The sequence below is a fragment of the Camellia sinensis genome, chromosome 12 (assembly GCF_055761805.1).
Source record: "Camellia sinensis isolate YWXY chromosome 12, ASM5576180v1, whole genome shotgun sequence".
Classification (NCBI taxonomy): Eukaryota; Viridiplantae; Streptophyta; class Magnoliopsida; order Ericales; family Theaceae; genus Camellia; species Camellia sinensis.
The window spans coordinates 86,655,869-86,722,500 of record NC_138972.1 but is presented as its reverse complement, the minus strand read 5'-3'; the positions used below and the strand labels follow the sequence as shown (position 1 = coordinate 86,722,500).

Below are 66,632 nucleotides of genomic sequence, written 5' to 3'. Positions count from 1 at the left end.
TTCCAATACAAATAACAATAAATAGATGATTCATAAATATATATATATATATATAGCAATGGAAGTAATAGGCAAAAGAAAAATAACATACACTTTGCAATTGTTGCCGCATATAACCATTTTCGCATACCAACTGCGACACCTGTTTCTGCAACCGATCATTCTCTTCCATCAACAGCTTATTCATCGCAGTCAGTTTCCTGTTAACAGTCTGCAGCCGGGAAGCCTCTTTTCGTTGCTTCTCTCGACACCTGCATAAGCAAAACAAAATAAATCAAAAAAAGATTACTTCAATTTCAAGGAAATCCAATCTAAGAACCTAACTTGCATTCAATTATACAGATCAATTGATTTTACAAGTAGGCATAACTGGTATCAAAGTTAACAAATTTGAAAATGGCATTAGTATATTTGCATGCATTTAACAATTGAAGACAATGAAAAGAAAGGCATATCAAATAGATAAAAACCCAAATGAAGATTGAACCTGCGATTCTGAAACCAGACTTTGATCTGCTTGGGTTCGATGTTAGACAAAATGGGGCATTCGCGGATCAATTGCTGGCGACGCAACGAGCTGGGCTTGGGACACTCGATGTAAACCCGTTCGAGAGCTTCGACTTGCTCAGTAGTGTACCGGACATATTTTCCGGCATCAAGATGCTTGCTTATGCTTCCACTGCTACTCTCTCTGTGCTGCTGCTGAGCCATTACCATCGCCATTTTTCGACTCTCTCAAATTCAAAACCCACAACAACAACAACAACAATTCCAAAGCCACAAACACTAAGAGGAAAGGACCACAGAGATGTAAGAATCTGTTTTTGTAACCGTTACGCCCACGGAAAAACTGAGAGAAAATTAAACGGACGAACTTGATTGAACCAGAAGATTCGCCGGGGGTTTTGCTTTTGAGAGAGGGTTCACAACAAACCAATTATTATTTATATATATATATATATATATATATATATATATCTTACAAACATGAAAGTAACCAAAAGTGATTCAATGTATATGTACCGACAAAAAAACTACGTATTTTGCGAAACCTCCTCTGTCTTTGTTCAATACTGCTTAGAAACAGAAAGAAGCTTCATTTAATTCCCAACTTTTCAGTGATTAGCCTGAAATCACCGTGCTTTTGAAGTAAAACACTCTCTTCTACAGCTCTGTTTCCAGCTCTCAAATCTGAGGAATTTCAACCCAAAAACACTTGTGATTTCGAAAGCTCTTTCTGTGAGGCCTAATTTCAGTTCAAAGAGATTTCAAGAACAGCGTCGATGTCGAAACACGAACATCAAGCAAGCTTTTTTCATATCTGAAATTCTACATCCAACATACAGAGGCGACGAAGAGCGTGGTCTCTCTCTCTCTCCCCCTCCCTCCCTCCCTCTCTAGCTGTGGACGATCCGCGAGCGAGAACAGAGTGGAAAAACCCTAAGACATGAATGAGCAAACCAGAAGGGAGAGATGGGTTTTTGGAGGTGTTTTAGAGAGAGAAAGAAAGGCGTGAGGAGAGAGAAAGTGAGAGAGAGTGATTTGTCTGAAGGTAAGAACAGGGGAGTGGTGAGGTGTAGTGAGAGAGAGAGAGAGAGAGAGAGTGTGTGTGTGTGTTTGCTTGTTCATTTGCTCGCAAATCGAAAAGGCCAGCTCTATATATATCTGAGTTTTTTTTTTATTAGCAAAAAAATAAAAAGTAAAATCTAAAATATTAATATATATTCGGCGCAATAGGCTGAGTTTTTTTTAAGGGTAAATTACACTTACACCATTGAAGTTTTGTTTTAGTACATATTACATTTGACATTTAAAAAATTATATTAACTCTGTTTATTATTATTATTATTTAGACTGAATGAAAATATTAAACTTATATGTTCTTTTTTTTCCTAATTTACTTTACTTCCTCTGTTTTTCTCATTTCATTTGTTTTATTTTTTTTAAAATATAATTTTTTATATTTTTTTATTAGAAATTGTTGTCTTTTATATAAGTAAGGATTTGTGAAATAAGATTATTAACTACATGGGTTGGAATATAGTTTTCAAAATATCAAGGAATGGAATGTAATTGGATTAAACCTCTGGACGCGTCAGTGTAATTTACTCTTTTTTTTTAATTATAAATTATAAATATACCCTTTATAATTGATTTGAAATACATTTTGTACTTTATAATTCGAAAAATTATAAATATTTCATTGTTTGTATTTTTTATTTAACTAAATTAATTAAAAATATATATAATGTCTAACTGTTCTTTTATATAATGATAAAATTACATGAATTATTAATTAAAATAAATTTATGATCTCATTAAAAAATAATTTTTAGTTTAAGATTCCTGATATTAAGATTTTATAAGATAAATGACATTTAAAGTAATTGGAGTTCTACAATATTTTCACAGGAAATTTTCAACTCTTTGAAAAGAAATTTCAACTTGTCGTATAGAAATTTGTAACAGGGAAATTTGAGTTGAAATTTATTTAACAATATTATTAAAAGACCTTAACTAATAAGTAAAAACATATTAGACCTTTCATATTTTTGAAAAATGATGTTTTACTAATTTCTTTCGTTAAAAATTATTAATTGATTTGACGATTTATTAATAAAAAAAAATCATTTGTCTTCAAGGAATCAGATGTAATTTTCAAAATTATATGAGACAAACCATATTTTAAACTAATCTCAATATATTGTATTTGTAATTTATCCTTTTTTTAATCAAAACCACATCTATTTTAAGGGGTTATTTAAGTATATTTTTTGATTTTTCACAAAGAAATGTGTAGAAAAGTAGATAAATATGTGACTTAAAAAAATAAAAAGATAAAAAATGTGCTAATATAAGTTACCCTTTATTTCCCCCTCCCCCAAACATCAATATTTTATAATTTAAATTTTGTATTTTTAAAAACATATATTTTCAAAACAAAATTTTAAACTTAAAAAATTACTTTATAAAATAGTATGAATTTATAAATAAAAAAAGTATAAAATTACTTAAACTTGTTAGGGTCCGTTTGGCAAGCAAAAAGCCAGGCTTTTTTGGCTAAAATAGCCACAAAAAACAAAATAGACTATTTTAGCCACAAAAAACAAAACATCAAATCCAATCCATAATCATTACAATCCTCTCTCACAAAAAAAACCAAAAAAGCCAAAAAGCCAAAAAGCCCTTCCCAAACCAGGCTAAAATAGCCCAGGCTAAAATAGCCAAAAAGCCAAAAAGCCAAAAAGTCAACCCACTTCCCAAACGGAGGCTTACTGTGATTTAAAATCATATAGGATTCATAAGAACACTAGTCTTAGCCTTAGAATTGTTTTTAGAATTGACTTTTTTTTTTTATAACAAATTGTTAACTGTTTATTCCCAAAATAGGCTTTAGAGCATCAAGTGGATACTCTTGAGTGAGATTACATTTATACCGTGTTTGGCAGGGAAATTTGAGGAGAAATTTGAAAAAGAAAATAGAAAAAGTAGATAAAATGTGAATAAAATATACTTATATTTCACCTAATTTCACACACGTTTGTCCTTTCTCTCTCTAAATCTCTCTCCAAATCTCTCAACCAAACACAACATTACATGTTCGCAACAAACAAATTTTTCCTTATTTTTCATGTTCGATTGAAGTTGTTAAACTCTAAATTCATTGATAATTGTACTGGGTTGTTTTTTTTAGTAAGAAAGACAGAAGAGAGATATGTAGACGGGAGGAATAGACAATTGATGGAGGAATCGAGCGAGGGTTTATTATTTTTTATTTTACTTTCACTCTTACAAAATATATTAAAGTATTATTTAACACAAAATTTTATTTTACTTTTATTATTTTTAGTCATATAATACATACAGTTCTCTATTAAAAATGCTTTTAGGTTTCATATGGCATAAATAGTTTGGATTAAAATAGTCATAAAAAGACAAAATATGTTAAAAAATTAATAAGATAAAATATCATATTTAAATCATAATCATTTTATTTTATTTCTCACAAAAGTTTAAAAAGTCAAAAAATTTATTCTAATAAAACTTTTTAACCTCAGGTCAAAATAACCAAAAAAAAAAAAAAAAAAAAAAAAAAAAAAAAAAAAAAGAACCTACGTCTCGAACGAAGACTTAGGTCCAAAACCATTGTCACTTTATTTGTAACCAAACATCATCTAACTTTGTAATCAAAAGCTTCATTTGGCTATCTAGTTGAGACTATAAAAATAAAACAAATTAAATAAGTTAAATAAGTCAATAATACAAAATGTTACATTAAAATCGTAATTATTTCATTTTTTTCTCATAAAAATAAAAAAAAATTAATTCAAACAAATTTTTTAATTCTAAGCTAAAAATCTCAATACGAAAAAAAAAAAACTAAAATTTTTTTTAACCAAAGGACAACAAAGTAGGCTCCACTTTGATCTGACCATCACTTCAAATAATAGTCAACACAATTTTAATTCATAATCAAGATTACTATCCAACATATAACCAAAATATAATCAAGATTACTATCCAACATATAACCAAAATATACATATATTAGATGTTGGCGATATTTGAACTCATAATTTGTCTTTTTCATTTAATATGATTTATTTTTTAAGGATTTTATTAATGAGAGTTCTTTAAAACACTTGTTAAAAAATAATTGAAAAGAATTATATATTTCTTAGTAATGTAAAACATGTATAATTATTTTAAATATGGTTGATCAATGATTTTTTAACACTGGTTAAAAAGGCTCAACATTTAATAAAATAGGAATCCAATTTAAGATTTGTTTGGGATGTGTATTAATTTTTTAGCTTTTTGAATTTTTTGCTATTTTAGTATGAGGTTAAAAAATTTCGTTTTAGATAGACTTTTTAGCTTTTTTGATTTTTGTGAGAGAAAAAATAAAATAATTATGATTTTGATGTAACATTTTATTTTATTAATTTTTTAATTTATTTTATCTTTTTATAACTATTTTAATAAATAAAAAAAACTTTAGCCTCCGTCTGGCAAGTTGGTTTATGTGCTTTTTTGTCTATTTTAGTCATAAAAGACAAAATAGGCTATTTTAGTCACAACAAACAAAACATCACATCCAACCCATAATCATTACACTATTTTCTCACAAAAAAGTCAAAAAAGTCAAAAAGCTAAAAAAATCCTTTCCAAACTAAGTTTTTTAGCCCAAGCTAAAATAGTCAAAAAAACTAAAAAGTCAAAAAATCAACCCGCTACTCAAACGAAGCCTATGCTAAACGAAAGCTTAATCATACAGTCAGTAGTGCCATTATTATTAAATTTTTTTTTTATTTAACTTTGCTATGTACAAGTGGACAATCAAGAATCCTATGGTAAGAGTATTGTGCGTCTTTTTTTCAACAACAATAATGCATATATTTTTAAGAAATAAATCAATGCTCTAATCCTAGTAACTTTAAATTAACATGATACACTCATTTTCAAAGTAAAAATGGAGATAAATTTTTATATTTCATAATATTTTTAAAAAATAAATTTGCAGAAATGTAGGTTTGTAGTACAATCATTCACTTTTCCCTTAGAAATGTTCCAGTCCTAATCCAAATGGCAGCAGAGCATGCTAAGTGCTATCATTAGTTTTGTTTTTTGCGTGGTATTAGTTTTTGGAAAATCATGTTCCTCATGGACAATTTTACCAAAATTACTACAGTTTTCTACTTTTTCACACTCAAATTTCCAATTTTTTTTTTAATTTAAAAGCTTTTTTCACATTATTCATATCATATTAAGGTAAGAGCATTTTTAATACTGTTGGCAGTTGTCTTAATTTATTTATATATGGACAACTATCTCCGTAAATCTTTTGGTTATGTTTAGAAGGATTTTCAAACTATAATTCTATCCATAAATTCTAATATCATGTGTGGATAGAGTTTTTAAATTATATTTTCACAACAAACAGAAAACTCTGTAGAAAACTCTGTCTCAGGCAAGATTTTCAATTTTTTTTTAATAAAAAATTTGGCCTAACCGGTTGTCCACCAAACATCCCACCAGTTGACCGAAACAGTGCATTTTTTTTTTTTTTTACAATTGACACATGTAAATTTTTATATATTAAAAAAAAAACAATTTTTTTTAAAAAATTCATGAGATTTAATAGAATTTTGAGTTGTATGTTTGGTTATGAGTTGTAAATTTTTGTATAAAATATCATATATCACATCAAAAATTCCCCACTCAATTCAAAATTCATTTCAAAACTCATTTACCAAACAAATTTTCTATACTCAAATCATAATTTCAAAACTCACAAACTCAAAATACAGCTCATATTCTCAAATTATATTTAGAAAAGTCTACCAAACGCTACTTTTATATTTCTATGTGCCTCTTATTTACAACTTTTGATTTTTTTTATTTTGTATCTCATCCATCATATTTAGGTGTTACGTATTCCTAATATGGTGTAACTTATGGGATATTATTTTTTATTTTTAAAATTTGTGTCGAAATATTTGGTATAATTTTTATTTATAATCAAACATAGTCTTATCAAATAGTGTCTATTATATGAATCGTTCTTCTCCGTTTCGTTAGTCAAATTAAAAAAGTTCATATCTCTATTTACTACACGAGCTTACGTTAATTTAGATCTGCCATTTCTCCTAATACTTCCATCTACAGTCACTGTATCGCATCTCTTCGCTATTGTAACTGTTGGTCTATGTTGTATATGACTAAACCATCTCAATCTATTATCTCTCAACTTATCTTCTATCAGTACTATTCCTACCTATTATTGAATATACTCATTCCTAATTCTATCATTTTTAATCTTGCCATACATCCACCTTATCATTTTTATCTCAACAACACTCATCTTATCTACATGTTATTTCTTAGTTGCCCAACATTTTGACCTATACAATATCGTTGGTCTAATAATCGTTTTATAAAATTTCCTTTTTAGTCTAGTAGATAATCGTTTATCGCATAATATCCTAGACGCACTCCGCCACTTAAGTCATCCTGCCTTAATACTATAAACCCTGTCCATTCTAATCTCTTCCACGGTTGTGATAATCGATTCTAAAAAATAAAAATGTTTACTTATAATTTATCACGTAAAATTTATTTAAATAAATTAAAATATTAAATTATTAAAAAAATGAGATTCTTTTAAATTTTGAGTTTACATCATTAATTTTTTAACTTATTATAACTGCAATAAAAGGGCAAATATGATTTTCTCATAATGAAAAGAGAGAGAAATACAAATTCCCAATTTGATTATTGGATACAGCTATTACCGTGAAAGACTTTCGTCACCATAAATTCGTAAGACTCCTCAACTGTGGGTTGGACCAATGATTTGGACACTAATCCTTTTTAACAGCTGTTTATTAACATAGCAAATAGTGATGTAATTCGAGGGGGATCGGACGATTTGAGAGGTTATTAAAGTTCAATTTAAGTTGTGCTGAACCTATCGAGATTTGCTTAGGTTTGAATTATAATTCGATATTGTTTGTTCAAATTCGATATGAGTTAAATTTCGATACGAGTTAAACTTAAATCATTCAAATTGTCTGAATTATACATAAATTTTAATTTTTTTCTCATCTAAATTATTAATTTGTTAACATTAGATTCTATTTATATTTTTTTTAGAAAATCATTGATAATATGAAAGTAAATAATTTATATAATGTAAGAGAGTTATGTCGTTATAGTAGTCTTTACAAATAATGAGTTAGAATAAAAAAAAATAAAATTGTGTTGTATTATTTATGTATATAATATATATTCAATATGATTTAATGATTTAAATTACTTTAATATCACTAATGACTAACAATTTATATTTGTATTCAATATTTTTATATATTTATATATACAATTCGAGTTTTAGATTGGTCGAGTTGTTTGATATCTTTTTCCAAACCTGTTTAAATTTAATTCAAGCTTTTAAATTTTTACCCAAACTCATACTAAATTCAAAAATATTTTTTTTCAAACCCTAAAAAAAATAAAATTGAATTCGAGTTACCCAGGTTGAGTGCCTTCAAATTGCACCCTAATGATAAAGATGCATTAATAATGGTTTGTTTGCTCAATTTTTTCAAATACTCTTTTTAGAAATGGTTTTGGAAAAATATAAATTTTTCTCGCCTTTGATCTACTTTTTAGGTGGGATTCATGGGCCAAAATTGGCGGGTCTAAGTGGTAACGAGTTCTATGCCACGTTGTAATTCACATAATATATTTGGTTGCTCAAAACCATTATCGAGTGAATGGAAAATTAAAGTTAAAGTGAGCTCCATGGAAATGAAGTTTTTTGTGAAAATTCCTTAAGGTTTGAATTAAAGGCTTATCTCACATTAGTTTTGTGGAAAACTTTTATGGGTTTATAAGGCTTGAGTTTGCAATTTGGGGAGGGCCCCAAGAGACATTCCAAATTTGTAGAAGGGAGAGATTGTGGGTCAGACCCATTGGATCCAAAAATAAACATACGAGGGCACTGCCGTCATTCGGTCCGGCGGGTTGGGCCTGGGATTGGCCACGGGTGCGTGGTGTGAAGTTGGGTTGGGCTTGTCCGGCCTAATACTTATCTTTTTAGGCAAAAAACATTTGATTTTTTTTTTTTAAGTTTTTGAAAAATAAATTCTAACCGTTTAAATTCAAATTTTGGTTGGAAAATTTGTACATTTCTGTATAGATTTCAAATCTGTTCAAACAGATTTAGTTCAAAACCCTTACCTGTTTAATTTAAATTCAAAGAGATTTGTATCTATTTAATTTAAATCAAACAGATACTGTACCTGTTGAATTCAAATCTAAAAGCCACCATTGCACCTATAAATAGACAAAGTCTCTCATTGGTTTCTTCACTTGAATTTTCATCCAAATTTTGTCATTGCTTTCACTGCATTTTGCTGCATTATTTTCTTGTGAGAAAAAGTGTAAACACAAAGCGTGTTCGTTGTGTGAATAATTTGTAGTGCTGCTATTATTTGTAATTTATCATTTTATCCTGTGAGATAGATGTTCACAATTTGAAAGCACCTTGGAAAGGACGAATCTGTCTTAAAGACACAGTGTTAAACACTGGACTTGATCATAATTTTGTTTAATAAATACATAAGGTTAGTAAATAATTTACTTTTTGTTTTATTTATTTATTTTTATCAGATACTGATTTTGTTTTTTGTAACAAAATAAGAATCTATTGTTTTATTTATTTTTTTCTTTACTGGTTTGATTTTTGTAATCAAACAGTCTCTTTCCTTCTTTATTTCTTCCGTTTGTTGTTAAGTATACAAACATTATTTATTCTTAATACAGTTAAGATTGTCCAACAACTCTAACTAATTTTTGGATTGTTTTGGAAAAGTGGTTAAAAACTGATTTTTTTTTGTTTTTTTGAAAAAATATATAAAAAATGTGATAAATGATATGACATAAAATAGGTTAAATGCTGGAAGATGGTTTTTAACCAAACCACCTTCCCAAAAATAGCCCTAGAGTCTTGCGGTACTTAAAACAAAAAAGTAAAAATGGCAATATACAATTTACATAATTTTATATATTTAAATAGGATTGAAATTCTCTCGGTTAGATTTAGTGGGCTTGTTTTATAATCAATCTCAATAATCTAAATAATTCACTTTTTATTATTTGAGTAAAATATTCATAAAAAAAATTATGATGATATAGTTATATATTTTAAAAAATAGAACGATAAACATAATTTTAAGAATAACCATCTTATTTTTGACATCCGTGTATCATTATTTGTGTACTTAGGATATGTTTGGCATAAAAAAAACTTGGGTTAAAATAGCTATAAAAAGACAAAATAGGCAACAAAATTAATAAGACAAAATATCACATCTAAACTATAATTATTTTATTTTTTCTCTCACAAAAGTAAAAAAAAGACAAAAAATCTATCATAAAAGAAACTTTTTAGGATAGATTAAAATAGTTAAAAAGTTAAAAAACTAACCCACATCCCAAAGACTTAGATTTATTAATTTTAATATTTTTTTTTTGTTTAAGAATATACAATTGTGATGTAAATAGAAAAGGGCAAAACAACATTTGAGGGGTAAAATGGGGATTATAGAAGGTTGGTTTCTTACCTATTGTTGGAGAATATATTATTTTAATGATGTTTTAATTTTTATAAAAAAATGTGTAAAAAATAGGGAAATAATGTAATGTAAAAAATATAAAAAGACAATAAGGATGTTATACTTTAACATATATTTTTTTATCTTATTTTAGTCATATATTTCTTATTTAAATCATATTATTTTTATATTATTTTTTTTATCATCACTTTTATACTATATTATATATCGTTTCATAAAAAATAAAAAAATATATTTATTTAAATCATTTTAAAGAATACCTTAGAATAGACAAATGTGATGTAATTAGAAAATGACAAAACAACATTTGAGAGGGGTAAAATGGGGATTAGAGAAGGCTGGTTTCTTAATTCCAGACCAAAATTACGCAAGGACCGAAATGCGGTTTTTTAATTCTTTCGTCGCGCCCTGTCGGCGCACCTATGCCTTGGTCGGTCGGTGCGAGATTTTATTAGCGTGATTAGTTTGAGTTTTTTTTGAAAAATGAATTATTTATTTATTTAGTGAATATTTATAAAATTTTAAGTAATTTTTTTAGATATATTTTATTTAGATGTATCTAAATAACAAAATATTTGTAAAAAAATATTTTAAAAAATTAACGAATGTACAAAAATACGAAAAATGTGTTAAATTTTTATTTTTTTTGTATTTAGTAACTTTTTTAAAGATTTTTTTTAAAAAATATTATACTTTTTAAGTGTATTTATGTTAGGTGTGTCTAAAAATTAAAAAAATTACTTAAAATATTAAAAAAATTCAGTAAAAACAAAAAAATACAAAAAATGAAAATGTAAAATTTTCTGAAAAGTAAATTCTGAAAACTGAAACCAAACACAGGAGTCGTTTGGTTTTGGTTTTTTTAGTTGACTTTTTTTTTTTTTTTGACTTTTTTAGTCTAGGGCTTTTTAAGTCGTTTGGTATTTTTGTTTGGTTTTTTTGACTTTTTGACTTTATAATGACAAAATTGCCCTTAGTATAGAATGATACTTTTTTAACTTTTTGTTTATATATGGGGTAATTTGATACTTTTATAACTTTTTTGTCTTTTTGTAATTTTATAACTTTTTATTTGTCTTTTGTGATTATATAGTCTAGAAATAAAACCAAACCAAGGCATAGTGTCATTTTCTATTTACATCACATTTGTCTATTCTTGTTTATTTTATTTTATTAATGTTAATGAGTGTCTTTTAAAATATTATTTAATGTTAATTTTATGTGTTCAAAATATTTTTAAAACTGTAAAAAATAAATAAATCAATGAACGTGTTTTTTTTTTTTAAATTAATGTAAAATATCCTGCGTTTTTTACATTTTGAGAAAATTACACAAAAAAATTATAAGGTTTTACCCCAAATTATAAATCAAACTCCAATTTTTTAATTATTTCAATTTGAACTCTCAACTTTTAAAATGATATCAATTTTAATAATTTGTTAGTCAACATGATCAATTCAGATAATTTAATCACTTATTATCAATGGTATTGGACGACCAAAGTTACGGACTAGGGAATGAATGAGAGGGGGTGGCAGTGAGTTAGGGAAAGGAGAGTAGCGGTGTACAGAAAAAATAAATGGAGTGGTGGTAGTTGGTTAGGGAATAGGCGAGCTAGTAATGGAAGACGGGTAAAGATCAGAGATGGTTGTCAATAGTAATGTAGGGGGAAAAATGGTTAAATAGAAATAGATAGATATAATTGATACTATTTTAAAATTTCAAGATTTAATTGAAACAAATAAAAAGTTAAGATTTGATTTGATTTGTTACCAATGTCAAACTTACGAGTATTTTTTATAATTTTTCCTAAAATAATTTTCCTTTTTCTTGTGTCAAGGGACACAAAAAATATTTTTTAATTGAAGCATTGTTATATATTATTAATTTTTTTTTTACCATTTTATGTTACTAGAGTATATGATATTATTTATATATTTTTAAATAAAAAATTCACTTAAGTGGTGATTTAAAACACAATCTTTGCGCTATTTTGAAAAGTAGGTTAAAAGTCATTTCTCACTTTTTAACTCACTTCGTTTTTTTACAAAAAAAAATCAAAAAGAGTTAAAAAGTAACTTTTAACTATCTTTCCAAAACATCCCAAAATGTTCGGGAAAAAAAACAATGATATATAACTCAAAAGAAGAAAGACCTCAAACATAAAGAAAATAAAACTAAACACAAGTCAAGAAGTCAAGTTAGAGTTTTCGATAAGTTAATATATATATATATTGTTAGTAATGGGCGCCCATGTAGCATGACCATTTGAATTTGAATTTGGAATCCTATCCAAATAGATTTTGAAATTGAATTCAAACCTATTTAGGATAACCACTCAAGATACAGATATTATCAGTTTTAACTGATATGGATAGATATAATAATATATTATATATCTGATATATGGTTATGGGTAATTAAGAGAGAAACAACGTATGATCTGTTTCTAACAATATACTGACTCTCTCCCAAAAACAACGATCAAGTCATTTGCACTGTGATTTGTGTGGGTGATATTCAATCTGTGATATCACTTCACTGCTGGGTTGGTTTATCAGACTCTGGAAGCACGTGATTTATCCACGAGGTTCTATCATCAAAGAGGTATGATCTAAACATTTTATCCGCTGCATGTTTTGTACTTTGATTTACAATGGTATCAGAGCCATTGATGGATATTTTTCGTGTTTCTTTTTAATCATGTATATATTTTTACATGTGTATGTTTACATTATATACATGAATGTTTGTAAAGGAGAAAAAAAAAATCTACTTTGATAAGATTAAGAGCATAAATATTTTTTTATATTCATTAATGTCTTTTTTCATACCATAAACAGTTTTATTTTGAAAAAAGGAGTCCGGCAGTATAAAAATCGGACCAGTCAGTACCCTGGAAAGCGGCGCGTGGTATGCACGCGCCACCACGCCGCAGCCACGCGCGCCCACACGCGCCAGACGCCCCTGCAGACGCGCCTGCACGCGCCATCACGCGCGCGTCAGCGGCGCTGTCCACGCGCACGCCGTCCGCGCCTCGCACGCGCGCCGCGTGCTGGAGCCGAGCGCCGAGCCGCGCTCCGAGCCGCACCGAGCCGCCCCTTAAGCCGACTCGCGCCGAGTTGCGCTGAGCGGCGCCGAGCCGAGCCAAGCCGTTTTTCCCGCCTGGCTTGGCTCTAAGGCTCTGTTTGTTTGTTTTAAATTCTGAATTGCGTTAATTGGCCATAATTTATTCGTTATAGCTTTGTTTTAAGCATGGTTGGTACCGTTAGACTCAGAATTAATTTTTCTACATTCTGCAAAATTTTGAAAATTTTATGAAAATAAAAAATATTTTTCCTGAAATAATAATGCATTATTTTTGCTTTAAAATGCATCTGGTGTTGCATGATTAAATTTCTGGGGCTGAATTTTTTATTGTAGACTATTGATATAGTTTACTATTTACTGGTATAGTTATAGCATTTTATCAGATTCTGGAATATTTATTTCTGATTTTATGTGTGTTTATTAGTTATTTAAAATTCCAGAAAATACCAGAAAATTCCAGAAAATTTCAAGATGATGTACTTTCTGTTATGGCATAATTTAAATATTTAATACAACATATTTTTTTTAGAATTTGTAATATGTTGTAATTAGAGGAGCATGATTATTTTTTATTTATTTATTAGAATTCCATTATTAAATGAATATAGCATGAGTTATTTGTAAATTTACATTAAGATGCTATTGTATGGAATTTATCATGCTTTGTATATGCCATAGTTAGTGGGAGGTTATTCGATTGAGAGAAATCTTTGTAGATTAACTCCCGAAAACTAATATTTTGCGCATAAATTAAATTAAATTTTGGATAATTGTCACCTGTGGCGCAAGAGATGATTACGAGCATAGCGGATTTTCGATCTTGCGACTTGTGTAATATTGTCACTATTTAATTTAGTTTTTTGCGGCAAAATTATATTATGCTAATCAAATTAATCCCAATGCGAATTTCTCTCTAAATTGATTTAACTTATGGAAGTTAATTTGATTGACCTAGACTTAGTAGAGATGTTCAAATGTGAACAAACTAATCCCATTCTTTAGATGAGTAAAAGTCTTGGAGACTTTAGGTCAAACCTTAATTGAGCCAAAGTAAGGAAACATGACTCAAAGTCGCCGTGGTTTTGGTGCCTTGTTTGGCACAATAAAAACTAATGTGTGCGCTATGGTTAGCGGCATACTACGTAGTTTTGGTTGGCGAGTTTTGGAGTTATGAAATTAGTAAGCCCTCAATAGATCAGTATATGATCTTGACTAATGAGCTGAGCGGATTGACTTTGTAATTTGATTTGTAAATAATGTTACATCATTAGATGAAGTAACATTCAAGAGTCACGCCATCCTAGAAATGCGAGCTTAAATAAATTAGTCATTAAGTGTAAGACGAGTAGCCAGTATGAGCAGTGTTTTGCTCTCTACCCAATTATTGGGAGTTGGATGGAGCAAAATTTCATGCACTATAATAGTGTGCGTTGAAATATCACGTGAAGTTAAAAGATTAGCGCTTAGAAGCTGCAAAATCTATTAACACTAAGTGAAAAGATTAGCGCTTAGTAGCTGCAAAATCTATTAACACTAAGTGAAAATATTAGCGCTTAGTGGCTGCAAAATCTATTAGTATTGCCAACTTGTCTAAGTCTGGACACTTACTGTTTCCACACTTGAGTGTGAGACATGAGGAGGGGCTTCTTTGTATAATTCCTTAGCTAGGCTAACGTTTTTTTAATAACGTTTAACACTAAGCGCAAACGTTGCGGCATAGTGATGAAAAGGTCAAGGCCGACAAGGTTGTTATGACTCTAAGAATTTGACGCATCACTTGTGAGAGCATTGTGTTGTATTAGACTCTTTAGCCTAATTCGCGCTTAAGTTACTTTGGAGCTGTCATAGTTGATAGCTTATTCTCTCCTTCTTGTGGATAGTAGAATTAATTGCAAGTAACTATGAAGCGAGAAATAGATATGGCAAGATGAGTATCGTCATCTTTCAACTAGATGCAGTAAAGTGTATGGAGAATAAAATTGACTTGAAGGTGCAGGGGATTAGCACTTACTAGTTAAATTTGTGACTTAGGCGCACTTGATATCTCCATGACATCTCTTTTATGATCTAGTGAATATGACTTTGTCGTGAGTCATTACCTAGTTGGGCCTAAACCTTTAAAACTTGTCTTTGAGAACTCACACATTAAGTTGATTGGAATTAGTTTATGACATTGGTCATGAACCAGTGGCTTATTATACTTAATCACATTAATGAGATGATGACACGATGGTTTGAGTAGGCCTTCTCGAGCCCACTCGCTTATGACATCCTGCTCTCATGTGAATGTGTAACTTTGTTCGCAATGGGTGCGCATAAGTAAGTAGGAAAGCCGTAGAAGGTCATTTGTATTGGCGCATTTAGTCCACTATGATATTTGTGACTAGATATGTGTGAGGGTATGATAGCTAAGCCTCAATCTCGACACATTTATAGATTACGATACGCATCTGAGTCAAGACTATTTGATCTCCCATAAGTCAAAAGTTTTGAGATGATTTTTGACATTGCACATATGAGGTTGAGATCAATTAGATAACAGCTTTCATGCTTTTAGTTTTGACCAAGGTGGCGAGTATCTATTTGAGTTTTTTTTAGAAAACTCTGTGAAGAGAGATGGGTGCTTAGAAAATTGATTATTCTTAGTACTCAACAACACAATTGTGTAGTAGAGATAAGGAATTAAATATTGTTAATGATAGGTGGATAATGGCGCAAAATGTTTCCCAATTGGAAATTGCACTAGTTTGTTGCCTATATCCCTAACTAAGTGTCCTCCATATCAGATTTTACACTCCATTTGAGTAATGGGTTAGCGGAGAGCCATCTATGGGCGATCTGTAACCGTTAAGCAGTTTATCTTTATTTTACTTCTCATAAGATTGCGAAGTTCAGACCTAGGGTTCTATAGCGCATTATTGTATGCTATCTTGTAAACACAAAGGGTCGTGTGGCGCATTATTGTATGCGGTCATGCAAACCCTCCGGGTCATGTGCATATAGGTAAGCAGCTTTGTGGTAGTGTAACTAAGTCACATAAAGTTTTATTAGTAAATGTGACGTGAATAGAGTTTTTGGAACTCCCTAAGATGGAGAATTCCAAGCATAGCGCTCTATGTAGCCTAGTTGAGAATGGAAAGAAATTTCTAATATCCTAGGGACAGTGGGAGCGATGTGCTTACTAATTGATTACTCCATTAGAGCATAATACTCTATATTCTTAGTTGCGTGGTAACAAATGTGAAAATTTTCCACGTCATCACTGGGTGATTGAGAGGGAAACATTCATGATTGCTCCGCAAGATGATAAAGAGCCTAGGATAATGCCAAAGGCTCTAGTCCCCTGTTTTTAGAAAGTGGATCAATGTTGCGCAGTTTAAGACAAAGTCTTTGAGGATTAACCATTTTTATAATTTGGTTGACTTTCCATTATGACGCAAAACTGTTATAAAGTTATGCGTAATTTGGATAGTCATTGTTGAGGCATAAGGCTCGCTAGATACCGAATGGTCGCACCATTGAGGAAAGTGTAAACCATGATAAGACTTCCTCTTGGGGAGTGAGGTTATTTTGACTTAGGCTATGATTGACATAAGTTCGGAACATTGATTTATGGACATTGTGACCCGTTTTTTCATTAGAGAATTGGATAAGTAGATCCGTAAGGATTTACCTTCTGCTTTTATGGTGAAAAGTTAGGAGCGCAAAAAGGTTGCTGGTTCCAATAAATCTTTTACAACCTAAAGCAGTTATCCAAACAGTGGTTCTTAGATTTCGTCAAGCCATGATAGGCCAACGATGATCAATGAAGACCACTGAGGCATGATCAATGGTCCAAAAGAAGTTTTTTCCTTACTTAGTCATTATGAGCCAGGAATTTAAAAGGTTGTCGCCACCTAGGGTGGGCAGTCCTCCATTTTAGATATGATGGACATGGGTGATGTAATTCATATGCTCGGATGTACGATCCTTAGGGATTGTTTTAGGAAAATTCTCGGTTTGTCTTCGATGACTTACATAAGGAATATCCTAGAACGATTCTAGATGCAAAATTGCAAACCCATTGACTTACCTATCGGTAAAAGCCAGAGCCTTAGCTATTGAGTGAATCCTCAGATTGTCTTTGGGAGAAACAGATGACCTATATTCCTTGATCTTTTCTTTGTTGTGGGAGCCTAAAGTACGCTATGTAGGCATATTCGGCATGATAAGTGTTATCTTTGATAAGTGGTTAACTGAGTTGTTTAGACATTGACCTTGCTCATTAAACTGTGGATAAAATGCTTTACTAGAAGCATATTAATTTGCTCCTTGTAAGATTCAATGCGCTAGTTGGGCGCATTAAGAATGAACGCAAATTGGTCACCAAAATATCTTTAGAGAGGTTATTGCGCAAGAGGTAGTGATCTTAAATCATTTCATGTGAGGCGCACATGGTGGATTCTGTTGTACATACTTATCGCAAGAGGTGCTGATAAGGCTTATGTTTGGAATCTATAATTGCGTAAGCTGTGGTCATTTTTTAAAAATCAATCACTTATTTTGAGATGATGGGATGTTTGACACTATTATGGTTTGTGTCATAATGATTAGCAGATGATGACGTCAGCAGGCAAGATTGGCTCACTCACACGAGCAATCGCCCTTGGCGCTTGGGAGCGAGCAAGGTTGAGACTAGTGGTTTATTTTTATTTGGAGCCAAGAGAGGCTTAAATAATCCACCATGCATGTCGCCTTGGTTACAACCAAGATGAGGTCGTGTTAAGGACCAAACATGGATGATAGTACCCACTTTCCATGTTGTGCCTGTTATGATTAGCCAGATGCGAGATCTCATTTGGCGCCTAGAAGGCGAGCAAATAGAGAATTCGGGTTAGGCGCTAGAAAGCGACTAGACTAATATCTGTACGGTGTATCGAGTATGACATCACTCTTTATGAAAGAGTTACTCCACCGTAGCATGTATTCATACTATATGTGCTTGGCGACCGAGTAATGAGGTGAGAGAATGGATCCCTGCTTCCTCACCGTGTGAGTCTTACGTGTCATTATTGATATGACTTTCATTTATGTACCCTTTTGTGACTTTTGACTATGTCATAAGGTAAGGGGTTGATGTTCTGCTACTTTGGTATGTTGCCTGCGGTCATGCATGATTCGGCCTTAAGGGACATCACTGGGAAAACGGTCAATCCTAAACTAAATGGCATGAGTGCAAAGGGAAGATCATCTAGTATTACACCACTGTTGTATATTCACTGCCGGCAACTCATATCGCTCTGTATGAGAGGCGAATTGAGTGTGAATATATTGCAAGAATTGAGAGGGTCAAACATGCTCTTTTTGAGGGATTAGAGATGTTTTTTTTTGGACCGGTGTAATTAGATGGGTCTGGGGTATATGAGACACTATTTCTGTTCCTTTTGGGTTGATGTCTCTATGCTGGCTCATTTTGGGTTTCTAGTATAGAGCTCCCACATGCAGGTGTTGTCAGCAGTCGCACGGTGCAGTGGCTAGTATGAGATTGTTTATTTTTGGGAGATTGAGATAGAGATGTGGCAATGTCATGCCAACTCATGTGCGAGTGGGAGATGTTAGTAATGGGCGCCCATGTGGCATAACCATTTGAATTTGAATTTGGAATCCTATCCAAATAGGTTTTGAAATTGAATTCAAACCTATTTAGGATAACCACTCAAGATACAGATATTATCAGTTTGAACTGATATGGATAGATATAATAATATATTATATATCTGATATATGGTTATGGGTAATTAAGAGAGAAACAACGTATGATCTGTTTCTAACCATATACTGACTCTCTCTCAAAAACAACGATCAAGTCATTTGCACTGTGATTTGTGTGGGTGATATTCAATCTGTGATATCACTTCACTGCTGGGTTGGTTTATCAGACTCTGGATGCACGTGATTTATCCACGAGGTTCTATTATCAAAGAGGTATGATCTAAACATTTTATCCGCTGCATGTTTTGTACTTTGATTTACATATATAAACTTAAAAACTTTAATATATCAATAGAGGGTTATTTTGGGAAGATATTTTTAATCCATTTTGAGCCATATCATTTCTCATATTTTTTTTTTCATATTTTTTCAAAAAAAATAATTTAAAAAAAAAAATCAACTTTTAATTAACTTTTGCAAAATAATTCAAAATTGCAATTTGATATGCTTTTGGCATGCGTGAAAAGAAGGCTCACGTGCTTCCCACCTATGACTACCCGCCTAACCCCCCAATTATATATATTTTTAAATATTAAAAAAAATATAAAATTTCAATTTTTATGGCCCATTGTATGATTTTTATCTTCTTTTATTTATTTATTCTTTTTCGAAAGCCAAAATTAAAACTAATAAAAAAAATCAAAAGCCAAACATCTGGCTTATGTTAGTATTTTCTAAGTGTAAAACGACAAATGTTTATCTTTCTCTACCGAAAAAGTTTATATTGCATCGGAAGTAATAAAAAAAAAATGGAGTGTCATAATAAGGCATATATAAATAAATTTAATATATTATTTTTGTTTTTGGGGTTAAAATTAATCTTTTTGATTCAATGATTGTACATTTTAACAGGATTAAAATATTGTGGTAATCTCATAGAATCGATTGTATGATATAAAAAGTTTTGAACCATTTTTTATTCTTTGTGGTTTTATTTATTTACCATAATAAAACATGTCAGTAAGATAACGATTCGAGTTAAAATTGAAATAAAACAAAATTTGAATCACATAATTTTACTTTAAATAAAATAAATATCACTAATGTATTGACATAATATTATGAAAAATGAAACTCATTAAACTAATATATTGAACTCAAATTTAATCACTGTGGCATTATTGCCATAATTAGGGTATTTTTACTTCAATTTTGGTTATATAATGGGTAAATTATACTTTACCCTCTCAACTATCACCATTTTTCACTTTATCCTCTCAAATTAAAATTTGATATAATGTATCCTTTAATCTCTTAAAAGTTTTCGATCCAATCCTTATATTTCTATCTTGTAATCCACATTACATGCACTTTTTCAGTTTGTTTTGTTAACAAAATAGAGACATAAGAATTAGATTGAAATCTTTCGGAAGATGAAGAGAATACATTATGTTAATTTTTAGTTTGAAGGGATAAAATAAAAAATTGTGATAGTTGAAGGGGGTAAAATATAATTTGCCCTTTTATAATTTGATTAGTGAGAAGTGACATTTAAAAAATTCACACAACAAAAAAAAGAAAAAAAAAGAAGAAAGAGAGATCATTTTGTGTTTTATATAGGAATGCAAGCCAAATCAGATAAATTGAACTCAAGCTATAAGACTCATGATTTTAAACTCAAATCGGCAACTAGTTCAAGCAAAAATTTGTATTGAAAAATTGAATTGTATTTTTTTAATACATTTTTTATGGCACAATATGAGTTAGGACCATATTTTTAAACAACCCTTCGTTTTCAAATTTGAAATTTGTTAGTTAATCACTCTTGTATATTATTTATTGGAATATCATAAGGTAAATTCTTACTAAATGTAAAGATTAATTTATTAGACTTTTTGTTATTTAAATTTATTTTCTCTTATTATGGTCGGTCAATTTAATGTATTATATATATGGAAATAATATCATACCAATGAACAAAAAAATTACTAGGTTAATTAATCTCAAGGAAAGAAGTATAATCAACCTACTAGTGTGATAATGGAAAACTTTTAATTCAACTCCAATTTCAAAAGTGCACGGCAAAAAATAAAATTAAAAGAAAATCCAATTCTTAAAAAGCAAAAGATTTTCCAATCTCACCAAGTGAGACTATCCGGTTTGGGGAGGGGAATTTTGGTTTTTTAGGATTAAAAGAAAAAAAGAGAGGATAAATTTGGTTAAAATAATTAATAAGATATAATATCACACAATCTATAATTATTTTATTTTTTATCTCATACATATCACATCGAATTAAAAAAATACAACTACCTTTTTAAATATAAAACTTTTTACATATTAAAATAGTTAAAAATTAAAATTTGTCTCCTATCAGACAAGCCAATAAGATTACACCACGTAGAATCATTATGGAAAAAGTGAGAAAGAAATTTTGACTTTTACGACATGAAAAAATGCCCTTCATGCTAATGTTGCTGTCTTTATTATTGTGTAGATATGACATGTCTCTCTCTCTCTCTCTCTCTATATATATATATATATATATATGTGACAAGAAAAGAAAAGATGTATATTCTTTGTGTCACATGTTATATGTATTGCCTCTGTTTTATGCTGCAATATATGAAAAGATAGTTTAGAATTTTTTGGGGGGCTTATATTGTTTGGTGTAATTAAATATATTGGAAAAAAAAAAAATTATTAAAAAGTTAGAAGAAGATTGTTTTTAATTTTTGTTTTTTAATTATCAATATTATTTTGCAAAACATGCACATGATCCACAAAGTTAATTGCACAAAAAATAAATGTAAAAATATTAATATGTAATTTATATTCATTCTTTATAGGGTAAGTTACACATAGTCTACAAAGTATAACTTTTATTTCATTTTAATTTCTAATAATTAATTCGGATCAAATGCATTCTTTCGTATATCAATTCAATGTAATATTTTCCCGAATTGATATAAAATATACGTTTGGCAAGTTGGTTTATGGATTTTTTTGACTATTTTAGTCACAAAAGACAAAATAAGTTATTTTAGCCACAAAAAAACAAAACATCACATCCAACCTATAATCATTACACTCTTTTCTCATAAAAAAAGTCAAAAAAGTAAAAAAAGTAAAAAAGCCCTTCCTAAACCAAGCTTTTTAGCCCAGGCTAAATAGTCAAAAAAGTCAAAAAACCAATCCACTTCCCAAACCAACCCGTAAAAGACTTAAATCAGACTTGTATTAGATATTAAAAGGTATTAAAGTGATTTTAAAATGTCTATTTATATAATATATTATCAATCATAAAATTATGTATTTGACTCCCAATAAATATTCTTCAAATACATGATGCGGGAGAAATGCAAGCCATGCGCAAATGCACACTTTTGAAAAAATGCACGACAGAGAGATTAAGTATGAATCCTCCAAATATTGATAGTACAATCAATGGTGTATGATGAGCTATAACAAAGTCAAATGGGTATATGTTTGTTTTGTTTTGTTTTTCTTTTAAACTTTAGGTGATGGGATTAACATTCTTCCACTTTGTCTCCTTCTCACTATCTCTCCTCTCTCTTTCTCTTTTGTTTTCTTGCTTTTTTTTTTTTTTTTTTGATGGATGTTCCTAATGGGTGGAGGGTTCCTATCTCCTTTTGCCATGAGCCATTGCTTTTTTCTTAGGAAAGGAATATATGCCAGTGCTTCCTCAACCCCTTTTGGGCCCCACTTCAGCCCAATTAAGTCCCCACCTGGTTGTGGGCCCATCTTGTCTGGGCCTGCTCCATTCATCACACTCCTCCTCCTCCTCCAAAAAAGAACAAGTATTGATTATGTCCTATCCTATCTATCTCATGCCATTTGTTTTTTTGTTTGTTTCAATGTACTGAGGCTTCGTTTGGGAACTCTCATTTTCAGTCAAAAAGTTAAAAATTTATTAAATTAGTCAAAAAACTAACAGCTCATACAAAAAAGGTCAAAGATTCTTTTTTCTCTCTATTTTTTGCACAACTTTTCGTAAAAAGCCAAAAAATCATTTCAAATATACTAGTTTTTTTTAACTCATATTTTAGTCAAATAGCAAAAAAATTACTAAATTAACCTGTTCTCAAACGAGACCTTACTATATATATATACATATATTTTTCAATCCTCAATCTGGATTGCAAGATATTATCTTGGTTCATGGGCTTATTAGATTAGGTTTTAATAATTTAAGTGATTCATTTTGTACCACTTTCTATATATATCATTTATATATATATAAAAAATAAATTAAGTTGATTTGATAATTATAATTTATTTATTTTATTATATTTGTCTCTAAAAAAAATAGATACATGAAAAATATTATTAAATGAACGATTTAAATCATCTAAATAAGATATGTAAGTGAATTCTACCATCCCACATAACACTCTCCTCGAAAATTAATATGTATTACATATATATAACTAGGACCGTTATATATCATTTATAAATGAACGATTATGATCATTTAAAGATAACTACCATATATCACATTTTTTTCACCTTTTAAACCATTGAGATATGTGACAAAATATGATTTGTTTAAATAAATTCCTTATAATTATTTAAGTATCTAGGTAAATGGTAATACAAATATCATTTCATTCAAAAAAAAAAAAAAAAAAAAAAATTTGTTGCGTAAATCAATTGAATGCTGACATGGACATTGCTTCCAAATTTGATGTGTTGGTGTTGTTGAAGTGGAGACTAGGCCCCACACACCACCTCAGCCCCTTCCCACATGGAAGTGACTCTCTCTCTCTCTCTCTCTCTCTCTCTCTCTCTCTCTCTACCTTTGCTTGTTTAGCACACTTATCTTGTAGTAGTATCATTTCACTACACCTTCCCATTCCCAGGCTCTTGTAGTTTTCACCATAAAAGCTTTAACCCCCCCCCCCCCACATATATAGATAAAGATAAAGATAAAGATGCTAGTACTGTATCTTTGGTGGTTAGGGTTGTTGTTGAAGCAAAACTAGTCACTTGTGGTTTTGTTGTAGGGGTCACTCACCACCCCTATTGAGCTACTAAAATAATTTTAAAAAAAAAACCTAAAATGATAGGTCCTATCCAATGGCTCTTCTTCTTCATTTTCATGATATAACAACCTGATGTAAACCCATGATCTATCTTAAAGATCACAATTATTAGTACATTTTTCTAATGCTTTTAAATCCTTTCTTTTTATATGACATGTGATATCTGTATTTTAAAATTTTAATTTTTAGACTCTAAATTATATTTATAATTTTATAATAAAGAAACTAAAAATTTTAAAATTTGAAAATTTCTAACCTTCATGTCAAGAGTAGTTTTTCATCATAATGGCATGAGAATTTTTTTATCGCTATTTATTCGTAATCCTTCTTTTAAATCACTTTTTTGTTACATAATAAATCTTAGAGATATGAAGATTCAGTCTGAAATGTGGGCCCAAGGGACATGGATTAAATTTAAATGACCATAAATGTAGAGGAAGAACAATTTAACACATTTTCAGAAGTCTAAGGGCTCAATAATGGGATACTCTCGTGTTCTTGTTCCAATAGTTTAGTATAAAAAGAAAGAATTTGCTTCAGTAAAAGGATGCAAGTTGTGTGGCCATTTACAACATTAACTTGAGAGTAAAAAAAAAAAAAATGTACCATCATGTCTAGGGACCATTAATTGCTAGTGCATGCATATTGGGGTTCCTCTCTGCAAAAGATGAAAAAAACATGACCAACGAGTAGGTAGAGAATGTGAAAAAAAATTATAAATAAATAGAGAATGTAAATGTGTTTGTAATGAGGCGTAAATGAAAGATTGTAGGGGAGTAAGTGACACTTGCATCCCTCCTTGTCTTGATAAATTTTTTTTTCCCTTTTTCTCACTAGTATGTAATTCTCCCAAAAAAATAAGATAAAATAAAAATGTCTTTTTAGGACATTATTTAATATTAAAATTTGAGTAGAAAGTGTTTGCAAAAATTATGAAAAAAATGGTATGTTGAAGGAATAATTGCAAAATAAGGGGGAATCTAAACTAATTGCATTTGAGATGAAACTTTAAAGAGTAATGATACATTCTCTAATTTTGGAGCTCTAATGATGTTACAAATAATAAAAAAAATCAAAAAAAAAAATCAAAACCAAAACATCACGTCACAGTAAGGTTCACTCCTATTAGAACTCATTAGACCTCTTTTATTAGAGCTCTCAATCATTTTTCAAACTTTAAAAAAGATGGTTGCTATTAACACTTATTTTTAGAGCATTGCTATTATCTCCTACCTTTCTTCTTAGAACCCTCACCTCATTCATTTTGTTTTTAATTCTAATTTTGTCCCAATCTAAAATTCTACTTTTACCTTCATTCCTAATATTCTAAACCTAATTTTCCAAACTCTAACCTAACCCTAATCACCTCTGGCAATTCCCCCATCTCCGACCACCTCTCATTGCCGCAACTACCACAATTTCCAACCACCTCTCATCATTGCAACCTCTACCATCTCTGATCACTTTTCACCATTACAACCACCACTCCCTCCGTCAATTAGCCATCACCTCTACCGACAAGCACCCCTATCCCCTATTGCAGATCTGAATCAGAGAAAAGAGATAGACCCATTTAGCACTGTGTTGTCAAACTAAAAGGATTCGTTTAGCACTGTGTTTCCAAACATTCTGGATTCGTTCAACACTGTGTTGTCGAACATTCAGGATTCGTTTAGCATTGTGTTGCCAAATCCACTCCGCCATCGTGACCTCCCTTCCATTGCGAGAGAGAACGAACAACAGAGAAAGAGATGAAAACCTAAGGCTCTGTTTGTTTGTGCTCTGAAAATAGTTTTCAACACTTGAGTTTGAGCATGATGTTTGGTAAGAGTTTTGGAATTAATTTTCCAAAACTTTGCCGGAAGCTCTGTCTATATGTCAAAGCATTCTGTTTGTTGCAGAGGGGGCGTTTGAGGGAACGGGACGTCCGGCCGGTCGTCTGGCCGGTTGACCGGTCGGCTGTCCGAAACTGTGAATATATATATATATATATTTGATTTATATAATCGGGAAAAATATTTTCTGAAAATTTTTAAATTTTTTATATGCTTTAAAATAATTTTGAGTTGTATGTTTAGTTATGAGTTGTAAATTTTTGTATCACATATCAAACGTCACGTCAACAATTCTCCACTCAAATCAAACCTCTTTTCCAAAACTATTTTCAAAACTCTTTACCAAACAAATTTTCTACACTCAAATCATAATTCTACAACACACAAACTCAAAATATAACTCATACTCTCAAATTACATTTACAAAATATAACCAAACGCAGGCTAAGGTTTTCAAAAGAAGATGAAGAAAAAAAGAGAGAATATGGAGAATGAATACAAGAAATCACTCGCCATAGTTTGTGATAGGTTTTAATGGTGACCATTGTTGATGGGCCTTTTCTCTTGTTCTGTTTCTCACTTATACTTGATTTGAATGCAAGAAAATAAAGAAAACAAAGAGAGAATTCAAATTAGAGAGAGAAGTGGAAGGGGTTAGGGTTTAGGTTTGATTTTGAGATTAGGGGTATAGTTGGTATTAAAGTAGGGGTTTAAAGAAAAAATGTAAGGGTTTCATTTTGCTGAGTAGGGGTTTAAAAAAATGGATGGGCCAAAGTAATTAGGTGGGTGTAAATGTCTACCCTCTATTTTTATTCTTTGGACTCCTAATTTTAACTTCTTTTTTTTTTTTTTAAAAAAAATTACAATTATTTTCTAAAGTAAAATTACAATAAAGGATAACCTTCAATGGAACACTCACCCACCAAATGAAGGCAATTAGAATCACACTCTACAACATTATACACCCGCTTCCACCCCCACCAAACCATTCGACAAAGACCATTTACTAACTTAAACCTTAAATGATATTCATCTTCTTATCACCATTCTAAATCCTAAACCAGAAATCATTATCACTGTGGGTTGAAATTGTTGGTTCAAATCATTGTCACCATTCATTGATATAAGAAATCAATAGTTTAGATGAGTCAAGCAAACCACTTTTTGTTCAGAATCCTTTAACCTTGAATCTTACTAAGGGTACGTTGGGGAAGTGGGTTGGCTTTTTGGTTTTTTAGTTATTTTAGCCTGGTCTAAAAAGTCTCATGACTTTTTGTGTGAGAAAGAATGTAATGATTATAGGTTGGATGTGATATTTTGTCTTTTTGTGGCCAAAATAGCCCCAAACCTACCCAACCTATTCTTCCTAAACGAAGCCTAAAAAAGCTCAACAAATCATTTATGTTCAGCAACACAATGCTAAACAAATCATTTATGTTCATCAATGCAGTGTTGAACAAATCATATATGTTCGACAATACATTGTTGAACGAATCACTTTGGTTCGATAACACAGTCCTGAACAAAGAACCACAAAGATACAGTGGTATAAAATCGAAGAACCGTCATTCTTAGTTTCAAATGAGTTGGGGAATCATAGAGATGCAATGGTATAAAAGTGAAGAACTGTCATTCACCGTCTTTTAGTTTCAAACCAGATGCAATAATGTTTTCACTGTTAATGGGTTTAGGGTTTTGAATAAATCGAAGAGAAAGAGGGATCGTCATTTTTCAATTTGTTGGAGGAGAGGAACCGTTGTTTGTCGTTCATCGTTCACTGATGGAGAGAATGTGCAAATGAGGTAGGTGTGCATAACTTGGGTGATGATATTATGAATATGGGTAAATTTAGTATTAAGTGGGGTGTTAAAAGAAATATTATTAAATGGGCAAATTACATATATCCCCTCGAGGTTTAGCAAAATTACAGATACCCCCTAAAGGTTATATTTGCATAACAAATTAGGGGGTAAATTATTATGAAAATATAAACCTCAGGGGTAATTTATTATGAAAATATAAATCTCAAGTGGGTATCTATAATTTTCGAAACCTCAGGGGAGTATATGTAATTTGCCCTTATTAAAATTTAGGATTTAGGGTGGGGTTCAAAGAAATGAATGTCCAAACAATAAAGATAGGTGTTAATAGTAGCCCTCTTAAAACAAATTAAAAAATCATGAATAAAATTACTTTGCTACCCTTTCTAATTTTTTGCTCTAATTTCTCTCTCAGTTCTACTCCCACTAACCACATTCTACTGGCGGTAACTACCTTTGAAACCACTTTCAACTACCACTTTAGGCGCTTGATTGGCCATCATCTCCAACTATTGACAATCACTTTTAACCAATACTTCTTGTGGCCAATAACCGCCTATAACTATTGTCAACTGCCTTTTACCAGTGAAAACCACTTTTAGTTATTACCTCTCGTTGCTAACAACTACCTTAGGCCACAATCTCCAACCGTTGACAATCATCTCCTGCAGCCTCCATTTTCACTTATTTTTAAAGCAAAATTTTAAAATACTAATGTACCAAATATATTTTTTGTTTTTGTTTTTACTAAATAAACATAGACATGTTTAATATTTTTTGTAAACCAAAAAAGTGAATTGTAAACGTTGCCAAACAACCCCTAAGAGTATAGATTGATGAATCTAAAAATCAAAAGTCAACCCTAACAAACATATACATTTTGGCAGAAACGAACTTTTATACATTAAAATTTATGTTTTCTATAAGATTGCAAATTTTATCCCATGGAATTAAAGGTGAAAAGATTATTTTGACTTCCCCTTATAAAAACAACAAAATCATATTTTTTATGTAATGAGAATTTTTAATCCCAATTATAACTAATACCACCACGCTAATGTACAAACAGAAGCAATTAATCTCCAACCTAATATTAGTATACTCATAATTCAAGTCAACCTAATATGAATATCAAATATGGCCCATGTTCTTCTGCCAAAAATATGCCTTACATTGATACTACATTAAATATGGCCCATGTTCTTCTGCCAAAAATATATCTATACTTACTACTTAGAGCATCTCCAACCCACTAGGTATATCATGCTTGTTAGTCAAAATGCCTAGTATAACTCATTTTTTTCAACTCCAATGCACTAGGCATATGATTAGACATTTAAACTCAACTCACATTCACTAGCTACATGTAGCTAGCCTTTAAAGCTAGGCAAAATGTATTTAATCATTAAGATCATTTCCCTCAATTTTTGTTACTGATGTGGCATTTTATAAAATTAATAATATTTAGATGAATAGCTAAAATAAAGAACATGGTTGGAATAAAAACATGAAATAGTTGATAGGCAAAATAAAATATACACTTTATATTAATGTTTAAATAGATAAAATGCCTATTACCGTTGGAGATGCTCTTAATTAATACTACTATATAAACCACACAACTCATTTGATGCGAACACTTATGTCACCTATTTTCTCATGCCCAAATTGACCCTATGTCGTGTCGTGTAGTTTCGCTCATCCCTGTTTGTCACCCCCACACTGCAACATAAACATCAACAACCTGGAAAGATGCAGAAAAGAACCATAGGTGAATAGGAAAGGGTATAACTTGACATCCTAAGAACGACCTGAAACCTCTCAGCAACCGTCTTGGTTATACCATAATAGTGAATTTGCTACCAGTGAGTTTGTTCCAAACAGTGAACATGCACAAATTGACAATGATACCACTTAGAATAACCTATCATCCATAATGTTAAAGCGGTAATCAGCTACTCATGAACTTCAAAGATTTGATGTTGCTAGTCCTATATATGTAGCTTTAAAATAAAAAATAAAAAATAAAAAATAAAAAATAGTGAGAGAGAGAGAGAGAGAGAGAGAGAGAGAGCATATGTCAATGAACACTATATGAAAAGATGAGAGAAAATGATGACGGCAACAGCGACGACAACAAAACAAATCCAAAATCAATACAAAACCCATATATATTGGTTCTTGAAGATTCAAATCCCTACTCAACAACCATCATCAGATCTTGAGCTGTTCCAAGAGCCTTACTACCTCTGGTCCTTGAGGGTTGCCATTGCCACTCTTGTTCTCAGTTTCATCTACATGAGCTGCAACTGTTGGTGGCTCTTCTTTTCGAACAGGTGGAGCTGCGAAAACCGGCACAGCCTGCCTAATACAGACAGAAGGAGCAATTCGCACGGGTTGGGGTTGCATCACTTGTGAGGGGCACAAAGATGGTTGTGGGAGTGGTGGTGCGGAGAAAACTGGCACGGTGGTTCTTACTGTAACTGGCGGAGCAATCCCCTGGTAAGGTGTCCTGCAATGTCGAATGGGAACATAAGGAGCGGCCCCAGCTGCAGGAAACCTTTGAGGGCGGATTACACGGAGTTCGGGTGCCAGAGGCTGTGATGATGACTGTGTGGGGCTGTTGTCATTTGCTGTTGTAGATGTGGGTCTGTGTCGAGGGGCAGTCCTTTGGCAGATTAAGGGGAGGATTTTTGATGTGGTCACTGGTCGAGGTTGTGGACTTGATGGTCTTGGGTTCTGAATTGGAAATTTCTTTTCGAATGGTATTGGAGCATTGGAGTTGTAGGATTTGGCCATTCTAATCTTTTCCTTGAAACGATAATTCAATAATGCTCGTGCAATTTTGATTTGTTCTAGCTCATCATTGTTCTCTGTTTCAGATGATGAAGTTGCATCTTGTTGTGCCACTGGCCAGGAAAAAAAATGGAGACACAGAATTAACAAAGAACAAAAAAATAAGAATGATTAAATGGAAATAGTGAGGCTTAATATAAATGAATTATTAAAAAAATAAAAATGATATCATTAATACCAATGTCATTTGGGATGATCAAAGGGGGTTACACAAATAGTTTTTTTCATGAACTGTAGTGAAAAGAGAACTGATGACTGGTAAGATGTTCAATCCCATAATGAATGAACAGAAGATGAGTGTCCCACAAAAAAAAATGGTTGATTGACAAAATAAGCAGGTACTAGAAGGAATGATGGTTTGGTGCATCGCCAATTCCACACTGTATGTGTATTCTACATTAAATAGAATTGCAAGGAAAGTGCTCAAAATTCCATCATCACAAGGACAATCCCATACTTTGACAGCACAACTCAACAAGGCGTTGAATGTAAATCAACACATCACTCAACCAAGCACAGGATGATCAAGAACCTTAAACTTGAAATGTTAAAGCTGAATTTCTCTATTTCCCTCTTTCTCTCTGCAATTTGTACAAACCCGGTATGCATGTAACCCTACATCTATATTAATGTGTGGTTCAGCCATGCATGAAGTATCTGAATACTATGCAGACGGATGGATACTCCTGAGAGTGAACAGGGCCTGTTTGGTGCAGTTTCTTGTAGGCTGAAAGCTGATAATTAGAAAGCATAACCAAAAGCATCCCTTCCACAGCTTTCAGATAATCAGCTTTTTAGACTCCTAAAATATATAACAACACAAAAATAAAAAAAACTACAACCAGCTCATATAAGCTGCACCAAACTGCCTCACAATCTATGTTCCTTGGTCAAGTAATCACATTTATGATCACGGGATGCAAATTACAAGATCGTCACCAACTATACAAATTACTTGGCTTAAGAAATTAAAGACGGGGACTCACATTGTTTTAGAGATGTCCAAGCTGCCATGGCTGCATTTTTCTCAGCTTGTTTTTTGTTCTTGGCATGTTCCCCAGTAAATGTAATTCCAGCCAGTTCTACCATCCCTGTGAAGATGGGTTGGTGTCCAAGTCCTGACCTGAAAGTTGTGTACTGAGGCAATGGGGATCCAACTCTCTGCGCAATCTCCTGTAGGAGGTTCTTGTAAACACCTGTCTCATCCTATAGCCATAGGAAAGTCCAATCAATGCGAGAACAGAAATTCTATCAATAGCAGTAAAGCTATGAAATTAATGAATGCGACTTGCCAAGAAAAGAAAAATCAATACATATGGAATCTACAAAAGAAGTAGGGTAAATTACACTATTGATCCATGTAGTTTCATCTAGATTTTACTTTGGTCCTATAGTTTCAATTTCATCAATTTTAATCTTACACTTTTATCTCCGTTTCAATGTAGTCCTTCCGTCAAAATCCATAAAAAATGCCAACGGAAATAGTCCATGTGTCCCATGCATGTGGGCCGCAGATGCTTTTTCCATTGCCATTTTTAGCTGATTTTGAGGGATACACTACATTGAAATGAAAATGAAAATGAAAATGTAGGATTAAAATTAATGAAATTGAAACTACATGGACCAAACTGATATCTTGCTGAAACTATAGGGACTAATGGTATAATTTACCCAAAGTATGTACTACTTGGCCAAGGTTATGCTTGGTAAAGTTTATCTTTATTGTTTTATATTTATGTTTTCTAAAAATTTGTAACCTCTACAAACTGGTAATGTTTCCAAAAAATGGTAAACAATTTTCAAAATTTACAAAATTTTAGGAAACAATTTTTTATTTTTTTTTTGGCTTTTTCACTTGTTTTGAAACAAGTTTTCATTCCCTCCCTTTCACATCCCCCTCTCTCCTACCACCTCCAGCCACCCTCTCTTGATGGCCACCTATGTTACATAGATTCTTCTATTTCCCTTAAAGTACTTGAGTCTACCAGATACAATAAGGGTAATAGCACCTCCAACACTGATAAGCATGTTGCCTAACATAAATACATAAAAAAGTATGTTCTGTATTTTGCTTAACCATTTGCCTAGTGTGTGCTCCAACAACACCCTCTACTTCTGAAATTGAAGGCACTCCAAATGTAAACCAAGAGAGAATGAGGCAAAATGCCTATTGTATTGCCTCTCCAGTTGGATATGCACTAAGAGTGTGAAAAATGTCATATCCAATTTAAACACTTGGAATCTCTAATTTTTACGATGTTTAAAGAAGTAGAAAATCCCATTTTCTGGTATAAAAAAATAAAAAACCATTTCTAGCCTCTCACATGGATGCGCACGAAATTTCATATTTTTTTAAAATCTTATTTAATTTCAGGTATATTTCTACATAATTTACATCTTATCTAGTAATATTTTTTTTGACAAATAAAATTTATTGAAGAAAGAGCATCAAGAAAATGCTAAAGAATACAGAAATTAGGAATCCCTAAATCTTATCTAGTAATATTACACAATATGGAATATATGTGTGTCCATCCATGGCGTGTTCCTGTACCCGTATCCAATTAAGATTTAGGTTTATAAAGGTCTAACGCTTAGACACACACCTACACCCGCATTGGATACTTTGCATCCAAGTCTATGTAGCCGGCCACCACCTTAGACAACCGTCATATTTTCTTTATATATACATATATATATTTTTGGTTCTACAAACATGTGTGTACCAAACGCATCTTTCTAATTTTGTTTTTAGCAAAAATAAACATACACATTTTTATGTTTTTTGTAAACAAAAGTAGCAATCTATAAACATTACTGAAGGCTAACTAAGAGTTCTAGTTTTTAGGGCATACTCCATAAGAAGACAAAAATTCCAAAACATTCTCAGTCAGCAATTCATATATTCCTTTCTTTTCCTATCTGTAGAAAAAAAAATCACATCGTTTAATGAGAGCACTACCCAACATGCATAAGTTGATGGGAATGAAAATACCACACACAGTGCACAGGTCCACATACAATCACATAAGTCAATTTGTAGAACGACGAAGCGAGCAAATGAATCGAGCCAAGCTTTGTGGGCTCGAGCTTGGCTTGTTTGTTTATTAAGCTCGAAAATCCAACTCAGGCTAGGCTAGGCTCTTTAATACAATTCAAGCTCTAGCTCGACTTGAAACTCGATGATGAATTTTTTTTCTTCTATTATTTACATTAATTTTATATCATTTAATATATATAAATAATATACTTATATTATTTAAAGTATAAATAATATATTTATCCTATTGTTTATACACATTTTTACATTATTTAATATACAAATAATATATTTATCCTATTATTTAAATAAATAATAAACGAGTCAAGCTTATTTGAGCTTGAAAACAAGTCTAAAAGTCTGGCTCAAGTCAGTGTATTAACTTAATGAAACAAGCCGAGCTCGCAAACTGCTTGGTTTGTTTGCAGCCCTAACCAAAACCATATACATCTCAAGTTTAAAATAAGATGCTGCTTAGCTATTTAATCACAAAATTGTGTGCAAAAACTGCTTTTAGTACGGCATAGAAATTAAATCATGTATGCATATCAACCTCACTTTTTTATTTGAATTTCATCACTGTTTGATTTTAAAAAGAAAATCAATAACAATAAAGATGAAAAAGGATTCAAGAAGACAATAACGCCAACTGCTAGAAAACTTAGCAAGGATCCAGCCGCCCTACACTCTACCCACACACACAACCAACAAAAAAAAAAAGAGAGAATATAATAATATTAAAAAATAAAAATAAATAAAAGTTCCTGGACAAATAAAATTGTTATGACCTCAATATATGCAAATCCATTCAATACTTCTAGGTCTGACATCCCATAAAATCTGTAAGATAAATAAAATAACGCAAGATATCAGAAATGAAATAACGCGAGGGTCATGCCTCCTGCAGAAGAATCTTATATCCTATTTCCTTTGCTAGACCAGACATCTATGAAACTTTGGCACAACACCAAAGTTGAGAGGCTAAGCACATAACACTTGACCAAAAAGGCCAGCGGTTAGAAACATATAAATTCATATGAACTGTGTTTAGTCGAGCAAAGTCAAAAAGATGGGTTGAAATATCTTTCCATATGCCCTCTTTAGCAAGGTCATGCGACTCATTTAGGTGAACGAGTTTCCAAATGCCGGAAGCTTATTTAAATAAAAGACTAAAATTATGAGAATGGTGAAGTAAGGAGGTAAAATGGAAGACAATTAGTTGATGCCTAAAATGATCAAGGCAAACTCCAAAGTTTACATTTGGCATACCGTCCACGTGACGGGGCATGGACAATTGAAGCCAGACAAATTGTACCCAACCACCTCTTTAAAGAACTGACGTAACATGAGCTGAATGAGACCGATAAATCCAGCCAGATTCATGATAGATAGCATCCTGAGATAGAAGCAAGAACCTCTAGTCTCATGCCTCCAACACTACTAGGTTAAAAAATTTAGAGCGCTAAAAGCAAGCCAATGCTAGTCAATCAACAACAACATATTCACAATGTCAAAAGGAGATACATAATAAATTTTATTTTTTCTTCTTTTCCAAAATCAAATCAGCATGTCCAATCTAATTGGTTGCCCGCTATATATGGATTCTAGAAATACAATTGGATTGGACACGTAGCCTAAAGATTTTAGTCTAATTTATGGGAAACGAGGAAAGCATTGCCTTGTTCACACATATAATGTGACTGATGTGCACTTTGAGCATTGCATATTAGCTTAAATCCATTCCAAAAATGTCAAACTAGTGTCCACTCAATAGTGTAACCAAACTACATTGGATGCAAATAATAATAATAATAATATCTGTGGTACCTTCAATCACATCCATTAATCAATTACCCGTACAATTGGCATATCACATGCATGATGCAGCTAGAAATTTAAGCATATTAAATTTAGGGAGACAAGTCCATAAATTGTAACCCATGTGCTATATTGAAATTAACCCATTTTGAAATCAATACAGAAATTGTTTAAGCAGCAGCAAAGCCTAACATTTCAACACGTGTACCTATCCCCAACTCTCCTATTTCGTATATAAATGAAACAACAAAAGTCTACAATTTCACTGTCTTTATTATATGGGTTCATACATATTAAAGTAAATCATAACTTAACAAGATGCAAAACCAATACGTAAGTTGACTTCATTTTATATTTCCATTCATTTAATATTTGAAATGGCCTCACCTAAAATTAAATGCTGTTTATCTTTATTTTAGTACTTTATAAATCTCTTATTTCTATAAGGACAATACTTTATATAAATATTTGATAGTGGAACAGTAGTGGTAGCTTCATATTTCACACTAGGGAGAAGAACAAGTCCAAGATATACTTTTAAGCTAAGCATTTAAAACCACAAAATTTTCTATTTTTTTTTAATGAATGAAATACCCCTCATTTAATGAATTAATGGTGGTAAAGTGACAACAGACCCAAAACAGCTGTTACAAAAATAATAAAGACAAAGACTAGATGGGTCTCTTGACTATTAACTACTACCCTCTCTCAGAAACTTCCCAGTTTGCCACTGCATATGTCCTAAAATTAAAAATGTACTTTTCCTTGGCTGCCCAGAAAATCCCACTTCTCTGTTACCAAACAAACAAACAAACAGAGCACCAAACAGGGGCATTCCAGTCATTTCATCCCCAAACACAGGTCCAAATTCACCATCAACCCCGGGTCAGAAACCGGTGGGCGCACGATAAGCTGGCTAACCTACACGGAGCACGATAGCGCATTCTCCTCCACCGGCAATTGATCACCGGCAAACCCAGTTGAGAGAGAGAGAGAGAGAGAGAGAGCTTAATTAGTCCCGCACACTAGCTTGAATTTGAACTTTCTAGCTTACAGTGACTGCAATTTTGAAGATAAATCGCTGAAAACAAAGACCCAAATTCTTTTACCAAAAAAAGAGACCCAAATTCTTTTCATATCTAACAAACAGGTCCAAATTCATCTCTAAACCGGCGATCAACAACCCCGGCTGGGGTGAGCGCACGATAAGCAGGCTAACCTACACGGAGCACAATAGCGCATTCTCCTCCACCGGCAATCAATCGCCGGAGAGAGAGAGAGGTCAATTAATGCTAAATTTGGGAGTATCTAGCACACAGACTGCAAATTTGAAGATAAATAAGTAAAAACAAAGATCGGAGGTTAGGGTTTGGGGAAAAACCCTAGTGATGACGGAGGAAGGGAGGTTAGACTTACGAGGATCCTAGCGGCGAGGGAGTGAGAGGGGCCGCGGATGGAGAGAGAGTTGAGGGCGACTTCGGCGGCGGCGTGCTCGGCCTGGCGAAGGGTGGAGAAGTAGTGGGGGCTGGAGAAGGACTCGCCGTTGAAATTGACGATGGCCTTGAAGCGCGGCGCGTGGTCTGGACCTTCCCTTATGCAGGTGTAGGAAGGAAGGTTGAAGCAGCTCCTCTGCGCCAGCTCTTGAAGCTGGTTCTTGTACATCTCCGCGTCTCTCTCTCTCTCTCTCACTCTATATATCTATGTATGTACACGAATTCTGCTTTCGATTTCTCTACAAAAATCGAAGCTTTTCCGGCGAAGAAGCCGCCGGAAAATGGGTTCCCGGAGCCAGATCGGAGATTCGGGATGATGGGTTGAGTTCGGGTTCTCGCCGGAGAAATGGGGTCAGTCGGAGTCAAGGTTTTGTAGGGTTCTTCTCAGAGAGAGACAGAGAGACTTTGGGTTGGGGTGTGTTGGTGGACTGAAAAGGTTGAAGGGGCAGAAGAATTAATTTTTGGAGTTATTTTTTGAATTGAAAAATTTTTATTTAATTATTTATTTTAATTTTTATAATATGGTGGAAGTCAACTGAACGTTAGGCTGCATGGATGTTGATGTGATCACTTTTTATTTTTTTTTAACTGTAATATATTACAAATACACCTAATACTTAACATATAAATTTGTCTTTATATTTTTAAGAATTATATCTCATCTTCTTTAATTTATAATTTCGTAACACATGATTCTTTTTATTAATAAATTATTAAATAATTTAATAATTTTTAATAATATTAAAAATACATTTTAATTAATATTTCATTGTTGATTTCGGAATTTTATTTTTTATTAATTTTATTAAATAAAAAATTTTAACGATAAAAATATTTATAATTTGCTATTTTTGTATGTATTTTTCTTCTATTGTAGTTATATTGATCTTCTATTAGATTTTGAGAAAGTATAATAAATTATATAATTTTTACATAATTATATTTACTTCCCTTTTAATAAGATTAAAATAATCAAAACTAATGTAGATAGTGTGAAAAATAAATAATTAAATAAAACACTAATGTAAAAGAGTTAAAAATATTATTTTCTATTTATATGACTAACAAATTATTAATAAAAAAATTCAAATTTTATATGTATTAAAACACGAGAAATCCTTTTGTGCACCCTCCTTATAGGGGTGTACATATGCATGCATGTTATGTATTTTTGTGATACTTGTTATGCATTTTTTTTTTATAATTGTTATTTATTTTTTGAAATCACAAATTGTCGTAACGATAAAAAAAAAAAAAGAAAAGAAAAGAAAGGGGTAACATTTCTCATAAAAATATGTAATAAATATCATAAAAATGCGTAACAATAATGGATATAGTATATAGTGGGTACCAAAGGCTTGTGCTTAAAACACTTAATAAGCTTAAGGCAATTACATTGAAATTGCAAAACTTGTTATACTTTCTCCAATTATAATGTAATTTACTTTTTCTTTTCTTTTTTTTCTTTAAACTTGACAAGATATATAAATTGAAGGACAATTATATTCAGAATTTAAAATTTTTATAGAATTAAAAATATTTGTGAAATAAAGGTGTATATAGGACCACAAAGGTTGAATCCATGTGTGGGATTCATTTTTTGAATATATATATTTTTATATAAACTACACTTAAAAATCTTCCATTATTAACGAATATTACATTTCTTTTCTCATATATAAATCTATATATATCAACTCTCTCAACTATAAAAATTATACAATGCTTCATTTTTGAAAAATGTTTACAGAGAGTGAAAATGATATATTTTTATACTTAGATGAGTCAAAATGTATGAATTTCATAAATAGCAGGAGAAATGTGCTATTTTTTAATAATTAAATAGTATTGCAGTAATTAATCATATTTTAAATATCAAAATTTGATTACTACTATAACTAGCTTGTGAAGGGTGCACTTACCTACAACATTCATCTCATTCACGTTACGTGATAGGAAGTCATAAATACAAACCAACAAAATTGTGCATTTAAATAATTTCCTTCTTTTTTTTTTTTATCAATTTTATTTATTTATTGTTAGCTTGTTTGACCATAACGGGAAAATGCTCATTTGTGAAGTTAGGTTTGGGATTTTTTTTTGACTAAAATAGTCACAAAAAAATAAAATAAGTTTTTTAATTTAATAAAATAAAACATTACATTCAATCCATAATTATTATATTCTTTCTCTCATAAAAGTCAAAAAATCAAAAAAATCCATCTCAAATGAGGCTTTTTAACCCCAGGCTAAAATAGTTAAAAAATCAAAAAATCAACCTACTTTCCAAACGAAGACAAAGGATATTTGTTCAAACCTCTTTTTTTAACTTTTAGTCCATAATATATTTTTTTTATAACCTACACAGGGAGGAAATATTTGTTGTTTTCCGTACTCCTTGTGTCCAAGCCTTGTGTAATGTCGCTTAACCTGAGAATAGAAAGACGGTGAGTTACTCGGTAGTGTGCTGCCAGATAAACCCTCCAACAATCAAGTTAGCACACTTAGAGAAGAAGAGAAAATGCAGAGCACTTTCTAGAAAGAGAGAGTATATCAAAAATAGCTTACCTCTAACGGTTGCATGCTCCTCCTTTCCAAGGCTGGCCATGCAACCTCAGAGATTGTGGGCGCACTACCTCTACTGTCCTTCTCTGGACACGCGGCTGTGCTCTCCTCTACACTTCTTACACGCGTAGAGATCAAAACCTCTAAACAGTGTTTGTCGCACTGCCAAACGATATTGATGCATACTAGAAGTGGATTTATCTCTTCTCTTTATTGGTCCACGTGGAACGATTGATCGGACTATTACTTGCAAACCACAAACGTTACATCGACTTTTTATATGCCAGGCAAAACCTGACCGGACTACCAAATGCATCGGGCTCAACGAAAGCCTCAAACGCCCAACACCAACCAAAGCTAAGAGCATTGTGCGGCATCTCGGCTGCATATCGCGATCTCCCGGACCGTACGCCTCGTTGGTAGTAGTCCGAACAGGTTATAGTTCGGTCATCATATGACTCTACTACCTTGGACTTCCACGTTGGGTCAATTCTGCCCACCAGTCGGGGGGCCAGCTCGATTGCGTTTGGTCGACATGATACTCTGAGTGGGGTACAGCTCGGCCTAATACATCTCGGATGACTTCAGTCTCGCACTAGCACTGTATTAACAACGGACCTAATCCGACCCAATGATGCGTCTCAGGTTCTATCCTGGCCCAATAATACATTCTGTGCTATCTCAGTTCGGCCATACTGTTCGGTACAAATCTCCCTCTTAATTGCCCCTTAATCCCATCCGAGTTGAACTTAAATGAGATTACCTTTTCTGACCAAGCTATCTGCTTCGACGGGTCGTTGAGACTTGTGCCAGTTGTCTCGTCGTCAATTCAATTAGCCGCATTGTCAATCCATTAGTTGTACTAACAACCCGTCACATCCATGCTACGTGTCCCTTCCCCAGAGGCTCCGTGCAGTCCCGTAACTATCATCATCATGCCAAAAGTTTGAAAAGTTTCTGCCTATTGGGTTTCCCCTCCATATATACACACAAGAAGCCCAAAGACCCTTATCACTGTTTATCTCCTCTCTACAAACCCTAGTTTCCTCAAAGCTCACGTCATCGCCATCGCTGCCATAGCTTTAGTTCGTATCGTCTACAGTGCTTGTCATCATCTAGGGCATCGCAATAGAGGCTCAAGTCGATTGAACCTAGATTCGTCTTCTGAATCGATGAGTTTCTCTATTTCCTCTCTATTTTCCATTGATGCTCTTCGTGTTCTTTATTTCTCTTTGTTTTGGGACTGTTGAAATACTGCTGATGCCCCTTTCGTGGGATAAAACTGATTAACATCTATGGATATTAGGCTAAATTGAAATCTTAAGTATGAACAGGGTTTCCTTGCCCTTTATTTCCCTTGATTACGGTAGGTGATTCTGAATTTAGGATGAGCACTGAAAATTCTGAGTAAAACCAATCAAAAATCCACTTTCAGATCTAAAAATAGGATTGAGCCAAGCCAAATCTAGTTTGTTGTTCTCCCTTATGGCTGAGACTGCGCTGTAAGTTTGTAGGAACATCGAACCGAGATAGGAACCGAAATATTAGAGGATGAGGACCAAAATCGGTTAAATGCCCCAGTATTTCAAACTGACCTAGAACACTCTTCAACCTAAAAGCTGTGCAAAGTATGTCACGCTAATACTTGGACTTATTTTTTAATAATGCAGAACAAACTAGAACCGACTAGGCTCATTTAACATTACTGTCGGTGAGGCTCAAAGACCAAGCAAACAATCGTTGGACCCACCCAATTTTGATCGAGTTATTTATCACACAAAATAAAATCGGGACAAATGGGAAAATATCAATTTATGGTTAGTTCTCTAAGTGCCATGGCTGAGTTCCAAAAGGAATTCAACATTCTAGATAATGTCCACATTGAGCTAGCCAAGGAATGAGACACTCCATGGGGCAAATTGGACTTTTGCCCCTTCACGGTCGCATCCATCATGGAAGGCGACCTACAATTTTCGGTCCAACCCTTGGTTTGTGAATTTTTGAGGCAGTCTAGGCTATGCCCAACCCAAGTGTCTAATAACACTTACAAGATAATAAACGGTGTGATCGCGCTGAACTGGATCCTCGGTTTGAATCTCGGTCTCACCGAGATATTCCACCAATACATACTTAGTAAAAATAAATGAGGCTTCTGCTGGTACCTCAAAGTTAGGAAGGGCTGAGCAAAGCTCATAAAAGGTAACCCAGACAAAGAGCTAAACAATGATGATTTTCTATGGGTGTCTGGCAATTACAAAGATACTGAGGCTGGAAAGCTGCCGTTGAAAAATTTGGCCTTGGACATGACTCCGGCGTGTTCAAAAATCCTCTAGCCACTTTAATCTCGACCCACATACAGGCTTATGCCAATGTTGTACAACAAAAGCTCATAGAAGCGGCGAAGCTTGCAGCTGTCGTTGATGCGTCTGCTGCCTAACCAGCCGACCAAAATCAATCACTGGGGGCATCCGCGGAAAGGGACAACCCAATTGAGGGGGATTCTGAGTTAGATGCTTGTAACAACCCCGACCCATGATTAACGTTAATCTGTACTTAATTATGCCTAATAGTAATTTAGGAGGGATTTGGAATTAAGTTGCATACGTATTGCATTATTTTTGTGTCTCTATCTGTTAGGAGTAAGAAGATCTATTCATGTTTTAGTTTCGATTTGCGAATTGAAAGCTTTATCGGCGTCCGAATCAGAAATTGACTTGATTTATGTGTTAATTAGGATTTATAGAATTTTATGGTAAGTTTAATTAAAATTCGGTTCGAAGTGATTAAATTTGATTAAATAATGCCATTTGATTAGTTTTGTTAAATTACTACCTATAAGGCCGTTTTGACCCCACTAAGGTTATGTTTTCATTTCACTCTTCCATTTCCTTGATGCCCAACATGAGGGAGAGAGAGAGTTGGAAGGAAAAATTGAATTCATCTAGAGATTAGTTTGAAAAGTAAAAGAGAATTGCATGTTTAAGCTCCCACACTTGGAATTCAAGACTTAAGGTAGGAAATTCATTCTTTTAATTGTGGATTTAAGTTGTTCATACATGAATTCAAGTAATTTGAGCTATAAGATGTGAGAATCAAACTTAAGGAGTAGGGAAGTAGATCAATCCATGCATGCATGCATGTTTCATAGCATTTTGAAGATTGATTTTCAAGAATTCCTTCATGCATGTGTTGGGTTCACTTTAATTTTGGAAACACAATGAGTTTCCTATTATTTAGTAGCATTTGATCATGTTTTGGGGGGCCTTAGCTCAAAAATGTACATGCATGTTATGTTCATGAATTAATTTTGGGTTTAAAGTCGAATTTTTGTGTAATTGGCAAGCCTTTGGGCCATGATTTCTTGTTATAATTCTTTAAACATGTATTATGAGTTTTCATGTATTTCCTCAAGTTTTGGCCAAGAAAATGGGTTTTGGATGCTTCAAAAGTTGAGTTTGAGCTTGGTGATCGAATTTGGAATTTCCAGAAAATTGATCCACGCTCAAGTGGGAAACTTCACGCTCGAGCGTGCAATCTGAGTACATGCACTTCCGCTCGAGCGACGATGGTTACGCTCGAGCGTGAAATGCATATGCCCATAAGTTCTTGTGTTTTGCAGTCTGCTCGAGTGAGAGAATCTACGCTCGAGCGAAAGTCTGGGTCTTACGCTCGAGCATAGGTCGAGCGTCCGTTGAGCGTGAAAAACATGCAACCAGTACTTTTTCGAGAGTTTACAGTCCGCTCGAGCGGGGAAAGTCACGCTCGAGCGGAGCTTCATTGTCAAAGCCACGCTCGAGCGTGGACCTTATTTTCAGTAAGTTTTAAGAAATGTTTTCCAATGCATTCTTGTATCCTCATTCCATCCTAGGCATTCCTAGGCCATGTTTAAGACTCCATAACGAGGATTAAAGGTTAGAAACACACTAGGAGCAAACGACATAAGTTATGTACAATTCGAACGTGTGTTTCAAGTGTGTATCTGTTATGTGTCATGTAGGTCACATGCCGCGTACCGTTTAACCAATCTGCTCCGTCCGTCTGTCTGTCTCAAGGCCAACTGTGAGTAATAACATAGTAAAGCTATGTTCAACCTTACTTATTTTCTGTATGATGGGATAAGAATTGTTTTCTGAAATGTTATGTTCTATACAATAAATGATTGTCTAATTTCTGACATGTATTCGTGACATCCTTAGTATCATGTGATACTGTTGGCTGTTACCCGGTATCGGAGGTTCCATCATGGAACTTAATCTGTCTACACCCTGTTACCCGTACCGGAGGCTCCATCATGAGGCTCAGTGTGTTTATTCTCTGTTGCCCGGATCCAGAGGTTCCTTTATGGAACTGGTTATTCGTAAACCTCACGTGTCTGCATCTGTTCTGTATCTGCTCTGTTAGCGCTTATGGATGTATCACGTATACTTACACATGACTTATGATTTCTGTATATGATCTGGACAAATTATGAATTTGATACGAAACTGAATTGTGAATTCTGAATCTGTACGGACTCATTCATTGAAACCCCTTTACTTTGTTATTGTTCACTGAGCTTTTGTTCACAGTTTATATTATGTATGTAGGTGGGCCAGCGCGTGATCAGGGCCAGAGTTGACGGCCTTCGTTTATGTTTTTGTCAGCCAACCGTTGTGCCTCCTGAGGAGGTTCCGATTGAAGTCTAGTTACATGGCTGTTTTTGTACTTACGTTAGTCTCTGTCTGTTTTGTACAGTTGGGTCCTGGATATTACACTCTTGTAAATGTTTTGTAATTATGATATCCCTCGATCGACACGCTTATGTATATACAAGTTTTGAAATATTCTGTCCTATGTTTATCGACACAGCTCATTAGACTATTCACGTTTTGTACATTTGCTTTCACAGCCCCTTATTATGTGCTTATCTGTTAAGAGGCCTTTGGTAATCCACGGATTACTGGCCGGTTACGATGCTAAACCTACAGGGGCGGGTTTGGGGTCGTAACAATGCTAATCTGGCGCTCAGCAAGGAAGAAGAGGTCGAGGTGGAAGTGACCGACCAAGCTGGCACTTGAACTTGGAGTAAACCCCACTTTTTGTTGTTTTGTTTTGTTTTGTTTTTTTTTTGTAACCGAGCTAGCGGCCCAACGAAATCAATTTCAGCCTTAATGAAACGAATGAACTTTTTGCTCGCCATGCATTTGCCTTTCTGTTTTCTTCAGTTCTTGGTTTGAATGATTGTGATACGATCTTGTATAATGGTCTAGATATGTATGCTTGGTTTGGCTGTGTCAAGTTATATTTGAAAATTTGCTACGTCGAGCTGATTTTTGCTCGATTTGTTCCGTAATTTTAGAAATATAAGATTCCTTTTCAAAATTGGGGAAGCATAACGTCCCTTGAGCAAAAAATTAGCTCTGTGTAAGGGTAAAATCAATCTATGAGTTAGACAAAGCAGAAACTCATTTGCAGGCGAGCAAAACCAGCTCGAAGTAACGAGTGAACTTGGCTCGGTGTCATATCAAAACTCGTTCATAACAACAACTTTCTCCCTGGCGAGTAAAAACCGCTTGGGGTAACAAGCAAAGTCAGCTCGGTTTCCACTTGAAGTTGGAAAAAACACCAATTGTTGAGCGGGTGAGCAAAGTCAGCTTAGAACAAGCAGTTACAGTTGGACAAAACACCAACTGTTTGAGCGGCAGACAAAGTCAGCCCGGATTGAATTAGGTCAGTTCAGTTCACTGGCTATTTTCGAGGCGAGAAAACTAGCTCGGTTCACATGGAGAAATTGAGGACGTCACCAGTTTCTGTCATAGAGAGCGAAAATCAGCTCAGCTAGAGTGGAGCTAAGTCAGATCAATTTCATGCCTCAGGCATTTCACAAGACAACTTTCTGTACGGCGAGCCATTGAAACTGAAGGTGAAATGCCCCTTGTATCCAGCAGCTCAAATACAACACTTCTAATATATGGAAAAAAGTGACACGTAGACAAATCATGGGTCCTTTCCATTGCGCATTAAACATTACTTACAATGCCAATAGGCCAAATTTGATTACAAAGGAAGAGAGATTACACTTCAGAAGTAAAACAGTTTGAGATTGGCCGCATTCCATGGTCTTGGAATAACTATGCTGTCCAAGTCCTCCAAATGGTATGCCCCTTTGCCAGCAAGGCCGATTATCTTGAATGGACCTTCCCAGTTTGCTCCAAATTTGCCCTTACCGGGGACCAATGTGTTGCCCATCACCTTCCTCAAGACCTAGTCCCCAACTTTGAACAGGCGTGGATGCACGATCTTATTGTATTTCTTGGAGAGCTCTTGTTGATAGGTCGGGATGTGAATTAGCACCCTTTCCCTTCTTTCTTCACCTAGGTCCAACTCTAGGGCGATAGCTTCACCGTTCAAGTTGGGCTCAAAATTTTCAGATTGGATAGTTGGCATGCCAATCTCTAGAGGAATGACCGCATCCATACCATATGCCAAGGTGAATGGAGTCTCCCTGGTCGAACATCTCAGGGTAGTTTGATATGCCCAGAGTACATTGGGAAATTCTTCAGCCTACCTCCCTTTGGCCTTTTCCAGCCGTTTCTTCAGCCCGTCCAAGATAGTCTTGTTTGAAGCCTCGGCTTGACCATTTGACTGAGGGTAGGCCGGCGTGGAATTATAGAACTCAATTTTCAACTCTTCGCAAAATCTATAGAAAAGTTTCCCATCAAATTGCATGTCATTATCCTAGATAAGGGCCTTTGGGATGCCAAATCGAGTGATGACATTCTGCCAGACGAACTTCTTTATATCTTTCTCTTTGATGGTGGCTAACGGATCGGCTTCCACCTATTTGGTAAAGTAATCAGCAGTGGCGACGAAGAATTTGCGGATGCCCAGAGCCGTTGGAAGCGGTCCCATAATGTCTAGCCCCTAAAGTGCAAATCACTATAGGCTAGTCAGGGAGGGCAACTCCCTGGCCGACTGGTGGATCTGGTGAGCAAACTTTTGGCATTTCTCGTATTTACGAACATACTTCTGCGCGTCAGCTTGCATGTACGGCCACCAATAGCCTTGAGAAATGGCTTAGTATGCCAGTAATCTGCCCTTAATGTGGCTACCACACATTCCTTCATGAATTTCAAAGAGGAAAGCTTCAACCTTGCTGGGGTGGACGTATTTTAGGTATGGTCCTGTGAAAGACTTTTTATACAAGGCATCTGACTTGGCCCTTATCTTGTTGGTTTCTTTCTTTTCGGTGGGTAGGACTCTGTCTCTTAGGAAGGTGATGATGGGATCCATCTAGGACGCTCCCAGGTCAATACAAAGTACTTCGGATGCCTCTAGTTCCTCGATGCTAGGTCTGGCAAGAACTTAATCATCAATGGATTGGGAAAGACGGTCTACATAGACGCCAAGCCGGCCAGCTCGTCTGCCTTACTATTTTCTTCTCGGGCGAACTGCTCCATCCTTATTGCGGCGAATTTCTTAATCTCAGCGCGCACCAACGTTTGATACTTAGCCATCATTTCAGCTATGGACTCATATTCCCCTGAGACCTGATTGACCACCAGTTTAGAGTCGCTGTATACTATAAACTCTGATGACTTCATCCGTGGAGCGCTTTTTAGGTCGGCGATGAGGGTTTTATATTCTGCCTTATTGTTGGACGCTGGAAATCCAAGCGTGATAGCATGCTCAATGTTTAGCCCATCCGGTGAGGTTAATACCACTCTCAGCCTGGTGCCATGTCTATTGAAGGCTGTATTGACAAAGAGTTTTCACATCTCACCGATGAACAATTTCTAGCAGTCAGATGGGTTTTGAGAGTTTCGCAAGCTGAAGGCATCGCTCAGCTTTGTGCATGGCTTTTCTGCATGTGCATCCAGCTTGTCGTCTTGCAAATCGGTTCGTTCTTGCTTCGGAATGTGTTTGTTTTTCTATTGCTTGCACCTCATTCTCTTATGGTGGTATTGTGATAGTGGGTCATGCTACATCTACACTAGCCATCTCTCGTTGCTCGGTTTCATGCGCCAGATCAATAAGACAGACCGGGTGAGTGCCCAGGGCGAATTCTGCCATAAAATCGGCTAGGGCTTGTGCCTTGATGGCTGTTCGGGACTGAAACTTGATATCGTACTGGCCCAGTTCTACCGCGTACTTCAAAATTCTGCCGGTGAAATCTGTCTTCTCAAAGAGCACCTTGAGCGGAAATTTGGTTAGCACTACTATTGTGTGGACATGAAAATAATGTGCTAACTTTTTGGAGGCCATTATGAGAGCCAATTTTTTAAGCGGCAGATATCTCGATTCGGCTGAAAGTAGTGTCTTGCTGACGTAGAAAATAGGGAGGTGTTGAATCCCCTCAGCTCGAACTAGAACCACGCTTACCGCATGCTGAGAAACTGCCAAGTATAGATAGAGTTCTTCGCCTGGCCGTGGTGTGACCAGGATTGAGGCTAAAGAGAGATATGCCTTTAGATCCGGCCAGAGCGCAGTCGCACTCTACATCCCAGAAAAACTTGGCTTTCAAATTCTTGAAAAAGGGCCTGCAACGATCTGATGACCGGTTGATAAATTTGTTTAGCGCGACCACCATTCCGGCGAGATGTTGCACATCCTTTGTGGAGTTTGGCCGCTCCAGTTCTTGTATTGCCTTGATTTGTGAGGGCATAATTTGTGGCGCTTGAGGATGGTGAACATTTCAGCTAGGTCGAAGAGGTGTTCGAACTCGTCCCTACTCTTCACCACCATGTCGTCAATACAGGCCTCTATAGTGCAGCCAAGAAGAGGAGTAAACATTTTAGTCACCATTCTTTGGAAAGTTGCTCCAACATTCTTAAGTCCAAATGGCATGACCATATAGCAGTGCAAGCCCCTTGGTGTGGTGAAGGATGTGATCTCTCTGTCCGGTTCGTACCTGGCTATTTAGTGGTAGCCGTGGTACGCATCAAGGAAGTTGAATCTTCAATGCCCAGCAATAAGATCCACCAGCTGGTTAATTCGCGGGAGTGGAAAGGTATCCTGTGGAAAGGCACGGTTAATCGTCTTGTAATCAACGCATACTCGTCATTTCCTTTTTTTTTTTTTTGGCATTACCACCGTGTTAGATCCATCTGGGGTATTGCACTTCTTTAATTGCCCCAGTCTCCAACAAGTTTTTGACCTCCTCTGCCACTACCTCAGTATAGTGCAAAGCTGAGCGCCATGTTCTCTGGATAACTAGCTGAGCGTTGGGGAAGACGTTCAACTAATGACAAATGAAGCTTGGGTCTATGCCAGGCATATTGTAAGGCGTCCACGCAAAGACCTCAATATTGGAGACCAGAAAGTTGACGTACTCCAACCGCTCGGCGCTGGACAGTAATGATCCCAAGAGAAAGAATTTGTTTGGATCATTCTCATCAACTCCAACCTCCACTAAGTCTTCAACCAACTTTTCTTCAGCTTTTCTTCTCACATCTTCTAGGACTTCCTTTTCTTCTAGCCCTTCTATCATTTGGACAAAGCCTTTGGCAGCCCGGCTGCCATTTACTACGACGAAGCATTGATTTGCCATCACTTGGTCCCTCCAAACCTCTTCGATTTGCCTGGCTGGAGCAGGAAAGTGCATGACCTGGTGATAAGTCGACGCTATCGCTTACATGGCGTGCAGCTAGCCCATCTCCAAGATCAGGTTGTAGGTCGATAGGACCTTCAGCACCCAAAACTCTATTTGTTTCATGACTGACCCAACCTTGATTGGCAATATGATCTTCCCGATCAGCCATTCCAGTTGAGAGTTGAAGCCGACCAAAGGAAACGTTGTTAGAGCCAGGTCTTTGTCCTTCAACTTCATCTGCTTGAATTCATCGTAGTACATGATCTTGACCGAACTCCCCTAGTCAATTAGTATTCTTTTGATGTCGAAGTCTTTGACGTGAAGTGTCACAACTAAGGTGTCATTGTGAGGTGTTTGAATTCTTTCCAAGTCCTTGCTTGAAAAGGTCAAGACGTCTTTTATCTCGGTCTTCCAATTCTTCATGGCGGGCTGAACAAAGGGCATTTCCCTTATGTGCTCTGCCTTCTTAATCATTTATCTGAGCTCGCATACCCGAGCTGGTTCAATGATTCTGTGAATGATGTTGATCACTCCTTGAGGTGTTGCATTTAGGACAGTTAGCCCATATGGCTCGGCTTGCCCTTGTGGAGTGGCCCTCATACCTCCGTCTATGTATTGGTCTAAGTGCCCTGCTGCAACCAGTTCTTCCAAGTGCTGTTTCAATGGCACGCAATCCTCCATTCGGTGCCCCCTTTTTTCATTGAAAGTGCAGCAGTATCTTGAGTTGAAGCCTCTCTGTGAGTCTCCCAATTTTGCTGGCCAACGGATGTATAGCTCACCTCGGATTTCATTGAGGATGCGATAAATTGGGATTTTGATGACCGTCGTGATACCGGTCCGCGCCTTCAACTTTCTCTTGGCATCTTCCTTCTCGTTACGTGGAGTATTAGCTTGGTCACTTCTGCGACCTCTGTTTTGTCATTGCGGCCAATTCCGCGATGTTGCTTTTTTGCTTGGTTATTAGGGCAGTTAGCCTCTTGCCTTATCGAGTGGACTTTTCCAGCCACTCGTTTGTCTGCCGAAATCGGATTTGCCTTCTCGGTTGTGGTGGTAGCGGCTGCATCATCCTCAACTCGGAGGTGCTCGTTGATCCACTACATTAAGGATTCCATAGTTGTGGGCTAATGCATCGTGAACGAGTCTCGCAGTCTATGTTCGACTGGTAGACCTCGCTTGTATTGGACAATCACTAAATTGGTGGGGTAATCACCAAATTGATGGGGCAATCGAGGATCTCATTGTAGGTCTCCCAATACTTGGCATTGTATGCCTTCAAAGAACCACCAGACTCCATCTTGATACCAAGAAGGTGGTCGACCTCCTTCAGTGTTCGAGTATTGGTCTTGAATCTGGTAACAAAGGCTTTTGCTAATTGTTGCTACCCATCGATACTCCCCTCCGGGAGCCTTTCGAACCATTTTAACCCCAATTTTTCCAAACTTGTTGGGAATATGAGACACATCAAGGCATCGTTGCGCTGATGGCTTGCCATCACTTGCCGGTAATGACTAACATGCATGTACAGATCCGTCTAGCGTGAACTTAGGTTGGTAGAATCTGGTAGGGAGTTGTGTGCTCTTGATCTCTGGAGACAGTGAGGTAATGGTAAGTCTTGCCAGCTCTCTGTCCATCGGTACTGGAGCCACCACTTTAGGTGGCGGCATGGCTACTTCCTCACTGTGGCGGATTGTGGGACTCAGCCTTTGCAGCGTCGGCACTCTTTGGGCCTCCATGCAGCATGCTCATTCTTCTAAGAAGTCTCTCAGGTCCCTCGAACAGATGGAGTGAGAGTATCTCGTCGCCGTCGTCCACGGACGTGAAAAGCGATAGTTGCTGTTTCATGTGGATGACCTCTCCACCGGTGGGTTGGAATCGCCAACGCCGTAACTCCTGGTGATGGAGATGGAGGACATGCCTCGCTGGTGCTGGCTACCTGAGCAACGGGGTTAGGTGCGTTCACTATGGTTTCCCACTCTAGCAACACCCTTACCTTTGATCTGTCATTTCAGTGCCTCCATCTCAGCCGCCATCTTCCGTATGAGGGTGTCTTGGTCTCTAAGTTTGTGCTCCAGGTGTTGAGAGTGCGTCTCTCCTTGTGGCTGACGCCCATCAGGACTTCGTGAAAGGTCAATGCTCCTTGCGCGGTTATCTCACGTGTCTCTGGGTAGCTCTTTAAAGGAGGTGTCCAGGCCCGCCATGGGTGGAATGGTGGGAGGGCCATCTCTCCTCCAGACTGACTCTGGTGTGATGCCGTCGACGACGGACAACGGTGTTTCGTCATTGTTTGCCATGGAAAATGTCACGATCCAAACCCGGTACCCAAAGGCTCGGCGTCGTAACAAGATAAAAATAATGTAATTCGGATAATTCTATAGTCACAGCGTAAGCGGATAAATTAAATAAATTAAAATAAATAATTGGGTACCAACTGTTTATTTAAAAGGAACTAAAACATAGTTACTTGAACTTCATTATATTACAAAAGTCTGATAATAAAAGATATAAATCTTAAAAAAAAACACAGCGATTCATTTTCCATCTTGATCCCGCTAAACCTTGTCACTTGAAAGGGGTAACAACTATAAGCACATAGCAGAGTGAGAAATATCATACTATGAGTGTAGAGACACAAAATGGCCATGGATATTTATTTAAGCTAAAACATTAACATAAATTGAGTTGAGTTGCATACACAAATTAATTAAGTGCTAGAAACTGAAATAATCACTGTAACCACGGTACATCATTAAGTGACAATCACTACACTGATCAATGGATCCATGACAAATACTGGACCACAAAGTGGTCAAACACTAGCCTATGGTTATTTAAGTCCCCCAAGGCATGGGACTCTCATGGTGGTACTCACAAAACATATTTTCATATAAGGTCATAGCCAAATATTCTTTACAAGTAAAACAAACATATCCATAGATTTCATTTTTAAGCAAATAGGGTTCAGAAATAAAACCACGTAGCTGAAGCTTTTATAAAACATAACTTTTATTAATATATTAATAAAACATAAATTATATAAAATAGATTTTGGTAAGTCAAAACATAAGTAAAATACTTTTTGGTAACTCAAGGTAGAGTATAACTTACCTCTAGTACAAATTTATCCCTATTTCTTCGCACTTCCGAGCCTCACTTGCCCTGTTACGCTCCTTACGTTCACTTTGTTTCTGTGCTACACCAACGCACTTCACTTCCCTATTTATACTTAATCAAGGTGTAAAGCCCAAGCAATAGTTGTATACGTGGCGGCATTCTCAATCCTCCACTAATTTACCCCTTTTACTTTGACCCTTTACTTTGACTCTTATCCTAATCCAGAGTCTTATCCCTTTTGTTTAACCTTTATCCTGTACCAACGTCTTGAGACTTGAATTATGGGTTTAAAGGGTTATTATCTCTTTGGTAATTTGATGACTCCTAAAATTATATATGACTATAAGTTATGTTCATGTCTAAAAACTTTACTACTCAACTATAAATCACCACTTACCACTTGCTAAAATATTTAACGTATAGTGTTTCACAACGTATTTCTTTAATAATCAAATTCCTAATTTATTATGCATTTATTTATTATTATTTGTTTAGTTATTATTCTTGTCATTACATGTATATATATATTTGTTTATTATCATTTATTTATTTATTTATTTTTTGAATTCTATTTATTGTAATTTTAAAACATTCGGGTGTCACATTTCTCCCCTCCTTAAAAGAAGTTTGTCCCCAAACTTGACGTACCTTGGTTTTCGAAGAGGTGTGGGTATTTGGCTTTCAGTTTCCCACGCTGCTTCTTCGACACGATGATTTCTCTATAAGACCTTTCCGAGGGGTATAGTTTTATTTCGAAGGATCTGATCATGACGATCGAGAATCTGTACAGGTTGCTCTTCGTAGGAGAGATCTTCTTGAACTTTTAGGTTCTCATGATCGACAACATGCTCTGCATCTCGAAGATATCGACGAAGCATCGAAACGTGAAACACATTATGGACATTGGATAGTTCGGGTGGAAGCGCAAGACGATATGCTACAGGACCAATCCTTTCGAGTATCTCGAATGGGCCAATGTAACGTGGTCTTAACTTTCCTCTTTTCCCAAATCGGATTACCCCTCTTGTCGGTGAGATTTTAAGGAATACATGATCTCCTATTTGAAATTTTAAGTCTCGTCTTCGTGTATCTGCATAGCTTTTCTGGTGGCTCTGGGCAGTGCGAATTCGTTATTGGATGAGTTGAATTTTATCACTTGTTACTTGCATGATCTTGGGGCCTAATAATTTTCTGTCTCCGACTTCCATCCAACATAGAGGTGATCGACATCTTCTTCCATATAGTGCCTCGTACGGTGCCATTCCAATACTTGCATGGTAGCTATTATTATATGCGAACTCCACTAAAGGTAGGTGATCATCCCAGTTACCTTTGAGGTCTAGTATGCACAAACGTAACATATCTTCCAAAGTCTGGATCGTCCTTTCAGATTGCCCATCAGTTTGCGAGTGGTAAGCCGTGCTAAACCTTAGAGTGGTTCCCAAAGCTTCTTGTAATTTGGTCCAGAAGTGAGACACGAAACGGGGGTCTCTATCGGATACGATTGAAACTGGGGTGCCGTGCAAGCGAACGATTTCCTTAATGTAGAGAGTAGCGAACTTAGAGAGGGAGTACATGATTCTGATTGGTAGAAAATGCGCCGACTTTGTCAATTGATCTACGATAACCCATATTGCATCATTCTTTGAGACTGATTGCGGTAGCCCGACCACGAAATCCATAGTAATATGCTCCCATTTCCATTCAGGAATAGGGAGTGGCTGCAACATACCTGCAAGTCTCTGATGCTCTGCTTTAACTTGTTGACAACGCAGGCATTTGGACACATAGTTTGCTATGCCTTTCTTCATTCTTGTCCACCGGAAGTGTTCCTGTAGATCATGATACATCTTCGCATTGCCAGGATGGATCGCAAACTTCGAGCTATGAGCTTCTACCAATATCCTTTTCTTGAGTTCTGGAAGGTCGGGTACGCAAATTTGATTTCGAAATTTTAGCATCCCATTGCTTATTGTAAAGTCAGGATCAGGAGTGTTTCCTTGCTCTTCGTACTTTTTCTTCAAAAGTTTATCTCCACATTGGCGGGCTCTAATTTCTTCAATCAACTCGGGTTCCACGATTATGTTGGCGAGCAATCCATGGATCTTGCGGGAAACGAGGGTACATGCCAAACTTTTGGTCGTTTTTCGACTTAGTGCGTCTGCTACTACATTAGCTTTGTCGAGATGATGATGGATCTCTATATCATAGTCCTTCATAAATTCTAGCCATCGTCGTTGCCTCATATTCAATTCCTTCTGTGTAAACAGATATTTGAGACTTTTGTGATCAGTGTAGATTTCGCAGGCTACTCCGTAGAGATAATGACGCCAGATTTTGAGGGTGAAGATCACCGCAGCCAATTCTAGATCATGAGTTGGATAGTTCCTTTCGTGAGTCTTTAGTTGGCGAGAGGCATAAGCAATGACCTTCTCGTTTTGCATAAGAACGCAACCCAACCCATTGTATGAGGCATTGCTGTAAATTATAAACCCTTCTGCTTCCGCGGGGAGCGCTAGTATTGGAGCCGTCACGAGTCTGTCCTTCAATTCTAGGAAGCGACGTTCCTGCTTGTCCGTCCATTCAAAGGGTGTGTTCTTTTGAGTTAGCTGGGTCAATGGTGAAGCTATCTTCGAGAAGTCTTGCACAAAGCGCCGGTAGTAGCCAGCTAGGCCCAAGAAGCTTCGAATTTTTGATACGTTAGTAGGTCGTGGCCAATCCACGATTGCTGTAACCTTTTGGGGATCAACTGAAATGCCATCTTTGTTGATGACGTGATCGAGGAAGTGTACACTAGTGATCCAGAATTCGCATTTCTTTAACTTGGCATAAAGTTTGTGATCATGTAATGTCTGTAGAACTTTTTGCAAGTGGTGTTCATGATCTTCTGGCGATTTGGAGTATATGAGAATGTCGTCAATGAAGACAATGACGAACTCGTCAAGATAGGGTTTGAACACTCGATTCATGAGGTCCATAAAGGCCGCTGGAGCATTGGTGATGCCAAATGGCATGACAAATAACTCGTAGTGCCCATAACGGGTTCTGAAGGCAGTCTTTTCGATGCTTTCTGTTTTGACTTTTAGTTGATGGTAACCAGAACACAAGTCAATTTTTGAGAACACTTGGGCGCCTTGCAGTTGATCAAACAAGTCGTCAATTCGTGGCAGGGGGTACCGATTTTTTATGGTGACTTTATTTAGCTCTCGATAGTTGATACATAACCTCATTGTACCATCATTTTTCTTTATGAACAGTACTGGAGCTCCCCATGGTGAGGTACTTGGTCGGATGAAGCTTTTATTCAGTAGTTCTTGGAGTTGAGTTTTTAGTTCTTTCAATTCTGCTATGGACATGTGGTAAGGGGTCTTTGAGATTGGTTGTGTACTAGGTTGGGTTTCAATGGTGAACTCGATTTCCCGATCAACTAGGGTGCCAGGCAGGTCTTCAGGAAACACATCCGGAAATTCTCGAACTACGGGGATCGCATCAAGTGTGGGGGTCTCTTGTTGAGTATCAATCACATAACATATACAACCACAACAACCCTTTCTTAGCAGTCGTTGGGCTGTTATGAAGGATATAATACAGGGAAGGGGAGAGGCTCCAGTTCCTTTGAAGACAAGCTCGAGTTGGTTTGGTGACCTGAGGAATACCTTTTTAGCTTTACAATTAATACAGGCACGATTAGCAACTAACCAATCCATTCTTAAGATTACATCAAAGGTACTAATGCCAAGGGGTATCAAGTCCACGTGTAAGGTTTCACCTTTTAAGGATACAGTACAAGATTTGTATACATCAGTACTAAGGGCGGAATTTCCAGAGGGAAAAGACACAGATAGTATGTATCCTAAGGGCTCGGGTGTTGGCGTCAACTTGGTAGCAAAGTGTGATGTAACAAAAGAATGAGTTGAACCAGAGTCAAAGAGAACATAGGCTAAGTGACCACAGACAGATAGTGTACCTGACACAACATTTTCAGTAACTTTTGGGTTTCCAGGCACCAGGGCAAAAGCTCTTCCTTGCCGTTTTTGGTCCTTTCTCGCTCCTTCAAGTACTGCGGGTTTTCGGACTGGTTCAAAGGGGCGGATGAGCATTGGACAATTCTTCAGCGAATGGCCAACTTGGCCACATCTAAACCATGTTCTCGTATCTTGACGGCATGGTCCCCAATGAATTCGTCCACAGGTAGAGCAAGCTGGAGTGGTGCCTCCTTTAGCGTTTGCAGGGCTTTGATTGCTTGGACCGGTTGAACTGGTTATGCTCGTATTTATTCTCTTGGGAGGTATGACGCCGGGCCTTCTGTTATCTCTTTCCCAATATCGCTTCCTCTGACTTGGCTCCCCAGATCGCAAGGCTTTAATCCGTTTTTCAGCAATGTATGCTCAATCTACCACCGCCGCATAGGTTGGTAGTTTCAAAACCTCCAGCCTATCCTTAATTTCAGGATCCAACCCTGCTTCAAATTTCTTGGCTTTTCAAGCTTCGGTGGGAATGACATATGTCGCGAACCGGGCTAGCTGTGTAAACTTACTTTCATATTCGGCCACTGTCATGGTTCCTTGCCTTAGATGTATGAATTCTGACGTTTTTTGTTCCCGTAGTGAATCTAGAAAGTACTTTTCATAGAATACTTCTAAAAATCTCGCCCAAGTCACAATATCTTCCTTTTCCAGGATAAGGAGCCACTATTCTTATGCATCGTCCTTGAAGGTGAATGTGGCAAAAGTCACCTTCTGTCTTTCTGTGCAAGGTAGTGCGCGGAAGATTTTCTCCATGTCCCTGACCTAAGCCTCTGCTACTAGTGGGTTTGGACTGCCGATAAATGTGGTGGGTTTCAGCTCCTGAAATTGTTTAATCGAAGTCGGTTCTTCTCGTCTTTCTAATGTCCCATTGGTTATGCTGCTTTGCAAGGCCTGTAAAAAGTTGGTGACTGCCCTTTCCATGATCTATTCCATTGGGATGGTACCGCTGACTGATGATCCGGTTTCATTTCCTTCGTTGGCCATTACTACAAGGCAAAATGATATAAGCGTGATATCACATTGAGACAATTTTGATATAACATCATATATAACATATTAGTTCTATTACCACCACATTCGTATATACCGTATTAGTTTTGCTATTAATATCACCACTTTCATATATAACATATTAGTTTTACTATCATGTTAATATTACCACATTAATACCATATACGTCATTGTTACCATACATAGGGCGTTAGTCTGACGGTCACAAATTAATGTCTAATCCTACTAATACAAAAAGATTAGACTACTCATGGTCAGCTCACAAAAAGGGTCTTTTGGTCAGACATTTAGAATGGTCCATTAGGCCACCAGGAGAACTGGCTTCGGAAAACTGGTCCATGAAACAACCCCGGAAACTCACTTTGCATGATGGACTCAAACTCCCACCTACTAAGCTCAACTTCAAAACAGCCCCATGCTACCTGAACCATGTAAACAGGAGTACCGTGATCATAACCCCAGAATTCCTGTCCAGTAATCCGTATCGGTGTCTCCAGGTATAATGCATCGTCGATAAAGTCCACAGCTGGGATATAGGCAATGTGCTGGGGAGGTGGTGTCATGGTGCGAATATGGCTACTAGGATATGCGGGTCCCCTCATTTCTGCAAAGCCTACGGGTAGAGGTGCGACCAGAAAATGTGGTGGTGCTAGGTCCGGAGCAAGACCGACAACGTGGGTCGGTCCTATGTACCTTTCACGAGTGCTACCTCGGCTAAGTCTCTAGAATAATAAGTCCTCATCGGGGTCAGCCTGTAAATAAACGGATCTTTCCATGAGATGGTCAAGTATTGGATGGGCTTGCCTAGCAAGACTCTCTGAGTCACCCCAGCCCTCTAATTGGTTCGGGAGGAGATGAGCTTCTGGGGGCTCGTACCAGAATAGCTCCATTAGGTTCGCCATGTCGTACAACACAAGAAAACTTAGCCTAGACATACAGATAATATGGTTTATTTGCGTTAGACATACCACATAATACAAAATAATGCAAGTTTAATACATATATGTTCTTTTTTTTTTATAATTGTAAAAAATGTGAAAATTATATAAAATTTTAAAACTTGTACTATATATATATTTTTATTCATTTATTTATTCATTAATTATTTATTATTATTATTTTAAAAAAAAATCATTGCTCTGATACCACTTTTGTCACGACCCAAGCCCGGTACCCAAAGGCTCGGCGTCGTAACAAGATAAAAATAATGTAATTCGGATAATTTTGTAGTCACAGCGCAAGCGGATAAATTAAATAAATTAAAATAAATAATTGGGTATAAACTGTTTATTTAAAAGAAACTAAAATATAGTTACTTGAATTTCATTATATTACAAGAGTCTGATAATAAAAGATAGAAATCTTAAAAAAAAACACAGCGATTCATTTTCCATCTTGATCATGCTAAATCTTGTCACCAGAAAGGGGTAACAGCTATAAACACATAGTAGAGTGAGAAATATCATACTATGAGTGTAGGGGTACAAAATGACCATGGATATTTATTTAAGCTAAAATATTAACATAAATTGAGTTGAGTTGAATACACAAATTAATTAAGTGCCAGAAACTGAAATAATCACTGTAACCACGGTACATCACTAAGTGACAATCACTACACTGATCAATGGATCCATGACAAACACTGTACCACAAAGTGGTCAAACACTAGCCTATGGTTATTTAAGTCCCCCAAGGCATGGGACTCCCGTGGTGGTACGCACAAAACATATTTTCATATAAGGTCATAACCAAATATTCTTTAAAAGTAAAATAAACACATCCATAGATTTCACTTTTAAGCAAATAGGGTTCAGAAATAAAACCACGTAGCTGAAGTTTTTATAAAACATAACTTTTATTAATATATTAATAAAACATAAATTATATAAAATAGATTTTAGTAAGTCAAAACATAAGTAAAATACTTTTTGGTAACTCAAGGTAGAATATAACTTACCTCTAGTACAAATTTATCCCTACTTCTTCGCACTTCCGAGCCTCACTTGCCCCGTTACGCTCCTTACGTTCACTTTGTTTCTGTGCTACACCAACGCACTTCACTTCCCTATTTATACTTAATCAAGGTGTGAAGCCCAAGCAATAGTTGTATACGTGGTGGCATTCTCAATCCCCCACTAATTTACCCTTTTTACTTTGACCCTTTACTTTGACTCTTATCCTAATCCAGAGTTTTATCCCTTTTGTTCAACCCTTATCCTGTACCAACGTCTTGAGACTTGAATTATGGGTTTAAAGGGTTATTATCTCTTTGGTAATTTGATGACTCCTAAAATTGTATATGACTATAAGTTAGGTTCATGTCTAAAAACCTTATTACTCAACTATAAATCATCACTTACCATTGACTAAAATATTTAACGTATAGTGTTTCACAACGTATTTCTTTAATAATCAAATTCCTAATTTATTATGCATTTATTTATTATTATTTGTTTAGTTATTATTCTTGTCATTACATGTATATATATATTTGTTTATTATCATTTATTTATTTATTTTTGAATTCTATTTATTGTAATTTTAAAACATTCGGGTGTCACAAAAAACGGTTGAAAAAGCTTGGAGAATAAGGTTTGTCTGTCAAAGATTTTCCATAGACAGCGCCAATTGTATGGGGATGAAATATTTGTCGCTCTCCGTACTCCTTGTGTCTAAGCCTTATGTAACGTCGCTCAACCTGAGAACAAAAAGACAATGAGCTGCCCGACAGTGTGCTGTCGGATAAACCCTCCGACGATCAAGTTAGCACACTTAGAGAAGAAGAGAAAAGGTAGAGCACTTTCTAGAGAGAGAGAGCATATCAAAAATAGCTTACCTTTAACGGTTGCATGCTCCTTATTTTCAAGGCTGGCCATGCAGCCTCAGAGATTGTGGGCGCAGTACCTCTATTGTCCTTCTCTGGACAAGTGGCTGTGCTCCCCTCTATACTTTTACACGTGTAGAGACCAAAACCTCCAAACAGTGTTTGTCGCACCGCCAAACAATATTGACACATTCCCGGAGTGGATTTATCTCTTCTCTTTATTGGTCTACGTGGTACGCCCGACTAGGCTATTACTTGCAAACCATAAACGTTACATCGATTTCTTATATGTCGGGCAAAACTTGACCAGACTACCAGATACAGTGCGCTCAGCCAAAGCCTCAATTGCCCAGCACCAACAAAAGGTAAGAGCACTGTGTGGCATCTCAATTGCACATCTCGAGCCCCTAGATCGTACGCCTCGTTGGGAGCAGTCCGAACAGGTCATAGTTCGGTCGTCATATGCCTCTGCTGCCTTGGACTTCCACGTTGGGTCAATTCTGCTCGCCAGCAGGGGAGCCAGCTTCGCTGCGTTTGGTTGACATGATACTTTGAGTGGGGTACAGCTCGACCTAGCACATCTCGGATAACCTCAGTCTTGCACTAGCATTGTATTGACAGCGGACCTAGTCCGACCCAATGATGGGTCTCAGCTGGCCCAATAATACATTCTGTGCTTTCTCAGCTCGGCCACACTGTTTGACACAAATCTCCCTCTCATAACTTAAGGATCCTCACCTTTGTTTATAAGTCTGCTTCGAATAATTACTCAGATCCAAGTTTGAGAACTGGAGCGAGATCGACTGGTTCCTATTTACCGTCATTCCATCTCTCTTTCTCTAAAACCTCTCTCTTTGTTGATACTGGTATAGTAGTATCTTTGATCTGGCAAATCTATCTCTATAGATTAAAATGTGTATATATATATGATGTATGTATGTGTTTATAGATGAAAGAGGGACATATATATGATGTATGTATGTGTTTACAGAAGTGGGTCATGTATATATGATTTTTGGAGCTTTTTAGTCATTTTGTTTGTAGAAAATTGTGAGCAAACAAGACTATAGAGCTACAAACAGGACTATATACATAAGCCAAAGAAAATTGTTAGTAAGCCAAAGAAATATAGGGTTATATACAGGATTGAGAGCTTGTTTGGCAACTTGGTGATTTTAGTTGGCTTTTCGATTTTTTTTTGTGTGCCTATTTTAGCCTAGTTAAAAAGGTTGTGTTTGGAAAGATAGTTTTTTTTTAGTTTATTTGATGGTTATGAGAAAAAACAATGAAATAATTATGATTTAGATATGACATTTTATTTTATTAACTATTTTTGTTTATTTTATCTTTATTGACTATTTTAGCCAAGAAACTCCTTCCCAAACAAGGCCTGAGTATACGAATGGAAAACTAGAGAGAGAGGATGTTAACTTTGGAGCCACGACTTCTATAGAGAGAGAAAGGGGATTGATAGAGATTTCGGAGCTCAATTTTCTCTAGTTAATTCAAAACACAGAGAAAATTATGAGCAAATTAGATAAATTTAGTCAAAACATAAAAAAATTTATGAACAAATAAGAAAAATTTCAAACCAGAAAAAATTGAAAATACTTAGAAAATCAAAGAAATTGAGTAAATCAGAGAAATTTCAAAACATTGAGAATTTTGTCTAAAATTTCTTTGTGTTTTGAAATTTCTCTAAATCAAAATTTCTTTGAATCTAAATTTCTCTAAAAAGATATTAAAGGACCCAAATTACTATAAAAATATTTCATGTCCTGTATCATATAAAATTTTAATACCAAGACATTTAAAAAAAATTCCCTTAATGAGAACTGTCTATTTTTTTTTTTTCTTTGAAAGATATGAATATTGCTTTTTTCTAGAAAAAATGCTACACATAATTATTTATGTGTTAGCTTTGGTTTAGTTTTTGAAATTTTAAATTTTCATATTTTTTGTCATTTTTTTAAAACCTGAGTCATTTTTTTTAGATGCATTAAAAAAGTAAAATACTTGTAAAAAAATATTTAAAAAATTCAATACAAAAAAAAAAGGGTTAAATTACATTGACCTCCCTTGAGGTTTGAAAAAAATGCAACAAATCTCACAATTTTAACATAATTAAAATGGGTTATTGTGTGATTTTAAACATATAGTAGTTAATCCCATTTTGATCAAAAATTTGTTAGTCATATTGATAAAGAAATATGTTGTCATTTTTTTACACTAAATTTTTTTCTAATTTATCTTTGTATATTCACACAATTTGTATTAGTTTCAGTCTCTTTAACATTATTAAAAAAGAGGTTAGTATAATTATGTTAAAAATATGAAAGTTAATATATTTTCACCAAGTTTTATGAAAGAATAGTGTAATTTACCCCCCCAAAACAAAAGGTGTTGATTTTTTTTCTTTCATGATTTTTTTCAAATTATTCACAAATATTTTAATTTTTAAATATATCTAAATTAGGTATATCTAAAAGGTTAAAAAAAGTTGACTAAAATCTAGAAAGACAAAAACAAAAAACTTGAAAAACAAGCTTTAAATAAGTACACCTTTTACGAGCAATGTTACGTTTACTTAAAATTTTACTAACAATCTTATTAAAAGCATCCATGTCCAAATATCATTGGAGGTTTAAATAATATTTTTTTTTTACAACCAATCACAATTGATTATTTATATTTTTAATAAGATTTTTAATAAAATTATTAATATGTGTAGAATTATTCATCTTTTACTCACATTTCTCACACGAAAACATGTGTGTTCCACTTTTCTTTATATATAAATTCTACATTTATATTTAGTAGGTAAAAAATATAAGTATGTGTAACATTTTTTTAAGCAATTTATGACTTCTTTAGTTTGCATGACCTCTGTCCAATAGAATTCATTAAACTTCTATGGAGCTATGTTGTAAAATATAAATTTAAAAAAAATTAAATTATAGATATATGAACAAACAAAATTTCAATTTAAGGACAATTGAATTTATTATTTTAAAATTATAAGCCATTTTAATGAGTATGTTTATTTGAAAAAAATATAACTCAGAATAACTTTTTAAAATTAATTACAGATTGATGATAAACTTTATAAACATTAATAATTAATTTTATAAACTATTCCATGTATGTGAATTTTTTTTTGTTGTTGTTGTGAAAGCTCCACTGGATTTGTGAATTCTCCTGTCTATTTTAAAGTGACAAGACTTTGTAGCATTACTTAAAAGAAAAGGGTAATGATACATCCCACTAAAAGTGGTGCTCTAAAGCACCACTAATGAGTTGCTTTAGAGCTCTAAAAGAGTACCTCTAAACTTAGCATTAAATTGTCTTCTTCTGGCCACTGTTTTATCTTTTTCTGTTTTTTTTTTTTTTTTTTTTTTTAATTGGTTGCCAGCTCAGTAGAGCTGAGCAGCTCTACTAGAGCTCCCAATCACTGCTGTTACTTAAAATTTTATATTACCTCACCTAACTGAGGTATGTTTTTAGTAGTCGGGGTTTTTTTTACTTAGTTCGTATTTGAATTATAAATTCAAATAAAATCTATATAATAAACAATTTTATTTTTGAGTCACTCTAACAATTGGTTGGAATGATTTAAATCAATCCATTTATGAGATTAACTATTGGATTCGCTTAACCAAAAATAATTTGTTGTAGAAAAAAAATAAATTGTGTATGAAAAAGACTCAAGAAAAACAAAACAAGGGTAAGGCACATCCAATGTGCTTTCTTTAAGGAAGTAATTTCCTCTCTATTATATAGAAAGGTCTATTGAAAATTATATCTCCAGAATACAATGTCTTATTTCAAAAAACAATACCAAGGCTGTGTTTCTTAGTCGTTTTCTAAATTAGAACCTTAACCCAGAAAATCATAAGCAGAAACAGAGAAGGAAGAAAACCAGTATCTATGGGCTATTGAGGAGAGTTCCTTTTGTGGAACTCGAACAGACACTAACAAAGAAGGAACATATCATTTTTTATAAACACTGTCTAAAATTCAAATGTTTAAACTTGTCCAATGTTCATAAACCGAACTTGGTATTATACTATTTGTTTGAATATTTTATTTATATATATATATATATCAAAATAACTAGAAGCTCCATCTCATAGATATATTCGAAGAAAGACCTCTAATAGAAACTTAAAAGAATATGAAAAGTTTTTCTTCTATTTATAGTAAACGAGAGCACTCTCATTTGCTCAAGATTTCAATGTGGGAATCAAGCTAAAAATTTGAATTCTAAGTGCACGAAGGGAAAATAAAATATCAAATTCTCTCAAAGTAAAAGTGCAGAAATTCTTTTAGATTCCAATATAGGATCCAAGAAAGGAAGTGAAACAAAAACATTGAGATTATTATTGTTATTAGTAAATAATATATAATATAATTTTCCCTCCCAAAAAGTTTCAACACTTTCCAAACACCTTCCTCTCTTTCATTTTTTTCTTATTCTTTTCTTCTATTTTCTCTTCTTAACAACTTGCAATTCACTCCTCAGATATCTCCCTCTCTTTCCTTATTTTCTGCACAAAAGGTAAGATTCTATGTTTATATAAATTTGAATGACTTGACTATAATAATTGATTACACAATATTGATGGTTCTTTTTCCCATGTATTATTGGATGCGGTATAAAAATATACATTATAGATGTATTTTAATAATAAAAAAAAAAAATTCACATGTGCCATGCGTAATTTTTTTTTTAAATTAATAAATGTATCGTAAATATTTTGATGCCTAAAAAATTCAATTTTTTAGATGCCAAATGTAGTTTTTAGTTTTTTTAAAATAAAAATAAAAAATTTAAAAAATTGAAATTATATAAGACTAAAGTTACATTTGAAATTTCTTTTAAAAAATTTTTAAATATCAAATTATATATGGGTTAAGTATGATAGGTTATATATGGTTAATGTTTATACTAAAATTTTTAAATTTCAAAATTATAAAAATTTAGATGGGCTAAAATTTCTATACGATTTGTATTTCTTAACATTTACTTTTTTTAAATAAAAAATTTAGATTAATTTTTATAGAGTTTTTTAGACGAAAAATACATTTTGATTAATATATATATATATATATATATAGTATAGATGTAGAATATTTATCCTAAATTATGTGTGCTTTCAACATAAAAATGAATTGAGAAATTATAAATAGATAAGACAGTCACAAAATAATTGCATTACAAATGAGAATATTTTATGTTGCAACTTGCACCAAGCATAAAAATAGACTTTCACCCTATACACACGAGAGACTTGCACCACTAATAAAATGAAATTATTTTTTTACGGTTCCACTGAAATGTAATTTTCCAAAAAGAATATTAAGTCTTATAAATTGCGTTTCGCAACCAAAGTATTGTAGCGACCTAGATGTAAGGTTTCTTTGAAAAAAGAGTAGGTTTGAGAGATGGAATAAGAAAGATAGATTTAATATTTCCTTTTGGAAATTGCTGAGAGAAGTTAGATAAGGGAGATTAGGAAAATAGTTTTTTTCCCTTTATTTATCTTTCCTTTTGAAAGGCATAAATTATGTAAATAGCATTTTTTAAATTTATTTTTAATTGTAAAAAGTTCAAATTTTTATTATGAAGTGATTGCATGTAAATTGAGAGCGAAATGAGAGAGACAGGTCAATTGCGCGAGAGTGAATGACTTTGATTGGTGTTAAATTGTGTTATGAGTGCTTTCAGACACGGGTAATTCACTAGCATAACTACGTTTTACTAGTGTGGGGATATATTTTCTGAGTACCAACACGTGGTAAGGGGGCGCCGATGTGTCAGCCGAGTTACCACGTGTCCTGGTCGTTGTGCCGAGGTAATCTTGGTTAGGCCAAGGTTTCCTTCGAAGATATCGGAATCCGAGATAAGCGGATAGGGGACAAGAGTCCAAGAATGAAGAGGAGACTTAGTCAAGATGAAGATAAAACTCTTAGGGAGTTTATCTTTATCTCTTGAAGAGTCCAAGGTAAGTCCAGAATTGGAGTCCCTAGAAGTCAGGCTTCTAGTGGGACTAGGATTGAGTTAACTATAAAAAGAGAGGCACCCCCGTGGGTCTAAAGTACACAATTTATGCTTTTGATACTCAAGTTTGTGAGTTTAGCACTTGATTTATCTTTGAGAGATATACTGACTTGATCGTCGAAGTGCCCCCGGGTGGACGAACCACCGTCGGAATCTTCTCTTTCTGTTGTAGGTCAGCCAGGTGCCATCTAATCTGCCGGTGCTCTCCAGCTGGTTACTAAGCGGGCAGTGTGGTCAGAAAATTACTCACACAACTGGGATTGTTTGGGATGATCTAAATAAGTATACTTTTTGACTTTTTATGAAATATGAGTTGGATTTGGATTGAGTTTGAAGTAATGTGTTAGAGAGGTGATGTGACTTAAATAGGACAGTAACTTTTTGACTTTTTGAATTTTTTGAAACTTGCCAAACAAGCCCTTATATTTTATAATTTTTTTGTTTTTTGTTTTTTTTTTTCTGAATTTCTATCAAAATTCATGATTTAAAGATAATCTTAGTATAATAAAAATATTACTAGTTTTGTTTTGTAAAGTAACCACATGAGTTGTTAAGCTAGGTGGGAGGATTAAATAAGGTTAATATTATTAAAATAATTTTATGAATT

General features: G+C 34.6%; 2 protein-coding genes across 2 annotated transcripts in view; both read right to left on the bottom strand.

Annotated features, from left to right (window-relative positions):
* LOC114274524 (homeobox-leucine zipper protein REVOLUTA) overlaps nt 1-1,651 on the bottom strand; it is an 8,161-nt gene extending 6,510 nt beyond the window's left edge. Inside the window, exons 1-2 of the mRNA XM_028216464.2 lie at nt 488-1,651; nt 92-251 (exon numbers count right to left, since the gene is read on the bottom strand). Coding sequence (XP_028072265.1) covers nt 92-251; nt 488-723 — 396 coding nt within the window. The 5' untranslated portion in view covers nt 724-1,651. The remainder of the gene's footprint in view (nt 1-91; nt 252-487) is intronic.
* Nucleotides 1,652-29,720: 28,069 nt separating this feature from the next.
* LOC114274523 (double-stranded RNA-binding protein 2) lies at nt 29,721-37,386 on the bottom strand. Its single transcript, XM_028216463.2, has 3 exons — nt 36,775-37,386; nt 31,487-31,706; nt 29,721-30,553 (listed from the first exon to the last, which is right to left on the bottom strand). Exons 1-3 carry the CDS (start codon nt 37,018-37,020, stop codon nt 29,859-29,861), a joined length of 1,161 nt encoding a protein of 386 aa, XP_028072264.1. The 5' UTR covers nt 37,021-37,386; the 3' UTR covers nt 29,721-29,858.
* Between the last annotated feature and the right edge of the window lie 29,246 nt (nt 37,387-66,632).

Coding starts and splice junctions, on each gene's coding strand:
- LOC114274523 (XM_028216463.2), bottom strand. CDS start 37,020: ATGTACAAGAACCAGCTTCAAGAGCTGGCGCAGAGGAGCTGCTTCAAC. Junction 31,707..36,774: donor CCCTCGCCGCTAGGATCCTC/GTAAGTCTAACC, acceptor CTATGGCTATAG/GATGAGACAGGTGTTTACAA. Junction 30,554..31,486: donor TTGGACATCTCTAAAACAAT/GTGAGTCCCCGT, acceptor TTTCCTGGCCAG/TGGCACAACAAGATGCAACT.